The sequence below is a fragment of the Triticum aestivum genome, chromosome 1D, assembly GCF_018294505.1.
Source record: "Triticum aestivum cultivar Chinese Spring chromosome 1D, IWGSC CS RefSeq v2.1, whole genome shotgun sequence".
Taxonomy (NCBI): Eukaryota; Viridiplantae; Streptophyta; class Magnoliopsida; order Poales; family Poaceae; genus Triticum; species Triticum aestivum.
Genome location: NC_057796.1, coordinates 410,627,728 through 410,699,625, shown reverse-complemented (window position 1 = coordinate 410,699,625; position 71,898 = coordinate 410,627,728). Strand labels below are relative to the sequence as shown.

At 45.5% G+C, this 71,898-nt stretch overlaps 4 protein-coding genes and 1 long non-coding RNA gene across 7 annotated transcripts; all 5 read right to left on the bottom strand.

Annotated features, from left to right (window-relative positions):
- Positions 1-20,721: 20,721 nt before the first annotated feature.
- On the bottom strand, positions 20,722-22,021 carry LOC123182473 (uncharacterized). The gene is made up of 2 exons (XM_044595042.1): positions 21,659-22,021; positions 20,722-21,229 (listed from the first exon to the last, which is right to left on the bottom strand). Exon 2 carries the CDS (start codon positions 21,225-21,227, stop codon positions 20,847-20,849), a length of 381 nt encoding a protein of 126 aa, XP_044450977.1. The 5' UTR covers positions 21,228-21,229; positions 21,659-22,021; the 3' UTR covers positions 20,722-20,846.
- A 14,429-nt stretch (positions 22,022-36,450) lies between these two features.
- On the bottom strand, positions 36,451-38,044 carry LOC123171717 (uncharacterized). The gene is made up of 2 exons (XR_006485379.1): positions 37,697-38,044; positions 36,451-37,610 (listed from the first exon to the last, which is right to left on the bottom strand). It is a non-coding gene; the product is annotated as an uncharacterized lncRNA (long non-coding RNA).
- A 5,238-nt stretch (positions 38,045-43,282) lies between these two features.
- On the bottom strand, positions 43,283-44,704 carry LOC123171691 (uncharacterized). Of its 2 annotated transcripts, none has more exons than XM_044589051.1 (2): positions 44,519-44,704; positions 43,283-43,838 (listed from the first exon to the last, which is right to left on the bottom strand). In XM_044589051.1, exon 2 carries the CDS (start codon positions 43,834-43,836, stop codon positions 43,456-43,458), a length of 381 nt encoding a protein of 126 aa, XP_044444986.1. In that variant the 5' UTR covers positions 43,837-43,838; positions 44,519-44,704; the 3' UTR covers positions 43,283-43,455. The 2 variants fall into 2 exon arrangements, with proteins under 2 accessions (XP_044444986.1, XP_044444987.1); XM_044589052.1 differs by having other exon boundaries at positions 44,510-44,671.
- A 3,748-nt stretch (positions 44,705-48,452) lies between these two features.
- LOC123182472 (putative glucan endo-1,3-beta-glucosidase GVI) lies at positions 48,453-52,380 on the bottom strand. Of its 2 annotated transcripts, XM_044595040.1 has the most exons (3): positions 52,083-52,370; positions 51,921-51,977; positions 48,453-49,646 (listed from the first exon to the last, which is right to left on the bottom strand). In XM_044595040.1, exons 1-3 carry the CDS (start codon positions 52,204-52,206, stop codon positions 48,658-48,660), a joined length of 1,170 nt encoding a protein of 389 aa, XP_044450975.1. In that variant the 5' UTR covers positions 52,207-52,370; the 3' UTR covers positions 48,453-48,657. The 2 variants fall into 2 exon arrangements, with proteins under 2 accessions (XP_044450975.1, XP_044450976.1); XM_044595041.1 differs by lacking the exon at positions 51,921-51,977 and having other exon boundaries at positions 52,083-52,380.
- Positions 52,381-63,977: 11,597 nt separating this feature from the next.
- Positions 63,978-66,988, bottom strand: LOC123182471 (probable xyloglucan glycosyltransferase 9). The gene is made up of 5 exons (XM_044595039.1): positions 66,199-66,988; positions 65,801-66,109; positions 65,429-65,719; positions 65,206-65,319; positions 63,978-64,854 (listed from the first exon to the last, which is right to left on the bottom strand). The coding sequence occupies exons 1-5, from the start codon at positions 66,937-66,939 to the stop codon at positions 64,237-64,239; spliced, it is 2,073 nt and encodes a 690-aa protein (XP_044450974.1). The 5' UTR covers positions 66,940-66,988; the 3' UTR covers positions 63,978-64,236.
- Between the last annotated feature and the right edge of the window lie 4,910 nt (positions 66,989-71,898).

The following is a 71,898-nucleotide window of genomic DNA, read 5'->3' as shown; positions in this document are numbered from 1 at the left end:
TCGCGGAAACCAGCAGCGGAGAAGCAGCGTGGCTTCCACGGATGCCCCGCCTGGTGCTAGTGCACCGATGATCGAGATTCGTGCACCGGAGCCTCACTACCCCGTGGATGATGTAAAGGAGATGAAAGAATGTGATCTGCATTATCCCGTGGGGAACGTTTCCACAAAGGTAGCTAGCGGCAGTGCTTTACCCTGTACACCTGGAGCACTCCACCACAACAACCCCATTGCATATGGCTATGCTCGTGTCACGGTGGAAGACATAGTCCAAGGGTTTGAGGACCTGGAGATTGACAAACCTACACCCGAATGGGAGAGAAGACTTGGAGATGTCAAGCGCCAGATCATTCTATGGAAAAAGAAGTACATAGTGTTTCCAGGCGAGGCGCCAAGGCTAGCAAGTCCACCCCCCTCCGATGGTGGTGGTGGTGGTGGTGGCGGTGGTGGCGGTGGTGGTGGTCGTGGTGGTTCACCTACACCTCCTTCACACCATTCGACGCCGTCCCCCGATCCACAACCTCCGGCGGGTACGACGCCCCCCAATCCACCTCCGGCGAAGAAGCAGAAGCAGGCGGACAGAAAGGAAACCCGCTCCTGGACTATTAACCCGGACCCTTATGTACCTAAGACCACAAGGGTACCGGAGCCATCACTGAAGCCTCTCCTCCCAAGGCCTTGGGAACTTAGTGAAGCTGAAACCAAATTGGCCGCGTCTGCTGATTATGAGAAATGGAAGGCGGATATGAAGGCGATAAAGACCCTGAGCCCAAGCAAGTATTCACTGAGAAGCAAAAGAAGTGGGCTAAGGATTTTTTGACGACACCGTCCCAAGCCGAGCTGAATATGCCTGACGACTATGGACATGAACTTCGTAGGCAAGCAAAAATATTGAAGGAGGAGAAAGAAGAAAGTAAAAAAAGCGGGAAACAAGTTGACCAGCTCGGGATGCAGAAGAAACAATCGATCCCCCCGCTCATAGTGAAAGCCGGTCCGGAAGAGGACCCCGAGGTCATAGCAGCTGCGGCAGCACTCGGATTGACTGTAGCGAGTGCCATGAAACAAGCGTCCGAGATGGGTTTGACTCTTCGTGCCTTCTTAGGCCTTGAGGATGCGCCAGTATGTGAGATATCATTACAATATGTGCGGAATGGGCCTCTCGCCGAGCCTGCGCGGGAAAAGAGTCTACCACCACAAATGCGAAATCTGCTACGTTGGTACAAGCAATTCATAACATGGGCCGACAAAGAATATGTTTATGCGGATGTTACAGATGAGCATCACACCAAACGGTACTCTGTACAAGTTCATATGAGTGAATTGTTCTAGCTGTTCAATCTGCGCGACCTCGACAAATCTATGCTGAGTTGCTACGTTCTGTAAGTGATTTATTTCTACCTCATCTCGTTCTTCATTGCCTGCACTATATATATATATATATATATTGTCCTAACTATATTGTTGCGTACGCTATTATGCAGATTGAAGATTTGGGAATGCAAAATAAGAAACATCCATGATGTTGGGTTCATTGACCCACATATCGTTAATGGACATGTGTTACAACATCACCCCGAAGACGTGGAGAAAGACTTGTACAAGTTTCTTAGAAAGCATCAACTCAAAAGTCATATTCTATTTCCTTACCACTTTGGGTGAGTGTTTCTCTCTTGTGCCCATTCTCTTTTGTTTACTCCATGCATGGTATGTCTAATCGATGAGTTATGCATGACTGTGCATGTAACGTGTCCGCAGGTTCCACTGAATTCTGCTAAATATTGAACTTCACACCTCTAGAGTTCTAATCATGGACTCTATGGATTCGGATCCAAAGCGCTGGGCCGACATGATAAAAATGCTGCAAAAGTAATTATTTTCAATCATTTGAGCTCTATATCGATCGGTCACTTTCGTTCATTTCCTAATACCAAGTAACTAATAACTCCCTTGTTCATTTAATTTTCTTTGCCCTGTAGGGTTTGGAGATGGTTCTCAGAAGAAATTGTCGGTGAATTCAAACATGAGCTAGATTTCAGAAGGTTAGTTAATGTGGATAAGCAGCCACCGGGGACCAATCTATGTGGATACTATGTTTGTGAGAACATCCGGAGACACACCTCTGAGCAGAAGGCATCGGATAGCGTGCGGAACGCGACGGATAACTTGCGAAGGAGGCTTAGTCCAGAAGCTCGCTTCCGACCAATTCAAGAAGAATTAGCAGGATTTTTCATGAGGGAAGTCATCAATCCTAAAGGAGAACACTATACCGAGGACGAAGAAATTTATATGCATACCCGAGATTGAAACTTGTTCGAAGTTGTATATGGTCATCCATCCTAATTGTGTATGGAAACTTGTTCGAAGTTGTATATGGTCACCCGAGATTGAATATATATTATATATTCCTCTTGAATTCTTCTTGTTTGAAATTTCATATGCATGTATATAGTAGCGTAGAATATGTGTACTGAAACTTCATCAAAATTAAAATAAAACACAAAATAAAATATAAAAGAAATAAAACACTACAAATTAAAAAGAAACCAGGTTTAGGGGGGCTAAAACCCTAAACCTGCGGAGGAGGCCTTTAGTCCCGGTTAGCCATGAGAACCGGGACTAAAGGTCCTCTGCCCCGATGGACCACTGGCGCCCACGTGGATGGGCCTTTAGTCCCGGTCAGCCACAAGAACCAGGACTAAAGCCTTTAGTCGCGGTTCGTAAGAGGCGCGACTAAAGGGGGGGGGGGTCTTTAGTCGCGCATATTTAGTCCCGGTTGCACAGCCGGGACTAAAGGGCTTTTTTCTACCAGTGCCCCGATGTACTCGAGTTCGGGTCGATCCCAGGGGCAGCAAGCCATTCATGGGACGGTACATGAGATTAGCAAGGGCGGCCCGCCGAGGCCCATCTGGGCTCAGATCGGGTACCCAAGCCGCCGCCGCTGGACATGTCGTAGTCCACCGCCGCCCCGCACCCACTGCCGTAGATCCGGCCATCGCGGGTCGCCGCCGTGCTGACTGAGACGTTGGCCGAGGTGAAATGCCGCTGCCACCACTGCGGCACATAGGCTTTGCCTGCGACGCCCTCGGCGGCGGCAGCGGGAGGAGGAGATGCGCTGGAGTTAAACGGGAGACGGTAGGCGGGGGCGCTCCGGTGCGGCGCGGCAGCGCCGCACGGGAGCGGGGTAGGGCTAGGAGCGGGAGCATGGTAGGGTTAGGAGCTGGTGTGATAACGCCCAATATTTTTCACGCAATCTTTTTTTTGACTAACCTATTAATCAAGTGTCAAAGCCAGTTTCTGTTTTCTATTGTTTTTGAAAATTTACATAGAAAATTCATGGAGCCGGAACACTTGGCCCATAATTATAATTTGGATGACACATTGGCACACACTATACAGTTCCTATGAGCAAAAAAAGTAAATACTCAAAACTTGCTCATTAAAAATGTAAGGATGCTTTCTGCCACTTTTTGGGTAGAGAGAAGTGGTGCTAGCTTGTGTATGACAACGAGATCAATGCTAGGCATTGGACGCAACGGGATCATGCGTTCAAGTTGAGAGTGTGTACATGAGCCGATCCAATGAGGTTCTCTCAACTGGATGGCAAACTTCCTCTGCCAAAGGAGGGGTCATTGGAACTTTTCTTGTTCCTTCGAAGAGCCCATATGACGCTTACTCTCATTTCCACAATGGCAATCGACCAATGGGGCCTTTTTGTGCGAAGAAGGACGCAGGACCATCGTGGTGCTCATCTCAAGGGATTTATGGAATGCACCACACATCTTCCCAAGTTGGGTATCAATATTTCAGCGTCTTGTAAATATTTGCAACTCTCCTCGTTGAACTCAAGGAATATCATATGAACTTTTGATGCTATTTCAATTAAGATTACACTGTTTTTTCTCTAGGCAGCAATAACAGCATAAACGAAATAAGCAGGCAGCACAAAACCAAGTAAAACTAAAACCATACTTTCACGGACCTCCATAATCCAACGACAACCACCAAACTAACAGGTTGTCAGCTACCCACTGCAGAAGAGTTTACAAGCTGGAAAACTACAGAAACATGAGTGGCGTGCCTCGTTTCTCTGAAGGCAAAGTTGTGCAAGGAAGCAGGATCATTATCGCGGCATGTCCGACAGCTTGCTTCGGATGCTCTGTAACCCAGCCCGGCTGTGACAGCTACTCCTCTCGCCTTCAAAGAAGCGGGCGTCCCGCGGCGAGGCCTCAAAGTTTTTTCAGCGAGGCCTCCAAAGTTAGTGGAGTCCATCGTCATCGTCTGTTAATCTTGTGCAGGATCCTTACATTAAAGTTCATAACTACACCTAGAACCGTGTTAGCTATGTAAATGCAATGTCAGTAGGATTGGTGTCCCTTATAGAAACTTTACTCGTGGTTTTACACACAATCGGGCATGCGGCTGGCGAGGTAATAAAATCAACAACAACTGGCCCATAAATACATTTAGGATCACTCATTTGCACATACCTATACAGTTCCAATGAGCATAGAGAAGGTAGAACACTCACAACTTCACGGCGGAAAATGTAAGCTTGCTTGCTGCCACCAAGTTGGTAGAGAAGTGGGGCTTGTATGTGACGACGAGATCAGTCTCAGGGCATGTGATGCACCGGGAAAATGGGTTCGGGTTGGCACCGTGTGCATGAGGAGGTCTAGCGAGGATTTCTTAACTGGATGATAAACTTCCTCAGCCCAAGGAGAAGCAAACGGAACGTTTCTTGTTCCTTCGTAGAGCCAAGATGGCGTTTATGCTCATTTCCCCACTCGCGGTGGAGCAATGCAACCTCTGTGTGAAGAATCACTTGGGGCTCTGGTGGTGCTCGTCTCAAGGAAGATATGGACTGGGAGTGGTACCTCACATCTTCCTCACTTGGGTGTCAGCCATTGCCAAAGATCAGGCCACCCACGCTTGTATTCCAATCAACATGGCATGTCCCTCTGTACAACGGCCCACTAATCATTGAAACTTTTTTTGACGAAACACAGCCAGTGCTGATTTCATTCATTAAGAAGGGTGCCAAAGACGGCAGTTACAAGTGTGAACAAAGTATGAAAAGAAGAAGAAGTAGAAGAAGAAAATGAGAAGGATAGCCTAGGGTCATATTTCTAGTTAGGTGGCATCTACATTGCCCTGGCAAGGCCAGCTAGCCTCCATGAGTTGAGTTCTTTGTATATTTTCAGCAGGATAGAAGGGACGTTGCATGCCTTGTTTTTGAAAATGCGATTGTTTCTTTCCTTCCAGATTTCCACCAGATACAAATGAATAGAGTGCAAGACTTGGTGATCGTGGCTTGTTATCTGTTGCTGATCGATTGGATCCACCAATCTTCAAGACTTCGTTCATTGCTAGTAGGTGGCTCCATGTCCATGTTAAAGCGGCAAATGATTTCCTCCCAGATCGTCCGGCTCAGACTGCATTGGGCGAAGAGGTGCAGCGCTGTCTCCGGCTGGGTGTTGCAGAGCTTGCATATCGGGGTGTGTGGCCATCCTTTCTTCATCAAAATGTCAGCAGTGTTACATCTTCCTTGGATAGCCAACCAAGCATGGAATTTGCACTTTGCATGGGTTTTTGAATCCCATATCAGCCTCTTGGCATTTGATCTCGTCAGTCCCTGGAAGAGCATATAGTAGGCAGATTTTGCCGAGTATGATCCGTCGGCAGTCCACTTCCAACTAATAGAGTTCGGTGTGTCGATCTGGCGATGCACGCCTTGCAGTAGATTCCACAACCATATGTATTCACGAAGAACAACAAGTGGGGGGTTGGGCTTGATGTGTTGAATCCAGTTGTTGCCCGAGACGGCCATCTTGACCGTGATCTGGTTTTTTTGACTATGAGCGAAGAGGTGTGGAGCAGTCTCCTTGAGGGTACAACCATTAAGCTAAAGACTGTGCCAGCATTTGTATTTCTCCCCATTTCCAACATGGATGACAGTGCTTGCCTCAAAGAAATCTATGAGAACTTGTCCGAAGGGAAAGGCAGTCCTTCCCACGGTCTGTCTGTGAGCGTCGCTTGTTGCCATAGCCATCGAAGGCGTAGGGCGATACTGTGAAGGAACAGGTTTTGAAATTCCTAGTCCTCTGAACTCAAGTGGCCGACATACTAGGGACCATCTCACAAGGCATTTACCACCAGAAGCGTTGCACTCGCCTGTCCAGAGGAAGGGTCTTTTAATTTTATCCACCATCTTATCAAGCCACTTTGGTTGTGCAATTGAGATCATCTGAAAAGTGAGGAGAGCCGAGAGAACTACCCGAACAAGAGTGAGTCTGCCAGCAATGTTGATCCAGCCAATCTTCCATCCTGCACAAGTAGACCTGAATTTATCCATAATCGGATGATAGTCGTTCTTGGTGAGCTTTCTGTCAGTGAGTGGCATTCCAAGATATTTGCAGGGGAACTGTGCCAGTTGACAGCCCAGGGCTGCTTTTAGAGCTTGAAGATCGATCCCTTCACACCTAATTGGGTAGAAACTACTTTTTTGGAAGTTTGTGTGTAGCCCAGTTGCAAGCCCAAAAAGCTTCATAATCTGGCTAGTTGCTTCCATGTCGTGGGGTTGTGGTTTTAGAAACACGATTACATCGTCTGCATAAAGGGAGGCTTTGAACTTAACTTGTTGTGGGCTTAGGGGTGATAGGATTTTGGCTCTGTGTGCTTTGTCCATTATTCTTGCAAGGCAGTCCATGACAAGAACAAAGAGAAGGGGCGACAAAGGGTCCCCTTGCCTCAATCCTTTCCGGTGCAGAAGGTTATTTGAGAGCTCACCATTGACCAGGATTTTCGTGGAGCTTGTGCGCAAGAGAGCAGCAATAGCATCAGTCCAAGCAGATCCAAACCCTCTGAATTGCAACAATTGCAGGAGGAACTCTCAGGATACTGAATCAAAGGCCTTGGATATATCAAGTTTGAGAAGTGTTGATGGAATCTTCTTTTGCTTGAGGGCTTTCACTAGGCATTGCACATAAGTGAAGTTGTCATGTTTGCTTTTTCCACGTATGAAGGCATTTTGGCAGGGGCTAATGAGGCTAGAGATGACCAACTGCAACCTAGTCATTGAAACTGACAATGACATGATTGCAAAAGAGCTCGAGAACGGAAAACAGAACTGATCCGAGTGTTTTTTAATTGTCAGTTAAATAAAACATGCCCTGCTGGGTTTCAGTAATGTTGCGGTCAGACACATCCCACGTGGACAAAACAAGTTGGCTCAAGCTTTGGCAGCCAGGGCAAGACATGGACGGGTGTGTCGTTGTAACACCCTCTGAAAGGCTCTTGTACCCTTTTTCTCTCTCTCTCAATATATATGATACACATGCTATGTGTATTCAAGAAAAAGAAAGGGCCAGACATGGAGAAGATTCGCTGACTATAGCGAATGTACCGGAGTAACTCTGCTCCCTGATGCTATCTGAACAATCCGACTGATGTATGGAGAGTGTGATAGTCATCCTAAAAAACAAAGAGAAAAAAAGACCAGGCCACCCGGGAGCACTGATCACGTGAGAGTAGACTTCTATTTTTTGGCTTTTTGGCAACTCTCCTTTCAACATTATGGCAAAACTTTTACGGCAATTTCAATGAAGGGTTGCACCGTTTGATTTGTCTTGGCACGAAAATTCCCTGTTTATGAAAAGAAAAAAGGCCAACAAGCGACAAAAAAAAAGGTAACACATGCAACACAACACCAAATAAAACCATACTTTAGAGCATCTTCAACGTTATGCCACAAAACATCTGGATTGACGCGCCCCGACATTTTTCTGTCGTCCAATACGGTGATGCAAACATTCACGGACGCGTCTGCGCATCTGAATTACCGCAAACCGACACCAAACCCAGGGGAGGTTTGTGGGCGTCCGAACCGTCTCCCACGCAAACCGCTCTCGAAACTTCGCCCACACATTGATGTTGGTCAGCCGCTCCATAGCGGACGCGCCTCGACGGCTTTAATGACAGTAAGAGGGACGTGACTGGACGGGAGAGCGGCGCCGCTTCAATGCAGACGCGGCACATGAGAAGGCTACTTTGGCTGCTGCACCGCATTGAAGCAGAGTCGCTCCGCCTGCCTGGCCTATTTATGCAGTGTGCCGGCGCCCTCCTTGCCACAAACCCTCTCCACTCCTCTCATATCCAATCTGATGTCAGGGGGTAGGGGTTGGTTCTCGGCGCCGGCGGCTGGATGTGGATCTCCATCTAGGCGATGGCGCCACCACACAGGCTCTCCGGGGGTCTTCATCCTCCTCCTCGTGGTCAAATGAAGAGGTCATGCTCTCCTGGACGACGAGAAGCAGCAACAGCCGCCACTCCACGCCCGGGCTTTCGTGATGGACGAGGAGTTCCACTGACGCTGGAGGTCCTGCTCGAACGGCCCCTCCGGCCGTGACCGCGGTCCGACGCCACCCTCGCCATCGCGTGAAGCAGGAGGTGAAGCACGAGCCGCTCCCCCCTCCCCGTGCTACCGCATCGTCCAAGTAGGACGCCGCATCAAGGAGGAGGTGAAGGAGGAGCCGCTGTCATCGTCGTGCAGCATGCTCGGCTGCTTTGAGTCTTTGACTGGCAGGCATGGTGCGGCAAGAAGAGGGCGCCGCTATCGCCACCCCATCGTCGCCCGGTTGCCATCAAGAAGGAGCCCTCCTCGGCGCTCGTGAATGCACGTGGGCGGCTCCTGCATTGTCTCGGCCGCGGTGGTGATAGTACATCGCCGTGCAGTGTTGTGACGGCGGCTGAGTGTGCGCGGGAGGTGTAACGGAGGGAGCGGCACGACGCGCAGCGCCGGGTCGCGTTCTTGAAGTCCGTCGTCATGTGGGAGTGGGTCCTCACGGGCCCTGTACTCGCGGAGGTCTAGGCCATCGACCGGTCCAGGAACACTGCAAAGACGACCAACTGGTCAAGATTGGCGTGGCCGGGGCAGCCTCCGCAGCCTACGCAGCCATGCGCGGTGGTGGAGGAAGATGAGCGGCTTCGCCACCAGCGGCAGGCGGTGGTCAACGTGGGCTTCTACGGCCCCTTCCGCCGCTAGAAGGACCACAATGATGACAATTCCGATGGCAGTGGCGACGGAGCGGATGACAAAGCCAGCCCAGCCAGCCATGCACGTGAGGCCGTCCGTCGCGTAGTTTTTCTTTTAGAGTTTTAAAATTTCAGTTGAACGGACAAAATATTGTTCAATTTATTTAAATTATATCGAACTTTTATCCAGTTTGCAAGAAGTTTGCTCGATTTTCATGAAATTTGTTCGTTTGATTCAATTTATGTTCAAAATTCGTGTGAACTAGGGCATACGATTGGATGGTCGCCTCCCGTGTTGTTCTCCATGGACGGATAGTGACTCTGATTTGGGGGACGGCATCGGAGATGCCCTTAGCAGACCTCCATAATCCAACTCAAAGAAAACTGAATACTACTCAGACTTTCATAAACTCATTGAGCCAACAACGAATATTGTTAATGTTATTGTTAGAAGCTGTAAATCTAGACACACTGCAGAAACATATGGACAGTGTGCTTTGGTTCTCTGAAGCCAAAAGTTGTGCAAGGAAGTAGGATCACTGTTGTGTCACGTCTGACGACTTGTGTCCAGCATCAACTTCGGACGCTCTGTAACCCAGCCCGGGTCATGACTGCTCCTTCATGCCTTAGTAATTGTGTGAGTCCCGCGACGAGGCCTGGAAGTTAGTGGAGTCCATCGCCGTTGTTATGAGGCTGCCAATATCGTCTTTGGCATCGAAGCCTGTCACATGAAATGGCAGCTCCCATGTTTGTATCTACAACCTCTGTAAGGAAATAATTGATGTGGTTTTTAGTTTAAATTTGAACTAAAATCATGTCAGTTATTACCGGACGGAGGGAGTACAACATCATGGCCATTCACCGGAATCGCATCTCTGGTGGTGCTGGAATCAGCAGTGTGTTTCAGACCGTCCTGATCACCTAACACATCTGGCTTAGCTTGTTGAGCTTCTTGCCCACTTCCCAGGTTCTTTCCATCCATGCCTGCAATGATATGCGACTAGATATGAAAACTCCATGGCAAGATATCACAACACCATGCTTGAATTCTTTCCTTTTTTAACTATACTTAATCACAACTTCAGAAGTCTCTGACAAGATGCAAACAAAATATCCTGCTCCTTGGCAAGCTATTTGTATTTCAGATTATTTGCAACAACGAAAAATGCAGATAAATCTACTGTAGAGTCCATGGAATGGTTATAAAACCCATCAATGCACAAAGTATCGCCATCAATTACTCCATCATTGGCTTCTAGTTGCCTCAACGAAAATCCGACGAGCGATGCTCTCATCCTAGCCTCCTATTCAGTCTGAAACGCAATCGTCTATCTTGCCCCTGTGTGCGGACGAAAGTTGTCAAACATGACATTGCTAAAGATCGAGCCTTATAAACGTTCAGTTGAAGGATGTGCCAAAACTCCATACTTCTACCATCACCGAGATTAATTGGACTCTTTTTATTCCAAACAGAGCATTAGTTCTGGATCACTTATAACTAGGGAAAGTGCAAGCAAAGCGACTGCGAGTTCATAGTACGATTATAACATCCCATCAGTAGTTGATGGACATTTTTTTATACTAGAGCACAATCAATAAATTTGCATGTACAAGCCCGTAAATTTGTATAATTGTGAGGTAGCTGACAAATGACCATAACTATATGTAAACATATCACAACGGATTGTTAGTGCATCAGATAGATATTCATAGTTGTAATTAGACATATCACAATAAACTGTTTTTAACTACACATATACATCATCTGTCATTGTTGGTCATGTGCAGGATCCTTACATTATAGTAGTTCATAACTACACGTAGCTTACATAGCACCATAGTAGATATGTAAATAAAATATATCGCTAGGATTGGTAGCTCTTATAGCAATTGTACCCATCATGGAGTTAAGTAAGTGGACAGGTGGCTGGTGAGGTAGTGAAACCAATAACACATGACCCATAAATACAATTTTGAATTAGTGATTTGCACCTCTACATAGTTCTAGTGAGCATATAAGGTGAACACTCAAAACTTCACCTAAAAAATGTAAGGTTGCCCTTGTAGTTGTTGCTACCACTAGGTGCATAGAGAAGTGGTGTTAGCTTGATCTATAAGGACTATGATCAATGGTAGGCATGGGATGCACCAGGAACATGAGTTCAACTTGAGAGTGTGTATATGAGCCGGTCCATGGCTGACAAACCTCCTCTGACATAGGCAAAGCTATTGGAAGGCTTCATGCTCCTTTGAAGAGCCGCGAAGGCACTACAGGAAAAACACAAGTTGCCTTGTATTATGTAGTAAGCTGAGTGTTAAAACACGGGCTCACGGCTTCTTTCCACGTAAGCCGAGTATGCCCTAAAGGGCACACGAGGATACAACGGCTAGGCACTCAGCTTATTTACAGGACTTGGCGTACATCCCTGTAAGCCGAAGGTGCATTGAAAACGGACTCGGCTTATGATAAAGTATACGGCAAACTTAACTGCCACATGGCCCGCGCACCCCCCACTAACGGGTCCGTGACGGTGCTGGATGTAAGCCGAGTACCCGATATAATAGACTTGGCTTACGGCACACAAAATATATGTACTGCAGGAAATAATTAGAGTGGTGAGTTTGACTTATAATTACTTGTTGCATTTCTTTTTTCTTCCCCTATCTCTCACACATTTTTTCTAAGCTTGTTTTCATCACGCTTTCAATCAAATTTCATCACTATTAGAAAAATCTGAGACGCTTACTCGATCTACCGAGCACTGAAAGCAATCACACAAAAATGACACCGAGATTCGTTAACGAGATTCAGCGATTCGGTTACATCCCCAGGGCCTGACCATAGGCGCTCCTCCACGTGACACCGTCCAACCGAGCGCTGGCACGCACCGCCAGGTATCCTTCTATAGTGATGGTGGTCGAGGAATGCAGCCTCTGTGCGAAGATGATGGTCAGAAATGCCAGGTGCTCGTCTCAAGGGAGAAATGGAATGAGAGAAGTACTTTCCAGCTTACTAACTTGGGTGTTAGCCAGAGCCAAGAGCAAAACACCTAAGAACACTGATCTTGTGACTTGTCAGAGTACAGTACTACTACTTTGGGGTTTCTATTTGCAACCCTCTTGCTTCAATGAAGCTTTTGCCGCTATTTCAACTACTTTGGGGTTTCTATTTGCAATCCTCCTGCTTCAATGAAGCTTTTGCCGCAATTTCAATAAGGATTGCACTGGTTCTTTATTTGTCTAGACTGGAGAATCTCAGCTCCTATTCTTGAAAACAAGAGGTTGAGTTCTGACCAAAAGGATAACAACATAAACTGTAACCATCAGGGGCAACACACAACCAAATAAAATCATACTTTCGCATAACTCGTGTGTTCATAAACTCATATTCATCCAGCACCAAAACAACAAGATGCCAGGGCTACCAACTGAGACACGCAGAAGCTGGAAAACTACAGGAAACATGGATGGCGTGCTTTGTGTTAGGATTAATTAAGGGATTAATCCCTGCTTTCTCTAACCGCAGGCAGTTGCTTTTGCAACTGTCGCGTCGGTTCACTGGACAGGCGTCTCTTTGTGCAGACACCTCTCTAATGGCACCCCCTCAAACTGTATATATATGTGATCACATCATCAATAAAGATAACACGCATTCACTCTTTACATCTCTGTCTCTCGTCTCTCTCGTTTAAGATCTACTCCCTCCGATGACTCAACTTTATACTAACTTTGGCACGCTCCCGGCGGAGCGATTCCAGCGGCGCGACAGTTCCATCGCTCGCCCGCGAGTTCGACGGCTACAACCAGGCGTGGTGGCGCCCGCTACCGCGGCGGCCCGGCAGAAGCGCTTCCAAGCAGCAGCGTCGCGCCGTGGACTGCCACGACCACAAATCTCTCGATCTCTAACCGCCTCTTCGATTCCTCCAGGAATACAGGGGATGAACGAGAGAGCCGGGCGAGTCTCCCGATCCCCTCTTCCAGTGGAATTCTTCACAGGTAATAGAAGAGACGATAAGGGAAGAACAAGCAAAGATAGAGAAGGAAATCTCCATCGATTTACAAAAGGACAAAGGTACCATGAATTCTTCAATTTGCTTTGCCCTGGATCAAGCGGCAACTGCTGCTACCCTTTGTCAACATCGCCAACGGCGCCGGCGTCCAAGCGCCTCGGATGCTCTTCCTAACGAGGTCCCGGCCGTTGGCTTGGTTCCCGAAAGCGGCGGCCTGGTTGCGCCTCGACCCCGCGCGAACCCGCCGCGGCAACAGCCACGCGCACATCCGAGCCTGCCGCAGCCCCCGATCCTGCATCAGCGGCTGGGCCGCAGCGCTCGTGACCATGCGGCGCGAGCACGACGGCGCAGGCCACCTGCTGGCGCGTGGTCACGCGGCCTCGACCTCCCTGCACGGTAGCGGCCTCCCGCACCAGCCAGAGGCGGCTACAGTCCTGGCGTGGCCCTCGGCCACAGCCGTGGCGCGGTGACACGGAGCGAGCGACGGCTACGGCCTCGGCCCGTATCGACGCAGCCCTTCACACCCCGCGGCACGGTGCCCGTGGCGGTGTTCATTGAACGCCGGCGAACTCCAGCACGAGGCAAGTCAGCGCCCGCCTGCGGCAAAGGCATCGTAACTCGATCTCCCGGCAGCGGCGGTGGTTCCTGTGTACTAAACCGAATCGATTGGTTCGTGTACGGTTTCCAGTCCACACACAGGATGCGAACCTTATCTCTTGGAAGGTTTTCCATTGACTTAAATACACCATGGGTGCCTCAACTTGTCCGATACGATCATTTTGATGTCTAAACTTGTAAAATACATGAAACTAGTGCCGTAACTTGTCCGAACGTTTAAATACGGTTCCTCCGTCCGTATCCGGGCATATGCATAGCCCACATGATGGGCCAACATGGCGTCGACTCCACATGTCAATTCCTGTGAGAGGGGTGGGCTGGTTGTTTTACAAAAAATTCCTTGTACTTTAAATAATTTTCACAAAAAGCTCTTGATATTTTATTTAAATATGCCAAACTGCATTGATCTCACCTGTCAGATTTAGGCCCCGCATGTTAGCATGTGGGATAAAATAAAGTATAATATAAAAAAATAGCACACCGGCAGGGTTTGAATTCATCACCTCACGCACAACGTTCACATGTGCTAACCAATAAGCCAAGAATAGTTATCTACGCAATATCCAGATACAGTACTATTTATTAGGGATATCAAACGAAATAATAAAGAGAAATAAAAAAGAAAAAGGTTGACTTGCAGAAAATTTCGAAAATTATTAAGAAATTCTCACGTTTGAAAAAAAGAGAACAACTCAACATATTACCTGCCATCAACTTAAAAAAGTGTTATTGCATTTTTCTAAAAAGCAAGATATTTTGGAAAATTCTCACTTGTATTAAGAAATTGTAAACGTGTATTTGAAAAATGCCCGTCACGCATTCAAAAAAATTACAACATCTATTTCATAAAATGTTTGATATGTATTAAAATAATTATTGTGTAAAATTATTCTTACATTTCTACAAACACGTTTAATATGTTTTAACCCATTTATAGATTTATTGTTTTTACACAATCATTTTTAATATGTATTGAACAATTTTCAAAATACAACTTTGTTAATTTTTTAATAATTATATATTCTAAAAATACAATGAAGATACAAAATAATTCTCCATACTTGTGGTCCTGAATGAAGATACAAAAAAATTACGCAATATTTCATAATGTACGTTGAACTTTTTAAATCCACATAAATTTTACAAACAGTTCATGTTTACCTCTTCGAACTACAAATAATAAAAATAGAATAAATAATTTAATAGACAATAGTCGCATATTTGTATATTGGACATTTAAAATATATTGTAAAAACCAAACAGTAACTTGAAAAATTATAATGGAAATTGCAGTGTCTTAGCGTCTAGCGTGCGTGCTATTTAACGTGGAGGTCCCAGGGTCGAAACCAATTCAATGATGCAGTATATTTTTTAATGGCTTATTTCTGACTTTAATTAAATCTCACGGGATTTTCTGCACACAAAAAAACTCGTACGCATTTCACCCAGCGCAGGCAACGCTCACCCACTGATCTGTGGGCCAGCCGCCAGCTGTCACACCACAGCGAGAGCAAATACGGTGGCATACGGACATACGGATGGAGGCACCGTATATGCACAATGCGACAAGTTGTAGCACCATTTTTATGTATTTTACAAATTTAGGCACTAAACTGACCGCAACGAACAAGTTTAGGCACTCATGATGTATTTAACTCTTTTCCATTCTAGCCCTCCAGTTATGCTCTCCGTACAAGTGCCAATATATTTCTATTGATGACCAGGTTAATAGAGCTTTGTACCTAGGCATCTGTCTTGCTGCATTTTTCGATCAGCAATTTTACGTTTGAAGCTCCATATCACATTTACAATATGTAAATGATTATTCCAGATATTCTATGTAGAAATTGGACATGTTCAATATATTTGCTCTATAGCAATTCCTATAACATGTTCTTTACCGGTACAACAGCATTGTTTTGCGATTGAGATTAAATTTTCTCGCACAACAATATTGATTTGCGATTGAGAAATATATTATTTTTCTTGCAAAACAATCTCATTCCGATTGAGATTAATTTTCTCTCGCAAAATATTAATTCACCCCGCTGAATTATCTTGCAACTTGATACAAGATCATCTCATTCAATTTGAGGTCTATACAATTCAAGTTTTACACTTGAGCATCAAGTTTGCAACAACATTATTATTCATTGCATTAGTAGTGGTTTTCTGTAGAGTACCTTGTATTCCAGAACGTGATGTAATTTATTTCCATGTTTCTTACATGTTGAGATTCAGTACGTCTATTATTTGCAATTGAGATTTTTTATCTCTTGCAAAGATAAATTCAGTACCTCTGCAGTACTGTTTCTCCGTTGAGTACGAGGTATTCCGGAATATTTCTATGATGTATCTATTTCCATGTTAACCACATGTCGAAATTAATACATCTATTTGCAATTGAGATTTTCAATTTCTTGCAAATACATATGCAAAATTCAAGGTGTCATCCTAAGCAATTTGAGATTCACACTAATGATTTCGAGCCATCTTCTTGAAATCTATTAATTTTGCAATATTAAGATGTATTTATATTACGAATCTGTAATATAAATAAATTGCCGGTTTTTCACCAGAGATGATATGTTCTATGTGTTTACCACATTGCCATTCTTCATGAACATGTCACAGCGGTCGAGATTTATTTCTCCCACACAACAAACTTGTAAATTTTTGACAATAACATCTCCCTCATTATATTAGGAAAACACAAGGTAATGAGTTGGATCTACTACCCATCTGCAGACTATCTCTATTACTGTGAGATCTGTATGATCTTCAATGTGTTATGTTCCCACAATTGAGGATGGGCATTTTCAAGTTATACACTTGAGTCAAATTTTTGCATTCTTATTACAAAATCATGACGGTTTTTAATTTACTTCTTGTAAATTAATTATCTCTGGTTTACCCATAGAGGTAACGTATAGCTATAGAATTTGAGGCATTCGCCCTCAATGGCCACCACTGCCCTATCTGGGCCATGGACATCATGATCGCTCTTGTGTCTTGTGGGATAATGTGTGCAATCCAGGATTCACTTCTGGTCAGGATCACACCGCTAACAGAAAAATGTTGTCTTATACATTATAAGGCATTAGATGTAGATCTCAGCATCTAGTTATTCTGTATCAGCAATCCCTGGGATACAATGAACTCAAGGACAAAGGTTTGAAGCTCACTTCAACCTTCAACCCGACAGCACTAGTAGACATCACTAGTAATGACGGGTTCCTATGGGCATGGAGAACGTGTGGTTGAATATGCCTCAACCGACATGTTTGGAGACTATGTATAGTCTCCTAGTCTCCTGAGTGATCTATATAATTTATGTCCATTTCCGATGTTGTAATAAGAACATATGTATTGTTGTCATCATATTGTATATCACAATATATTGTATCAGCACTTTGGTACAAATTCATTTGTATGTATTCTATATATCTGACAGTGATTTTCTTGAGAATGTTCATGTCTATATATAGATTTCTACGGGGGTCAATATGATGAAAGATGATTTGTGCCATGTGGACATATACACCACAAACTATATACTAAGGAAAGTGAAATGTTTCCACTCTCATTGAGAGAAAGGGATATTTTAAAATCGCTAGACGCGATGATGTATTTGTTGGCTCAACTCGAGTCATATTTACTGTCCCTGTGGGTACTCGAGTAACGTCAGGATGCTTTATTGCTTCTGGGTTTAGCTCGTATCCTACTAAACTATAGAGGTATCCGTCAAAATAGTTTTCATAGCGAAACTTATGATGACAACAAAGAGGAATATCTTCTCTTTACCATATGCAATGGATATGGCAAGCACATTCTCTATGTATCATCGGCATTGCACTACACATACTACAAAACCCGTAGCACATGTTGCATACGAGATAGTTTTCCAAAGTGTCTTTTGCATGACAAACTTGGCATTCCTGCTTTGGTCATCATTGACATTGGTTTGAAATCAAAACTATCAGCAATCCAATAGTTTATGATTATTATGATGCTAAATTGTAACAATATTTGGATTTTGTGTGCACTACATATGACACAGGGGAACCAATTTTAAGGCTCACGCACCTTAAAGTCTACGCTGAACCACTTAGACTCCTTGAATGCATCAAGTCGAGGTAAGTGGCTCTTCCCAACCATAGAGTAGACTATTCAGGTATTCCATGGTTCTAAAGGACATATCTTCACGATGGTCTTAAGTGTGTGCTTTATTCACATGAAACCAATGGCTCATTATCCTGACATCGATTTCAAGCAAATCGAATGGACAATATTGCAGAATTCTCCTCATGCCTTCCCTATGGCCCTTGGATTGAAGTTTAGCAATTTGTCTAATGTCTAGACTCAAAATGGTTTGGTAGAATCCTTTATCCAAAGAATTAAGTTCATTGCATTATCTTTACTTTGGAATTGCAACTTGCCAACTTTAGTTGGAGTCATGCAGTTTTACACGCTCATGACAGAACTGCATAATATTATTCCCCTCTATCTTTGATATGTGGATATCTACCAAGCATTTCCTATCTGCGGTAATTCGGTTGCATACCGATATCACCACCCGGCATACATCATTGGCCCCTCAACATATAGTTGGGATCTATGTGAGGAATAATTGTATTACCGTCAATACCTCAAGCCCCTCACATGGGGAGTTATTCAAGGCCAGTATGTTGATTCAATGAGGAACATTTCCAGGCATTAGGGGGAGATTTCAAGTACCATAAAGAATGCCAGGAAATTAGTGGAATGTTCAACACATTTCTGCCTCAAATCCACGAACTCAAAGACCTGAACTATGCGTTCAGAAGATTTGCAACACATTGCAAATAACCTGCCAGATTCATGTACTGACTATAAAGGTGTCCCACAATCCTACATTCCTGCAAAAGTATGCTTGAAAGAGTGGAGGTACCAGAAAAATCCACTCCACTGCCCGTTCAATGCAACAGGGGGAGATGTATGGCAGAAATACATCAGGATTCAGCTTCTTGCAAGCAAGGATATCAAGGCCTCTGAATCAGTAAATGCAGGTCAACTTCACGTTGACAGACACCTAATGGGTAGTATACCCAGTGGATGGGAAACCTCCACCAACCCAGGTCATAGTGCACACAATGACCGGGATATCGGAATACCCGACTCAACCGCATTGGGAAATCGCGAGCAGACACCTTGGGTAACGATATTTCCATCAACTCTATATTGACATATAGATTCTGGAGAAACATATAACCGGAAGTCTACAATTGTCGACATACATTTCTCAACTAGATTGCAAAACCTTTCACATGATTCAGGTCCAAAGACCATGGCCATGGCAAAGTGTGAACAACACTCGGACTGAACTCAAGCAAAGGGTATAATCTAGGTAGAAATAATATTGCTCAATAATGGGAAGGTATTCATAAGCAATACATACACCAGTTTTCTTCTGGAAACAAAATTGAGAACAATGAGGTGGTGAAACATAGAGCAAGTATTGTAGCACAAGGGTTCACGCAGATACCCAACTATTCTCCAGAGGTGGAATCTCTTTCCGATAACTTATATCATTGGCAGTACAAAATCATCTATCTGTGCAGTTGATAGATGTAGTGATTACATATACATGTGGATCACTAGATTCAGACATATATGATTGATTCCCGATGGAATCTCACTTCTGAATCGAAATGCAAAATGCAACATACATTGTGTAAAAATCAGTAAGTCACCATACAACTTATTGTTGTCGGTATATATGGTACAACCGACTTAGTGAGTTCCTTATACACAAGGATTACTCCTACAACGATGATTATCCATGTTTGTGTGTCTACAATGATGACACATGTAATCATCTAAATGACGGTGTTTAAAATGAAGGATTTGGGTAAACCAAAATACCGCTCTTTACTGCAAATTGAGCACCTTCATTCATACATTATGGTATACTATGTTGTCTGTATCCATAATATATTGGAGAAATTCATTGTGGACAAATCTTATCCATCCATAACTCTCATGGTAGTCCATTCTCTAGACGTAGAGAAAGATCTATTTAGACCAAGAGATGATGGAAATGAGATATTGGGACTCAACGTTCCATAATTCCATTGGATCCACCAAACACAATTGGTTGGTACTCAAGAATATCTTTCGATATCTCCAAGGCATCAAACATCTTGTCCTAGTTTTTCAGTTTCACAAAAATGTGAACACCGATATATTGGATACATCGATAAGATCCCCACTACATCAGATCGTAGACAAGCGTAGTGTTCCTACTAGGTGTGGTAGCCCTCTCATGAAGAGTGTTCAAAACAGACCTCATGGCTACATCCACCAACCATTATCTCAAAGATAATGTTGCTTGTGTTGCCCGGATGCAAACATGTTACTAATAAGCAATATCTTTATATTGCATATCTTGCAAGTCAAATCATGCAACTGATTTGTTCACCAAGTCTCTACCAACTTTTACATTCTAGAAACATGTTCATGGAATTGGTATATGACGACTTAGGAATTTGCAAGAATCAGGGGGAGTATCTTCCTAAATTGTTCCTGTTCAATGCATCATATTATACTCTTTTTCTCTTCATGAGTTTACTATACAGGTTCTCATAAAGGTTTTTAATGAGGTAATATCAACATGAGATCATATGTCATACTTTCTGTTTTCCCCACCGGGGTTTTTGGGAAAGTATATACGGCCTATTTATTGTCCTCTTGATTCTATGAGTTTTCTCGTATTGAGTTGAAAGAGACAATAACCATTATATGTTGCATAATTTTCTCCTTATTTTTCCCACTGGGTTTGAAGGAGTTTTGGCAACATATCAAACACTATACTCCTCACATTTTTCTCACAGGGTTTTTCGAGGAGCTTTTCAAGATGATGTCTACTAACAAGATAAAGCAGTGATTAGGGGGAGTGTTAGGATTAATTAAGGGATTAATCCCTGCTTTCTCTAACCGCAGGCAGTTGCTTTTGCAACTGTCGCGTCGGTTCACCGGACAGGCGTCTCTCTGACACCTCTCTAATGGCATCCCCTCAAACTGTATATATATGTGATCACATCATCAATAAAGATAACACGCATTCACTCTTTACATCTCTGTCTCTCGTCTCTCTCGTTTAAGATCTAACACTTTGTCTTTCTGAAACAGAAGTTGCACAAGAAAGCAGGATCACTGCGATGGCGCGTCTGATGGCTTGCTTGCGGCGTCAGCTTCGGATGCCCTGTAACCCAGCCCGGGCCGCGATGGCTTCTCCTTCTCGCCTTCATAGTCGCGGGCGTCCTGCAGCGAGGCCTCGAAGTCGGTGGAGTCCATCGCCGTCGGTAGGAGGCTGCCGATGTCGTCTTTGGCGCCGAAGCCGCCGGCTCGCATGACATCATCGGCTGAGATCGCAGCTTCCATGTTCATATCTACAGAATTGTGACCATTCACTGAAGTCGGATTTCCGGTGTGAGAATCTGCAGTGTGCTTCAGGGCCCCCTGATCGTCCGCCAAGGCATCTGGCTTAGCTTGCTGAGCTAGTTGCCCACTGCCCAAGTTCTTCCCATCCATGCCTGCAATGATATGCCACTAGATATGAAAACCCCATGGCAAGACACCACATTATACACAGTAATATCATGCTTAAATGCTTTCCTGTTTTAACGGTATTTAATCAGAACTTCAGAAGTAGTATTTGACAAGATGCAGATAAAGTACCCTCCTCCTTGGCAAGTTACCTATATTCCTGATTATATGCAACAAAGGAAACTGCAGGGAAAGCTACTGCAGCGTTCATGGCACAATGATTATGACACCCATCCATGGGCCATGGCACAAAGTATCAATGTTAAATTGTTAATTACTCCAGTTGTGCCTTACAGTTGCAGCGACAGAAATTCCAAAGCAACACTGCTCAGTTCAGTCATAAATGCAGTGGTCTCTTCTTTGCTCGCCCACTTGTGTACACAAACTATCAAACATCACGATGCTACAGATCTCACCTTATAATTCTCCCATTACATCTTTCAGCAGAACTTGCTACTTCTAGAAGTGCCAAGATTAATTTGACTCGAGCGACCTGCGCCTTCTACTTTCCCTTGCTCGATCGATTCCCCAGAGCAACTACAAACCAAACCACCCCAGCTGCAGAAACAGATGTTGGCGCCGCCTCGTTGCAGCGCCGCTCTTCTCCTACCTCTCAACTCACTCAGCTCAAGGGTTCTCTCAAGAACACGCACACGATGGTGGAACTCAAGAAAACATACACACACACATACACACGCATGTACCAAGGAAGGACACAAATAGGCTTTGCCATAGGCTGTCTTCCTTGGCTATCACAATGGCTACATTTTTGCCCCAGCCCTCACGGCCACCCTTCTCTCATTAACTTATACAACACTTAAATAGAGGCACACACGTACTATACTAGTGCTGATCTCCTCTCCACTAGCCGGCAGCTTAGGCCACGAGTAACAACCTCTTGGCAACGCCTCACGATTCGGCTGGCACCCTCCTTCCTAGCTGAATACTCGGTCCACATCTGAGCCTATCTAATAGCTATGGAGCTTGGTCAAGCAACGGTACACACGTACATGCATGCAACATCTGATGGATGCCCTCACATGCACCCTCTCTATCTTAACCAGGACTATCTCAACTAACTAAACAAATTAATCACCCATACAACAAGGTTAACTCTAACAACAGACTCCTAATTTTACATGAACGCTACTGCTATGGATCGATCCAAACGACGCTATAAAGAACCAGAAGACCACACGGGGAGTAAACAGATCAAGCAGAGATAGGAAGAAACTAACCAACGGAAGAAGACATCGCACTCACCGCCTGCAGATGAGTCGGCGAAGAAACGGGGCGCCTTCAACTACAAATATGGAGGATGGGAGGATAGGCGGTGAGCGGTAGCAAGAAGTGCATCCTCCATAAGTCCTAGACGCTCGCGGTCACGCTTCCTAGACAACAGGTGCGAGTGCTGCAAGAAAGCAATCAATTTGAAGAATGAGTCATAGGGACCCTGAGGGAAGACCCTCTCAATAATGATTTTATTATGAGTTGTCCATAGCGTCCAAGCCAATGCCGCAAACAAAAACCAAAATATGCGACTTTTCTACCCGGTCTGGTTGGCTCCAGTTTCAAGGAAGTCTGCCAGGTCCAAGGCCTCCCAGTTAGGCCCTAGAGCCTCACAGGCGAAACTCCAGAGAGCCTATGTCATCGTGCAAGATAAAAAGGATGTGCCCCCCCCCCCCCTCTGGGACATCAAAGAGGGGACACAAGCAATTGTCAGGGTCGTGTCTCTTAAGCACCTCCGTCCTTGATGGGAGCCAATCCCTCAACAATTGCCACAAAAAAGATGATCTTCAATGGCAGATCCAAGGAATAGTGGTCATTCCTATGACACAGAGCATGGCATGCTGAGCTAGCGGAGAAAACACCCAAAGGTGATGGACTCCAAGATACGGCGTCCGGATAATCCGCGAGCACTGGCAGTAGAGCATCCTGCAAACTAGTCCACTCTGCGGTCTCCGCCTACCAAATGACTATTAGAACAAGATGTTCACTGACCATTCTAGGCCGCCCCCGAGGCCAACACCGTCGGATCTACGCAGATGGCATACAAATTTGGGAATCCTGAACATAACGGGACCCCAACCCATGGATCAAGATAGAATAGGTTCCTTCTCCATTGTCGATGGAACAGGAAACCCCTAGGAGGATTTTCTACTTGATCCACTGTATGGACTTCTAGAACTGGGATCCCTCCGTGAGCGAGCAAGCAAGGAAGGGCTCGCCCCGCATATGCTTAGCCTGAAGAAGCTGCAGCCACAAGCCCCCTACCTTCAAATCATCCACCAGACCCAACACAACATGAGGGCCACGTTCATGCGATGGAAAGCAACGACGCCTAACCCACCCAGATCATTGGGCATACAAATGTTGGCCCACTTGACCATATGATATTTTTTACGCTCGTCCGCTGCCTACTAGAAGAACCCTAAAAGGTCTTTATCAAACGAGCTAGGAACCCCTCTGGCAAGATATACAACCCCATCATATACATGGGGAGGGGTTGGTGTCAATCAGGGCCGACTTACTACCTTTTGAGGTAAAACGGCCGCACCAAGGTTCTACGTGACACGCGACCCTTCCCATAAGTATGCGAACTCGTTCAGCAAAACCCTCGAGTCAGACAACGATATCCCCAAATATGTCATGGGGAAGGCGGACAACTTGCAATTCATGCGCTCCCGGCGATGACGGTGCATCATCTCAAGGAGCCATCTTTTGTTTGTTCGTTGGTATGGCAGATCTAGGGTTCCTAGCCATGGGATTTTTTTCCTCTAGCGTAAACCGAGTCACATCGGCAGTAGCTTCAGCAATGTTAGGAAGCATGGAGGAGGTGTACATAAGTTGGTAGGCAGTGGTTACTTTCCTCCATGGTGACGATGCCAGCAGTCTGAGGAGGATGTGCGAAGTGATGCAAGTGATCTAGGAGGCAGATTTGACTAGTCTCTTTCGATGAGGTCGAGCAAAGGAGCCGTATTTGAGTGGAGCGATCCAAAGTTAAATAATTGGATAGGTGGTTGGGGAAGCGAAAATATCAATAACACTTTTTTGCGAAAATGATCAAATCTATTATACTTGGCCCGTGAAAATAAATTTCCAGTTATCTAAATAAAATACGTCACTAGGGTTGGTAGCTCTTATCACAATTGTGCTCATGAGTATAATAATTGGACATTTAGTTCGTGGGGTGGTAAAAAAAACAACAACCAGCCCATAAATACAACTTCGAAGCACTCTTGTGCAACTACCTACACATCAAAACTGTATCATGCAAATGCAAGCTCACCCATCGTTTGGTCGTTGCCGCTCAATGGGTGGATAGAGAAATAATGTTAATTAGTGCTTGGCATGGGATGCACCAAGAATATGAGTTCAAGCTGAGAGCATGCATATGAGCTAATTTGGTGAGGTTTTGTTACAACAGGATGCTACCATACTTTCTGTGCTACATGCATGGTGACTACAAAATCTTGTGTTTCTCCATAGAACCAACACCACATTTATTATCATTTCCAATTGGGTAATGTAGCATTCGTGCGAAGACAATGGTTCCAGATTTCTTGCCTTGAGGGGGTATGGAATGGACAGGGTATATCCCATCCTTCATAGCGGAATTAAGCTCAAGTTTCAGACTAAATTCCGAACTTCGGTGTTAGCGATAGCAAAAGACCTAAAAGCAGTGATCTTGCCCTGTTCAATCAAATATGGCAAAGGGTTTGCCTTTTTCAAATAAAAGATGGATTGTCTGTTTATTTATCCAAAGAGGCATATTCTTTGGTTTTGAAAGAAAAAAAATTTGAGCCCTAACTAGTCATTGAAAACCACATGCAACACAACAACAAACAAACCCGTTCTTTCAGAGACCTCCATAATCTAAACGATACAGAAATCTGAAAACCACTCATATTCATCCAGCACTAGAGCATGATGTTAATGTTGCCCAATAAAGCACAAACACAAAATAAGCAGATGAACTATCTTTCTAAAGGTAAAGTTGCACAAGGGAGCGGGATCACTGTCACAACATTTCTGACAACTTGCTTCTGGTGTCAGCTTTGAATGCTTTATAACTCAGCCAGGGGCTCGACACCTGCTCATTCTTGCCTTTGAAGTAGTGGGCGTCCTATGGCAAGCCTCGAACTCAGTGGAGTCCATCGCCTTAGGTAGGAAGCTACCGTTGTCATTTTTTGCAACAAAGTTGTCAGCTCGTATGACATGAGTTGCGGAGATGGAAGCCTCCATGTTCAGCATATATGTTAGCTTATTGAGCTTTCCCAAGTTCATCCCATCCATGTTGCACTGAGATTCTACTGGATGTGAAAATTGCAAGAGACTACACCACACAACCATGTTGAAGAGGTGGTTGGCAATCTCAAATCTTTGATAAGGTACCACACTTTATCATGCTTAAATGATTTCGTTTTTTAACTATGCTTAATCAGAACTTTGAAATGGTGCAGATACAACATCCTCCTCGTTGGTAAGCTATCTAGATAACCGATTATTTGCATGCAACAAGCGAAAGAGCATGCAAAGTTAGCATGAGTTCATGGAACGGTTATAACACGCATCCATGGCATAAACTCTTACTGTTAATTATTCCAGCATTGGCTTCCAGTTTCATCAATGAAAATTCCAAAGGAACAACGTCTCACGCAACAACGAATTGAGTCAGAAACGAGGGTTCCGCCTGGTGTCCGTGTGTGTACGAAAATTGTCAAACATGACACTGCTAGAAGCCTAACCTTATTGATTTTCCATTACATCTTTCACCAAAACTTCCTACATCTAAAAGCACTGATATGAATTTGACTCTCATTTTATCTCAAAACAGAGCATCAGTTCTGGATCACTTGCAACAGGGAAAGTGCAGGCAAAGGTATTGAGAGTTCATGGTACTATTATAACATCCAAACAATAATTGTTGGACCTCTTTTTATAATAGACCACAATCGACAAATCTTCACGTATAAACAGGTAATTATTATTATTTTGAACCAACGGGGTAGCTGTCAAATGATCATAATTACATGTAAACATATCACATCCAACTATTAGCGCATCCGATAGATTTCGCAATTATAATTAGACGCCACAAATATATATAGGGTTACGCTATACTAAGCGTGAGTGTAGAATAGTAGCTTATTATACACCCCAGTAACGCAATGTACAAAATCTAGTAAAACGCGGTATAAAATATAGTAATTCCGAAATAATTTTTTACTATCCAAGTTTTGAATTTACTACATTGTCAAAAAAATTACTATATTTTATATGCTACGTTACTATATTTTGTATAGAGCATTACTAAGGGTGTAGAATAAGCTATTCCACACTCACGCTTAGTTTACCATAAAAGCCATCCGTCGTTTGTTAACCTTGTGCATGATCCTTACATTAAAGTTTATAACTACACATCGAACCGTGTTGGTGAAGGAAATATGCCCTAGAGGCAATAATAAAGTTATTTATTTATTTCCTTATATCATGATAAATGTTTATTATTCATGCTAGAATTGTATTAACCGGAAACATAATACTTGTGTGAATACATAGACAAACAAAGTGTCACTAGTATGCCTCTACTTGACTAGCTCGTTGATCAAAGATGGTTATGTTTCCTAGCCATTGACATGAGTTGTCATTTGATTAACGGGATCACATCATTAGGAGAATGATGTGATTGACTTGACCCATTCCGTTAGCTTAGCACTCGATCGTTTAGTATGTTGCTATTGCTTTCTTCATGACTTATACATGTTCCTATGACTATGAGATTATGCAACTCCCGTTTACCGGAGGAACACTTTGTGTGCTACCAAACGTCACAACGTAACTGGGTGATTATAAAGGTGCTCTACAGGTGTCTCCGAAGGTACTTGTTGGGTTGGCGTATTTCGAGATTAGGATTTGTCACTCCGATTGTCGGAGAGGTATCTCTGGGCCCTCTCGGTAATGCACATCACTTAAGCCTTGCAAGCATTGCAACTAATGAGTTTGTTGCGAGATGATGTATTACAGAACGAGTAAAGAGACTTGCCGGTAACGAGATTGAACTAGGTATTGAGATACCGACGATCGAATCTCGGGCAAGTAACATACCGATGACAAAGGGAACAACGTATGTTGTTATGCGGTCTGACCGATAAAGATCTTCGTAGAATATGTGGGAGCCAATATGAGCATCCAGGTTCCGCTATTGGTTATTGACCGGAGACGTGTCTCGGTCATGTCTACATAGTTCTCGAACCCGTAGGGTCCGCACGCTTAACGTTTCGATGACAGTTATATTATGAGTTTATATGTTTTGATGTACCGAAGGTTGTTCGGAGTCCCGGATGTGATCACGGACATGACGAGGAGTCTCGAAATGGTCGAGACATGAAGATTGATATATTGGAAGCCTATGTTTGGATATCGGAAGTGTTCCGGGTGAAATCGGGATTTTACCGGAGTACCGGGAGGTTACCGGAACCCCCCGGCAACATAATGGGCCTTAGTGGGCCTAGGTGGAAGAGAGGAGAGGCGGCTAGGGCTGGGCCGCGCGCCCCTCCCCCCTAGTCCGAATAGGACAAGGAGAAGGGGGCGGCGCCCCCCTTCCTTCTTCTCCCTCTCCTCTTTCCCCCCTCCCAAGTCCTAATCCAACTAGGAAAAGGGGGGAGTCCTACTCCCGGTGGGAGTAGGACTCCTCCTGGCGCGCCCCAAGGCTGGCCGCACCTCCCCCCTTTGATCCTTTATATACGGGGGCAGGGGGGCACCCCATAGACACAACAATTGATCATTGATCTCTTAGCCGTGTGCGGTGCCCCCCCAACCATATTACACCTCGATAATATCGTAGCGGTGCTTAGGCGAAGCCCTGCGTCGGTAGAACATCATCATCGTCACCACGCCGTCGTGCTGACGAAACTCTCCCTCAACACTCGGCTGGATCGGAGTTCGAGGGACGTCATCGAGCTGAACGTGTGCTGAACTCGGAGGTGCCGTGCGTTCGGTACTTGATCGGTCGGATCGTGAAGACGTACGACTACATCAACCGCGTTGTGTTAACGCTTCCGCTTTCGGTCTACGAGGGTACGTGGACAACACTCTCCCCTCTCGTTGCTATGCATCACCATGATCTTGCGTGTGCGTAGGAATTTTTTGAAATTACTACGTTCCCCAACAGTGGCATCCGAGCCTGGTTTTATGCGTTGATGTTATATGCACGAGTAGAACACAATGAGTTGTGGGCGATATAAGTCATACTGCTTACCAGCATGTCATACTTTGGTTCGGCGGTATTGTTGGATGAAGCGGCCCGGACCGACATTACGCGTACGCTTACGCGAGACTGGTTCTTCCGACGTGCTTTGCACAGAGGTGGCTGGCGGGTGTCAGTTTCTCCAACTTTAGTTGAACCGAGTGTGGCTACGCCCGGTCCTTGCGAAGGTTAAAACAGCACCAACTTGACAAACTATCGTTGTGGTTTTGATGCGTAGGTAAGAACGGTTCTTGCTCAGCCCGTAGCAGCCACGTAAAACTTGCAACAACAAAGTAGAGGACGTCTAACTTGTTTTTGCAGGGCATGTTGTGATGTGATATGGTCAAGGCATGATGCTATATTTTATTGTATGAGATGATCATGTTTTGTAACCGAGTTATCGGCAACTGGCAGGAGCCATATGGTTGTCGCTTTATTGTATGCAATGCAATCGCCATGTAATTGCTTTACTTTATCACTAAGCGGTAGCGATAGTCGTAGAAGCAATAGTTGGCGAGACGACAACGATGCTACGATGGAGATCAAGGTGTCGCGCCGGTGACGATGGGGATCATGACGGTGCTTCGGAGATGGAGATCACAAGCACAAGATGATGATGGCCATATCATATCACTTATATTGATTGCATGTGATGTTTATCTTTTATGCATCTTATCTTGCTTTGATTGACGGTAGCATTATAAGATGATCTCTCACTAAATTTCAAGATAAAAGTGTTCTCCCTGAGTATGCACCGTTGCCAAAGTTCGTCGTGCCCAGACACCACGTGATGATCGGGTGTGATAAGCTCTACGTCCATCTACAACGGGTGCAAGCCAGTTTTGCACACGCAGAATACTCAGGTTAAACTTGACGAGCCTAGCATATGCAGATATGGCCTCGGAACACTGAGACCGAAAGGTCGAGCGTGAATCATATAATAGATATGATCAACATAGTGATGTTCACCATTGAAAACTACTCCATTTCACGTGATGATCGGTTATGGTTTAGTTGATTTGGATCACGTGATCACTTAGATGATTAGAGGGATGTCTATCTAAGTGGGAGTTCTTAAGTAATATGATTAATTGAACTTAAATTTATCATGAACTTAGTACCTGATAGTATCTTGCTTGTCTATGTTGATTGTAGATAGATGGCCCGTGCTGTTGTTCCGTTGAATTTTAATGCGTTCCTTGAGAAAGCAAAGTTGAAAGATGATGGTAGCAATTACACGGACTGGGTCCGTAACTTGAGGATTATCCTCATTGCTGCACAGAAGAATTACGTCCTGGAAGCACCGCTGGGTGCCAGGCCTGCTGCAGGAGCAACACCAGATGTTATGAACGTCTGGCAGAGCAAAGCTGATGACTACTCGATAGTTCAGTGTGCCATGCTTTACGGCTTAGAACCGGGTCTTCAACGACGTTTTGAACGTCATGGAGCATATGAGATGTTCCAGGAGTTGAAGTTAATATTTCAAGCAAATGCCCGGATTGAGAGATATGAAGTCTCCAATAAGTTCTACAGCTGCAAGATGGAAGAGAATAGTTCTGTCAGTGAGCATATACTCAAAATGTCTGGGTATAACAATCACTTGATTCAACTGGGAGTTAATCTTCCGGATGATAGCGTCATTGACAGAATTCTTCAATCACTGCCACCAAGCTACAAGAGCTTCGTGATGAACTATAACATGCAAGGGATGGATAAGACGATTCCCGAGCTCTTCGCAATGCTAAAGGCTGCGGAGGTAGAAATCAAAAAGGAGCATCAAGTGTTGATGGTCAATAAGACCACTAGTTTCAAGAAAAAGGGCAAAGGGAAGAAGAAGGGGAACTTCAAGAAGAACAGCAAGCAAGTTGCTGTTCAGGAGAAGAAACCCAAGTCTGGACCTAAGCCTGAGACTGAGTGCTTCTACTGCAAGCAGACTGGTCACTGGAAGCGGAACTGCCCCAAGTATTTGGCGGATAAGAAGGATGGCAAGGTGAACAAAGGTATATGTGATATACATGTTATTGATGTGTACCTTACTAGAGCTCGCAGTAGCACCTGGGTATTTGATACTGGTTCTGTTGCTAATATTTGCAACTCGAAACAGGGACTACGGATTAAGCGAACACTGGCCAAGGACGAGGTGACGATGCGCGTGGGAAACGGTTCCAAAGTCGATGTGATCGCCGTCGGCACGCTACCTCTACATCTACCTTCGGGATTAGTATTAGACCTAAATAATTGTTATTTGGTGCCAGCGTTGAGCATGAACATTATATCTGGATCTTGTTTGATGCGAGACGGTTATTCATTTAAATCAGAGAATAATGGTTGTTCTATTTATATGAGTAATATCTTTTATGGTCATGCACCCTTGAAGAGTGGTCTATTTTTAATGAATCTCGATAGTAGTGATACACATATTCATAATGTCGAAGCCAAAAGATGCAGAGTTGATAATGATAGTGCAACTTATTTGTGGCACTGCCGTTTAGGTCATATCGGTGTAAAGCGCATGAAGAAACTCCATACTGATGGACTTTTGGAATCACTTGATTATGAATCACTTGGTACTTGCGAACCGTGCCTCATGGGCAAGATGACTAAAACGCCGTTCTCCGGAACTATGGAGAGAGCAACAGATTTGTTGGAAATCATACATACAGATGTATGTGGTCCGATGAATATTGAGGCTCGTGGCGGATATCGTTATTTTCTCACCTTCACAGATGATTTGAGCAGATATGGGTATATCTACTTAATGAAACATAAGTCTGAAACATTTGAAAAGTTCAAAGAATTTCAGAGTGAAGTTGAAAATCATCGTAACAAGAAAATAAAGTTTCTACGATCAGATCGTGGAGGAGAATATTTGAGTTACGAGTTTGGTCTACATTTGAAACAATGCGGAATAGTTTCGCAACTCACGCCACCCGGAACACCACAACGTAATGGTGTGTCCGAACGTCGTAATCGTACTTTACTAGATATGGTGCGATCTATGATGTCTCTTACTGATTTACCGCTATCGTTTTGGGGTTATGCTTTAGAGACGGCTGCATTCACGTTAAATAGGGCACCATCGAAATCCGTTGAGACGACGCCTTATGAACTGTGGTTTGGCAAGAAACCAAAGTTGTCGTTTCTTAAAGTTTGGGGCTGCGATGCTTATGTGAAGAAGCTTCAACCTGATAAGCTCGAACCTAAATCGGAGAAATGTGTCTTCATAGGATACCCAAAGGAGACTGTTGGGTACACCTTCTATCACAGATCCGAAGGCAAGACATTCGTTGCTAAGAATGGATCCTTTCTAGAGAAGGAGTTTCTCTCGAAAGAAGTGAGTGGGAGGAAAGTAGAACTTGATGAGGTAACAGTACCTGCTCCCTTATTGGAAAATAGTTCATCACAGAAACAGGTTCCTGTGACGCCTACACCAATTAGTGAGGAAGTTAATGATGATGATCATGGAACTTCAGATCAAGTTGTTACTGAACCTCGTAGGTCAACCAGAGTAAGATCCGCACCAGAGTGGTACGGTAATCCTGTTCTGGAGGTTATGTTACTAGACCATGACGAACCTACGAACTATGAAGAAGCGATGGTGAGCCCAGATTCCGCAAAATGGCTTGAGGCCATGAAATCCGAGATGGGATCCATGTATGAGAACAAAGTATGGACTTTGGTTGACTTGCCCGATGATCGGCAAGCCATTGAAAATAAATGGATCTTCAAGAAGAAGACTGACGCTGACGGTAATGTTACTGTCTATAAAGCTCGACTTGTTGCGAAAGGTTTTCGACAAGTTCAAGGGATTGACTACGATGAGACCTTCTCACCCGTAGCGATGCTTAAGTCTGTCCGAATCATGTTAGCAATTGCCGCATTTTATGATTATGAAATTTGGCAAATGGATGTCAAAACTGCATTCCTGAATGGATTTCTGGAAGAAGAGTTGTATATGATGCAACCGGAAGGTTTTGTCGATCCAAAGGGAGCTAACAAAGTGTGCAAGCTCCAGCGATCCATTTATGGACTGGTGCAAGCCTCTCGGAGTTGGAATAAACGCTTTGATAGTGTGATCAAAGCATTTGGTTTTGTACAGACTTTTGGAGAAGCCTGTATTTACAAGAAAGTGAGTGGGAGCTCTGTAGCATTTCTGATATTATATGTGGATGACATATTGCTGATTGGAAATGATATAGAATTTCTGGATAGCATAAAGGGATACTTGAATAAGAGTTTTTCAATGAAAGACCTCGGTGAAGCTGCGTATATATTGGGCATCAAGATCTATAGAGATAGATCAAGACGCTTAATTGGACTTTCACAAAGCACATACCTTGACAAAGTTTTGAAGAAGTTCAAAATGGATCAAGCAAAGAAAGGGTTCTTGCCTGTGTTACAAGGTGTGAAGTTGAGTAAGACTCAATGCCCGACCACTGCAGAAGATAGAGAGAAGATGAAAGATGTTCCCTATGCTTCAGCCATAGGCTCTATCATGTATGCAATGCTGTGTACCAGACCTGATGTGTGCCTTGCTATAAGTCTAGCAGGAAGGTACCAAAGTAATCCAGGAGTGGATCACTGGACAGCGGTCAAGAACATCCTGAAATACCTGAAAAGGACTAAGGATATGTTTCTCGTTTATGGAGGTGACAAAGAGCTCATCGTAAATGGTTACGTCGATGCAAGCTTTGACACTGATCCGGACGATTCTAAATCGCAAACCGGATACGTGTTTACATTGAACGGTGGAGCTGTCAGTTGGTGCAGTTCTAAACAAAGCGTCGTGGCGGGATCTACGTGTGAAGCGGAGTACATAGCTGCTTCGGAAGCAGCAAATGAAGGAGTCTGGATGAAGGAGTTCATATCCGATCTAGGTGTCATACCTAGTGCATCGGGTCCAATGAAAATCTTTTGTGACAATACTGGTGCAATTGCCTTAGCAAAGGAATCCAGATTTCACAAGAGAACCAAGCACATCAAAAGACGCTTCAATTCCATCCGGGATTTAGTCCAGGTGGGAGACATAGAAATTTGCAAGATACATACGGATCTGAATGTTGCAGACCCGTTGACTAAGCCTCTTCCACGAGCAAAACATGATCAGCACCAAGGCTCCATGGGTGTAAGAATCATTACTGTGTAATCTAGATTATTGACTCTAGTGCAAGTGGGAGACTGAAGGAAATATGCCCTAGAGGCAATAATAAAGTTATTATTTATTTCCTTATATCATGATAAATGTTTATTATTCATGCTAGAATTGTATTAACCGGAAACATAATACTTGTGTGAATACATAGACAAACAGAGTGTCACTAGTATGCCTCTACTTGACTAGCTCGTTGATCAAGGATGGTTATGTTTCCTAGCCATTGACATGAGTTGTCATTTGATTAACGGGATCACATCATTAGGAGAATGATGTGATTGACTTGACCCATTCCGTTAGCTTAGCACTCGATCGTTTAGTATGTTGCTATTGCTTTCTTCATGACTTATACATGTTCCTATGACTATGAGATTATGCAACTCCCGTTTACCGGAGGAACACTTTGTGTGCTACCAAACGTCACAACGTAACTGGGTGATTATAAAGGTGCTCTACAGGTGTCTCCGAAGGTACTTGTTGGGTTGGCGTATTTCGAGATTAGGATTTGTCACTCCGATTGTCGGAGAGGTATCTCTGGGCCCTCTCGGTAATACACATCACTTAAGCCTTGCAAGCATTGCAACTAATGAGTTTGTTGCGAGATGATGTATTACAGAACGAGTAAAGAGACTTGCCGGTAACGAGATTGAACTAGGTATTGAGATACCGACGATCGAATCTCGGGCAAGTAACATACCGATGACAAAGGGAACAACGTATGTTGTTATGCGGTCTGACCGATAAAGATCTTCGTAGAATATGTGGGAGCCAATATGAGCATCCAGGTTCCGCTATTGGTTATTGACCGGAGACGTGTCTCGGTCATGTCTACATAGTTCTCGAACCCGTAGGGTCCGCACGCTTAACGTTTCGATGACAGTTATATTATGAGTTTATATGTTTTGATGTACCGAAGGTTGTTCGGAGTCCCGGATGTGATCACGGACATGACGAGGAGTCTCGAAATGGTCGAGACATGAAGATTGATATATTGGAAGCCTATGTTTGGATATCGGAAGTGTTCCGGGTGAAATCGGGATTTTACCGGGGTACCGGGAGGTTACCGGAACCCCCCGGCAACATAATGGGCCTTAGTGGGCCTAGGTGGAAGAGAGGAGAGGCGGCTAGGGCTGGGCCGCGCGCCCCTCCCCCTAGTCCGAATAGGACAAGGAGAAGGGGGCGGCGCCCCCCTTCCTTCTTCTCCCTCTCCTCTTTCCCCCCTCCCAAGTCCTAATCCAACTAGGAAAAGGGGGGAGTCCTACTCCCGGTGGGAGTAGGACTCCTCCTGGCGCGCCCCAAGGCTGGCCGCACCTCCCCCCCTTTGATCCTTTATATACGGGGGCAAGGGGGCACCCCATAGACACAACAATTGATCATTGATCTCTTAGCCGTGTGCGGTGCCCCCTCCACCATATTACATCTCGATAATATCGTAGCGGTGCTTAGGCGAAGCCCTGCGTCGGTAGAACATCATCATCGTCACCACGCCGTCGTGCTGACGAAACTCTCCCTCAACACTCGGCTGGATTGGAGTTCGAGGGACGTCATCGAGCTGAACGTGTGCTGAACTCGGAGGTGCCGTGCGTTCGGTACTTGATCGGTCGGATCGTGAAGACGTACGAATACATCAACCTCGTTGTGTTAACGCTTCCGCTTTCGGTCTACGAGGGTACGTGGACAACACTCTCCCCTCTCGTTGCTATGCATCACCATGATCTTGCGTGTGCATAGGAATTTTTTTGAAATTACTACGTTCCCCGACAGTTGGCTATGTAAATAAAACTAGATAATACCCCGCGTGTTGCGGAGGGAATTGGATGCAATACATTTGGATCTTTTTTCTATAGAAGACAATGTTTGGACGGACAATATGATAATTGAAAAGTTGAAAATACATATGGACAAATGTTGAACAATATGGTAATTGAAAATAGCAAAATACATATAAACTGATCCATTCAACTTTAGTGCACACTGTAGCTTTGTATCGAGATCAGAAGTGTACCAAAGAACAAAAATTGGATCCATTCATGAATATATATTTTAACACACACTATAGGTTTGTATTGAGATCATAAGGGCAATAAAGCGGAAATCCCTTTTGGAGCTCGGCCTCCAAATTCAAATTTGTAATTTCATTAAAATTCATATTTTTACATTTCAAAAAATTCTAAAAAATATATAGATATACATGAAGGCATAACACACATGTGTGTAAATTTTCAGTTCAAAATACATTGAAATGAGGGCTGTGCAAAAAAGACTAATCTGGGGCTATTTAACACATGATACTATTCATTCTCCTAGGCCATGAATTTGTCTTTTTTATATAGGTCACAACTCAAGGTATTTCATCATGAAATTTTACACACATGTGGGTTACATCCTTACATACACATATATTTTTTTCAGATTTTTTTAACAATATAAGTTTGAATTTGAATTTTTCAAAAATAAAGGCCACCATGGAGCTCGGCCTCCAAAACGCATCTCCCGCAATAAAGAACATAAACTGGAACCATTGACAAGTTGGTACTTGAACAGAAACTTCTAGATGACTTCCCGCGCGTTGCTGCGGGGACATCCGTGTACAACTTGCCGTAATATTTGCTTTACCAATGAAAAATCACTTGTTTCAAGTTAGGTTTCATGTGGACTTGAATACTAAGTATCTCTTTAATAGATGAACTCACCAAACATCTACAAAGATAGACTGTGTCTAATGAAAATTATACAATGTTGGGTGCCGGACAAAACCGGATTGACGGACAGTAGAAAAAAAAAACCAGAACTGTGTTCATATTTAATATTACCAAGTGAAGCAACTTTGTTCATTCATCATAAATTTTACATCTGCATAATGCAATAACTACACTCATACATGCTCCATCAATGAAAATTATGTTAGCTTTTATATTCAAGAGGCATGACAAATAGTTAAACTCCTAACTGATAGATCTAAATCTCAATGCAATTTGTATCTACTATGTCATCAGAGTTGGGTTTCAACTGAAGCTGTAATTTCTTTATTACAGGCTCTAATGTCATGCCATAAAAACTGGAGCATTGGAACCAAAGGAAGCAATGCTCAAATAGTATAATCTGTAACATCGTAGAAGAAAGATGATAATCTACACCAAGAAAAATAGTAGAGGTCAGAGTTGTATAAAAAGCGCTACTTATAGAGAAAACCCCAATTAGTTCGTGATAAAAAACTACAGTAGAGTACGAACTTTAAAAAATATTATATATAGCAAAATATAGGGAGCTGATGCCCGGATGGCATTGTCGAAGGTAAAACAGTTGTGTTCCAAAAATACAAAGCTTGTATCAATAAGCATAGTAGAGAGAAATGTGGCTGGATTTATCATTAACTATTCAATATAAGAAATGAAGAGAGGACATTATCTGAAACATTTTGCTATCAGTTCAAGATTCGAAACAAAATGCCTAGAACATTCTAATGAAAGAAACTTTTCATTGGACATATCATTTATTGTTGATCAGTAGGTAGAGTTGTTGACACTACAGCTCCTCATCCTAGAAAATAATTGCACGAGTTAGTACATCTGATTAACTTTTCATGGGTGTTGCTTTGGCAAAATACATAAAAGCAAGCTCATCAACATGACAAATATCCAAGTCTGAAAAGGCTGGTGGGTTGATTAGTAAGCAACACAGAGCCACAGCGAGTAATGCACAAAAATCCATATGCATCGATTCAAAGCAAAATATTACATAAGCTGTACAAACAATGCTCTAAGATCTGAAAAAAATTAGGAAATTGTTAGCGCTTCCAATTAGAATCAACCGGATCGGAGTTATGAGCACGATCTATCATATCTCGACATATGCTTGCCGGCAGTTCTTGAGTTTGCAAGGATTGTGGACATGAGAGACTAACCGGACTTGCTGATAGTAGGAGGTGCATGGAGACCGAACAGAGCTTCCTTCCAAAAAGTGGCTCCTACAACAAACACATCAGACTTTTCAATCCAACCTAACTCAAAAAAGCAGTCAGATCTGAGAAGATTGAGGCGGGAGAGCACCCACCTTGGTGCAGGTGATGTTGGTGGAGTAAGACGACCACAAATCCACCACCGCATGCTGCAACATCCTCTCCATGTATTCTGTATTCCATCTGCGGGGAGCAATGGACGAAGCGGTGTCCGGCGGAGGCCACCAAGGATTACTGAGGGGGCAGGGGAAGGGAGGCAGTCGATGGCACCGGCAGAGGCGCGCGCGGCACCGAGAGGGGAACCTCACCTCAGTCCGACCAGCCACAGCAAGGGGGATCCATGTGAGTGGAGATGGAAGCTTAAAGGGGAGAACCGCTGCATCAGTTAGAGTTAGTCGGTGGAGAAGATGAATAGAAAGTTATGGAAATCAATGGACGGTGGAGTTAATTGAGGAACTGGGTGGGAGAGTTAATTGCGCCAATGCTTAAAAGACGTGTATTCTGTATGCATCAGCATGTTGTGGTGGCTGGTGGGTGCCCTAGTAACCGAAGGCTGATGTCGCCATTATGTGCAGGCGTGGGGCGTGGGGAATGATGGGAATAGATTTTGTTTTTCATTTCAGGGAAAATGACCTCAGGAGGTGTGACGTGGCTTGGTGTGATTGGATGCTGATGTGTCTATGTTGCATGTTGAGATAAATCAAGTAGTGGGGGTGAACTTCTTAAGTATATAGGATACTAGATATAATACAGGCTATTGCTTCGCCTAAATTGCCCTCAAAATTACAGAATATTACCCACTGATGCCACCTATAAGTGATAAAAAAACGTTTCACAGAGGGAATCCTGCCTGGGCCGGCCCATGTAGTAGGTTCCTACTATACCGCGCTCTGCATGCTGGAATAAGATACAGCGCGCCTGTTTGGGCTGGCCCATGTTCGGGCAGTCCGTTACTAACATTTCATTTTTATTTTTCGTTTTCCTTTTACATCTACGTTTGTTTCTACTTTAAATATTTTGGGATATAAAAAAGTTCCTATTTTTTTAAAAAAGTGAGAATTTTCAATAAAATATTTTATAATTCATAAATGTTTGTGGATTCAGAAAAATTTCATGACTTTTCAAAAAATGTTTGCATATTCAGAAAATGTCCTCAATTTTTGAAAACAAATATTTAGGAAATCAAACATTGTTCATATTTTTTAAAGTTTGTGTATTAAAAAATGTTAATGAAATCGAAAAAAATTGCTAATTAAAAGAAATAAAGAATGGAAAAATATCTTAAATTTTTTACAACTGTTTGTGACTTACAAAATAGTTTATTTATTCATAAATGTTCACTGATTCAAAAACTGATCTTGCATTTCAAAAAATGTTCACTTAATCAAAAAAATGTTCGTAAATTTCAAAATTTATTCCATCAAATTTCTGAAAAAATGTTTGTCAATTCTAGAAATATTCACCTATTCAAGAAAATTGTTGAAAAACTGTCTACAATTTTTATTTTTAATAAAAATAGTATAAAATATTGATGATTCAAAATGATCTTGATTTTTGAAAATGTTTGTAAATTTATAAAGGAGTTCATGAATTTGAAAAATGTTCACGATTTCAAATATGTGCACGAGTTTAAAAAAATGTTCATGATCTCACGAAATTGAGAGTCATAGTGTATCTCGGTCATGCAGCAAAATATGGTCTTGACCGTTGGAGATTATAATTTTGTTTCTCCTGTTGCAACGCACGGGCCCTTTACTAGTAAAAATACTAGAATTGGTAGCTCTATAGAAACTGTACTCGCATAGTTAAATAATCGGACATACGGCTGGTGAGCTAGTAAAATCCAAAAACAACTAGACCATAAATACAATTTGGATCACTCATTTTCACATACCTAGATAGTTCCAGTGAGCATAGAGAAGGTGAACACTCAAAACTCCACCGTGGAAATGTAAGTTGGCTTGCTGCCACCAGGTGTGTAGAGAAGTAGTGCTAGCTTGTCTATGACGACGAGGCCAGTGTTAGGCATGGGATGCACTCGGAAATGAGTTCGAGTTGAGATCGTGTACATGAGTCGGTCCTGTAAGGATTTCTCATCTGGATGAGAAACTTCCTGTGCCAAAGAAAGGCCATTGGACCGTTTCTTGTTCTTTCTTAGAGCATCTTCAACAACCGCGCGCTAAAAAAGTCTTTGCAACAAGCTGTTCGTGAGTTTTTGCGCAGCGCAGAGCGCTTGCTCTTGCGGCAGTTGCAAAGACCGCACGCGAGCCGCTCCAGCTGACGCACTAAACTGCAGCGCGTGCGAGCAGCCGGCGCTTGCCATATGTTGCGTTTTGGAGACGATGATGATATTTGAAACATGAAACAAACACATGGTATAGTTTAAAATCACCCAAACAAGTTCATGACATATTCAAATTCATGCCCACAACATCATCCAACCAAGTTCAAAATCCGAACGAAGTTCATGACATAAAAGTTCACACAAACGAATGGCACATCAACAATCATGCCTCATCCTCGTCTTCGTCCTCCTCTTCCTCCGATTCATCTTCCTCATCCGAAGACGATTTTTCCTCCTCCTCTTCATTGTCGCAAGCCGCATCATCATGTGTACCTCGGAAGGTGTTGGCAGGATCTTCAACGGAAGGTGTGTGATGAGGCGCACCAGAAGAAATTCCGCCCATGCCGCCCGGAGGTGCTCCCATGTCTCCCATGAGAGACGCAAAACTCATGCCTCCCATGGTCGCTTCGAAGCCACCCATGCCTCCCATGGCCTCCATGGTAGCTGCAAAGCCACCGATGCCACTCATGCCGCCCATGGTAGCTCCGAAGGCACCGATGCTGCCAATGCCACCGCCTCCCATGCCGCCAATGCCACCGCCACCCATGCCACCCATGCCACCGCCATCAATGCCGCCTATGCCACGGCCAACCATGGCTCTTTTTTTGGACCAAGACTTCTTCACGGACAAGATTGGCGTACTCCTTTTGCTTCTCATCGAGGGTAGATGTGTCCATGAAGAACAAGTACTTCTCCCATTCCAACAACCTAGCTCGCTCATCGAGGGCACGTGGCTTCACGGCGGGCGCCGGCGTGACGCCACCCGCCGCCGAGGTCGTCCGTGGCGGCATGAAAAGGCCGCGCGCGATACTGGTGCTTGGAGGAGCACCTGCGGAGGCGAAGCCAAAGCTCCCCGCGCTGGGTTTGCAGCGGCGGCGGCAGAGGGGTCACGGGTGTAGGGAGGGGTGAGGGGGTGCCGGCGCGGCCGTCCATCGGGTCAATTCGCCGGCGGCGGCGCGGGCGGGGCCAAAGTGGCGCGGCGGAGAGAGTGCGGCGCGAGCACTCGAGTGTGCGGCGCGTGGAAGCGGGCGCACCAAATAAACGGCACGCGATGGCGTTTCGGACCGCGCACTGAACTCTTTATGCCGCGCACGCGGTTATTGCGCCTCCGCTGGAGCTCGCTTAGCGGTTGTGCGCGCGCTAAAAACCATAAATTTCCGGCACGGCGCTTATATAGCGCGGCTGTTGGAGATGCTCTTAGAGCCGAGATGACACTTATGCTCATTTCCCCACAGGCGGTGGAGCATGCGGCCTCTGTGCGAAGATGCTCAGAGGGCTCGGTGGTGCTCGTCTCAAGGAGGTACTGAATGAGAGTGGTACCTCTCATCTTCCTAACTTGGGTGTCAGCCACTGCCAAAGACCTGGGAGCATTGATCTCGAGATAGTAGACTTTTATTTTTTTTGGCTTCTCGGCAACTTCCCTTTCAACATGCAAGTTTTGCCCCTATCTATCTATACCAATATTAAAAGATCCAAAGGGGTGGATCTAATTAATCTCAATTATCAAACTATGTTAATCTAGCGATCTAGATTGCTGATGGCAAGCGCTCAACATGTTTAGCACGTAACTAGTATCATATCAATATGAATGTTTGTGTTAATCGCATAAATCAATGTGTAATTGATATCATGCCTAATATCAATGTGTAATTAATTGCCTTCCTAATATCAACGTGCATTGCACATACGCATTTACCAATTTCCATAAAGGATTGCACCATTTGATTTGTCCAGGCAGGATTCACCTGCCTATGGAAAAAGGCCATATCCTGACCAAGCGACAACATCATAAACTCGAAACACATGCAACACAACACCAAATAAAACCATCCTTTAGCACTTGCAGACCTCCATAATCCAACGCAAAGGAAACTGAAAACCATTCATGTGTTCGGAACTCATTCACCCAACACCAGCCAACACTGAATATTGCTAACGTTATCGTTACCCACTGACGCAGATAGTTTTGAAGCTAAATCCAGACACACTACAGAAACATATGGGCAGTGTGCTTTGTTTCTCTGAAGCCAAAAGTTGCGCAAGGAAATAGGATCACTGTCGTGGCACATCCAAAGGCTTGCGTCCACCATCAGCTGTAACCCAGCCTGGGTCACTACGACTGCTCCTTCACACCTTTGAAGTCATGGGCGTCCATCGCCGTCGGTATTTGTATCCTCATCCTTGGCAAGCTATTTGTATTCCAGATTATTTACAACAAACGGAAATGCGGGCAAAGCTACTGTAGAGTCCATGGAATGATTATAAACTCTTCTTTTTTTGCGAAAAGATTACATCTCTTCATTGCACAAAGTATCACCATCAGTTATTCTATTATTGGCTTCTAGTTGCCTCAACGAAAATTCCAAAAGAACGATGCTCTCATCGTAGCCTCCGATTCGGTCAGAAACGCAATGGTCTAATTCTGAAAAACAAAAATGCAATGGTCTATCTTGCGCCTCCGTCATTGTTATCTTGTGCAGGATCTTTACATTAAAGTCCATAACTACACCTTGATTACATATAGCACCATGCTAGACATCTAGGTAAAATATATAGCTAGAATTGGTAGCTCTTATAGCAACTGTACTCATGGAGTTAAATAAGCGGACAAATGGCTGATGAGGTAGTGAAATCAATAACACATGGCCCATAAATACAATTTTGAATCACTCATTTGCACCTCTACGTAATTCTAGTGAGCATATAAGGTGAACACTCCTCACCGCAAAAATGTGAGGTTGCCCATCTTTTCTGTTATTGCTGCCACTAAATGCATAGAGAAGTGGTATTACCTTGGTATGTGAGGACTATGATCAATGGTAGGCATGGGATGCACCAGGAACATGAGTTCAAGTTGAGAGTGTGTGTGTATGAACCGATCTAGTGACGATATCTTCAACGGCTGACAAATTTCCTCTGACATAGGCAAAGCTACTGGAACGCTTCTTGTTCCTTTGAAGAGCCGAGATGACACATATGCTCATTTTAAGTCAAGCAATGCATGCTGTGTGTGAAGAAGATCAGAAGTGCCTGGTGCTCGTTCAAGGGAGAAACGGAATGAGAATAGTACTTCCCATCTGGCTAACTTGGCTGTTAGCCAGAGCCCAGAACAGAACACCCACAAACACTGATCTTGTGAGAGTGGTACTTCTTTGGGGTTTCTCGTAAATATTTGCAACTCGCTTTCTTCAATGAAGCTTTTGCAGCTATTTAAATAAGGATTGCACTGGTTCTTTATTTGTCTAGGCTGGAGAATCCCCTGTTCCTGAAAACAAAACGTTGAGTTCTGACCAAAGGGATAACAACATATACTGTAAACATCTGGCAACACAACACCAAATAAAACCATACTTTCGCATAACTCGTGTGTTCATAAGCTCATATTCATCCAGCACCAAAACAACAAGATGTCAGGGCTACCAACTGAAGCACAACAGAAGCTGGAAAACTACAGAAACATGGATGGCGTGCTTTGTCTTTCTGAAATATTAGTTGCACAAGGAGGCAGGATCACTGCTGTGGCGTGTCCGACGGCTTGATTCCCGCGTCAGCTTCCGATGCCCTGTAACCCAGCCCAGGGCGCGCCGGTTGCTCCTGCTCGCCTTCAAAGTCGCGGGCGTCCCGCAGCGAGGCCTCGAAGTCGGTGGAGTCCATCGCCGTTGGTAGGAGGCTGCCGATGTCGTCTTTGGCGCCGAAGCCGCCGGCTCGCATGACATCATCGGCTGAGATCGCAGCTTCCATGTTCATATCTACAGAACTCTGACCATTCACTGAAGTCGGATTTTCGGTGTGAGAATCCGCAGTGTGCTTCAGGGTCCCCTGATCGTCTGTCAAGGCATCTGGCTTAGCTTGCTGAGCTAGTTGCCCACTGCCCAAGTTCTTCCCATCCATGCCTGCAATGATATGGCCCTAGATATGAAAACTCCATGCCAAGAAACCACATTATACACAGTAACATCATGCTTAAATGCTTTCCTGTTTTAACGATATTTAATCAGAACTTCAGAAGTAGTATTTGACAAGATGCAGATAAAGTACCCTCCTCCTTGGCAAGTTATCCATATTCCTGATTATATGGAACAAAGGAAACTGCAGGAGAAGCTACTGCAGGGTTGATGGAAGGTATAACACCCATCCATGGCACAGTATCAATGTTAATTACTCCAGCGATATGCTCAGTTCAGTCAGAAACGCAGTGATCTCTTCTTTGCTCGCGCGCTTTTGTACAGAAACCATCAAACATCACGATGCTACAGATCTCACCTTATAATGTACCCATTACACCTTTCACCAAAACTTGCTACTTCTACTAGCGCCAACATTAATTTGACTCCCTTTTCTTCATCTAAGAACAGAGCACAAATCAACTGCTCCAGCGACCTGCGCCTCCTACTTTTCCTTGCTCGATCGATTCCCCGGAGCAACCACAAACCAAATCACACTGACTGCAGAAACAGATTCCTAACTTTATATGAACGCTACTCGTGCGAATCGATCCATACGAAGAAGCAGAAGACCAGACGGGGGCTAAACAGATCAAGCAGAGAGAGAGAGCGGAAGAAACCTAACTCACCGCCGGCAGATCGAGTCGGCGAAGAAACGAGGCGCCGCAGATTCGAGAGCTCGCCTCTTCCCACTCCTTCCACGCAGCCTTTCTTTTTACCGAGGCAATCCAATCCCCTCTTCGCTTCGCTCGGCCAGGTCACTCCTAGTCTAGTGCTCTCGTGGGTTGGATCACCACGTGTTCAGCGAAAGAAGGGGTAACGTGGCACTGTGCTTGCCCCTTTTGGGCCCATGGGCTAGTTAGTTAGGCTTTTGTTTATTTCAGTTGGGCCAACTTTTTTTTCTCTCTCTCAACAAATGCTAAATACCCTTGGAAGAAAGTACAGAAGAGATGCAATTGGCAGTTCAACAAAAAAGAATATGGTAACTACCAGGCTAGTGCACATGAATTTTTTATATTCATCTTTTTACTGTTAAAGGAGAGATGGTGGTCGTCGTGGTCACAAATCTCATGCCCTGATATACCTCTCCACTTAAACTTGCACCGACATGTGGGCGTGCTTTACTATAGCCCATGCACAATTTGTTTGTTTTTATGGGTATCTAGCCAACCACTCGAGCAATAATAGTTTTAAAATGTTTATTATTATAACTTTCGCTAACGTGTACATAAAAAAGGAACAATAAAATTTCACCTTAGGGACTTTATCCATATCTAAAAACGCCATGTATTTTGTAGTGAAGACAATACATATTCCTTGTTATTGGTTTTGCATCGCAAGAGGACAATGATATGAAAAGTAGATTTACTATCGCCTTTGAATCTTTCAAGACATATTTGATTCACATCTTATTGTGAAAATCAATGTTTTATATGTTGCCACAAAAGATTTGTCTTCATGCTGCCGGAAGCATCGCAAACAATCCAGATTGAAACTGGGTTGGATGGAGTAGAACAAAGGACTGCGAATGATGGTGCCTCACACTCTTCTCCTCCACGGTATTTCTGCAGAAAAGGCAAAAAGGGAGGCCATCGGTCTCCCCTGCCTTTTGCCAGTGAGGTCACGAGTCCCTTCTCCTTCCCTTCGTCATTCTAGCGGCGGGAGAAGGGGAAATGGGCCCTCCATGATCCCAATATGGCGGTATCCTGGACTAAACACTAGTCCTTATGGTAGGTGTGTGTCACGTCGGTGTTACGATGACAGAGGCGATAGTGCATAAAATAATATTTTCCCATCCCGCCTTTGTGTCAGTACCGCTCTCGACGACGACGGTCCAGGTTCTCTATGAGTCATTTTCCATCAGTCCATTGGTACAACGGAACTTTGGATTCCTGGATGTGGGGAGTTTTGTACTCTACCATCAAACTGCGTTGCATCAGTGTTTGCTCCTACACTTTTAGGAAGCCTAGAGGAGGTGTATAGGAGTTTGTAGGTAGTGGTTGCATTCCTCCATGACAACAACGCCAGCGGTCTAAGGAGGATGGATGGAGCGGTGCAAGGTTAGCGGATCGAGAAGGAAATATGAAGATTCTCATTCGATGTAGTCGGACAAAGTAGCTGGCTCTGAGTGGAGCAGTCCAAGGGTAAATAGTTTGACATGCGACTTGGGAAGTGAAAAAAATCAATAATACCCGACTCATGAAACGAACTTGCTAGCTATCTAAATAAAATATGTCAATAGGGTTGGTAGATCTTATAGCAAATGTACTCATTGGTAGAACAATTGGACATGTGATTGGGGAGGTGGCAAAAATCAACAACTCCCAGCCCATAAATACAACTTCGAGTTACTCCTTTGCAACTACCTACACATAGTCCCATTCATAGGAGGTGAACACTCAAAGCACTGCAAAAATGTAAGCTTGCCCATTTTTGGTTGTTGTCACTCAGTGGGTGGGTAGAGAAATGATGCTAGCTTGGTCTACGTGGACTATGATCAGACTATGATCACTGGTAGGCATGGGATGCACTAAGAATATGAGTCCAAGTTCAGAGTGTGTACATGAGATGATTCCATGAGTTTTTGTTAGGAATGATGACCGCAACACTTTCTTTGCTACATCCATGGTGACTTCAATGTCTCCTGGTTCTCCAGAATACCCACATCACACTTATGATCATTTCCAATCGGTCAATGTGGCGGCATCTATGCAAACTGCGATGAGCGGTGGTATTTTTCCTCTCATAAAACTTAGCAACTCTCCCTATTCAATGAAATATGGCAAAGGTTTGCCTCTTCTCCAATAAAAGAATGCATTGTTTTTCTATTTATCCAAGTAGGCGAATTCCCTTCTTTTGAAGCCTGACTAGCGATTGGAAACCAAACGCGACACAACAACGAACAAGATGGTTCTTTAGAGACCTTCGTGATCTAATGATAAAGAAAACCGAAAACCGCTCATATTTCATCAGCTCGTATTCTTCCATCACCAAAGCGTGGTGTTAATGTTTCCCAATAAAGCACGTAGTTTAGAAGCTTGAAACTCCAGGAACACAAGCAGAACATATGGACAATGTGTTCTCCCCTTTTGAAGGTAAAATTGCACAACGAAGCGTGATCACCGTCACGACATGTTTTACAACTTGCTTCTGGCTTCAGCTTCGATTGCTTTATAACTTAGTCGGGGGCTCGAAACCTGCTCATTCATGCCTCCATAGTCACGAGTGTCCCATGGCGAGTCCTTGAAGTCAGTGGAGTTCATTAGTATAGGCAGGAGACTTTGGTGTCATATTTCGTGCCCAAGTTGTCGGCTCATATAGATGGAAGCCTCCATGTTCAGCATATGATTTAGCTTGTTGAGCCTGCCCAAGTCTTTCCTATCCTTGTGTGCAATGATACAATATATATGAAACTCTGTATCAAGATACCACACACGAATGTAGAGGCCGGGATTTCCCCTCTTGAAAAAAGATACCACATTGTGCATGGTAATATCATGCTTAAATTCTTTCCCTTTTAAATGGTATTTAATCAAAATTTCATAAGTTGTTGACAAGTTGCAAATAAAGTATCCTCGTTAAGCTAATCAAATTCTGGATTTTGGTACGTAGAGTTCATGAAAGGATTATAACCCCAATCCATGGCATAAAGTATCAATGTTAATTATTCCAGCTCTGGCTTCTAGTTGTAGTATGGAAGTTTCAACTAAACAAGGTCTATCACGCTAGCCCCCAATTCAGTTAAAAACGTAGCCCCCAATTTCTAGCATCACGCTAGCCCCCAATGCTAGAACCTCCCACACCAGGTCTGGGGAAGAATTGTACGAGGCAAACCTTATCCGTGCACAGGGCAATGCAAAATGGTCATGTTGAACCTAGAGGACCTCTTGGCATAAGTGTGAAATACTTCATCACAGCCTCAAGCCTATTGTTCACAGATTGAATTTTTGCATTACATCTCTCACCGAAACTTGCTACATTTACTTGTGCCGTGATTAATTTGACTTCCCTTGTCCCCTTGAGTGTCAAAATAGAGCATATAAATCAACTACTCCCTCTGTAAACTAATATAAGAGCGTTTAGATCACTAAAGTAGTAATCTAAACGCTTTTATATTAGTTTACGGAGGGAGTACAAAAGAGCAGAAACAGACTCCTAACCTTCATGAACAGCTACAAAAAAACATCTCCTGCTTCAGAAATTGATTCCTAGCTACTCATACGGGTGATGGATCGATCAGCACTAGCAGGCAGCAATTATGCAGTTGATAGCGCAGAACAAGCACCCGCAAAAAAAAAACACCCGCAAAAAAATGTAGCGCAGAACAAAAAAGATAAGTAGCAGTAATACTCTGGCTCACATGATTTTTCTTAGATTCATATGGAAAATGTTGAAGTATACTGTATAAAAATGGTGCAAGTATCTGGGATATCTGTCTTAAATTCTTCCGAGGTAATCTGAATTTTACTTATCAAACACACAGGAGCGCAAATTGAACTGAATAAGTACATTGAACAAAGGCAGAATCAGTAGCAACACAGATCAGATTCAACGCACTCGTCATAACCAAAGAGCAATGAGCTCTTACCCGTAGTATATATAATATATGCCGTGTACCATCATGCACTACACATGTACAGAGCTGCTGTAAAGTAAAGCGATAAACCTGTGACTAATAAACGAGCGAGTAAACTGTAAATGAATTAATCTGTGTGGTAGCAGTAAAACTAAATCTCGGCGCTGTACGGTCCCAGTCGTCGTTCAGTCCTCAGTAGGAGCCGGCGGCGAAGTCGACGGGGTAGACCGCGCTCATGTCCGGCTGGAAGAGGCCGAAGTGCTGCTCCGTGCCCTCGGGCTTCTGGTTCTCGTTGAACATGGCGAACAGGTACGTCTCCACGGCCTTGCCCGGCCGCCGCGGCGTGCCGGCGCCCGACGCCGCGTGCCGGATCACGTTGTTGTTGTACGCCGCCGCGTTCTCCACGGTGGCGCCCGTGCCGCCGCCGCCCGACGGCCACCCGGTCTCCGACACCACGAGCTCCAGCCCCTGCGCCCCGGCCTTCTCCACCGCCGCGTGCGCCGCGTCCAGGATCGCGTCGAACATGTTGGTGTACACCAGCCCGCCGTCCGTCACCGACGACACCTTGATCTTGGACGTCGCGCTCGACCCGGCCAGCAGCGCGTACCCGAGCTGCACCGTCTCCGGCTCCGCCGCGTACGCGAAGTACGGGTACACGTTCACCAGCAGCGGCGCCTTCTTCGACGACAGGTACGCCACCAGCGGCGCCATCACCGGCGCCGAGGCCTCGGAGAACGTGGCCTGCGACGGCGGGTACGAGACGCCGAGCACGGATGTGGCCACGGCCGTCGTGACAGGGACGCCGGTGACGCCCGCCGCCTTGAGCGCGGTCTCGATGTTCCTAATGGCGGGGAGGACGTGCGTGCCAAGGTCGCCCGGGATGACCTCGTTGCCGGCCGTGATGTACCGGAAGGTGACGGTGCCGGCGAAGGGCTTGACGTAGGAGGCCACCCACGATGCGGCAAATGACTCGTCGGAGGCGAGGTGCTCAAGGTCCTCGTTGAACGTGCCGAGAACGACACCAATGCCGGTGCCCCCGAGCGCAGTGAGGACGGTCGTGTCAGGGTGGAAGAGGCGGACGTAGCTGATTTTGTTGGCCTTGTACATGGCGATCACCTTGTCCGGCGTCGGCAGGTTGTTGGCGATCATGCCGTAGTTCACACCAATGGCGCCTTCAGCTCCTGCATTAGTTGCACATGAAAAAGTATTAAATTTTGTTGCTCTTTCATGAATGAGAACTAATTTAGCCATCATGCATCATAGATAATTTACACGTAACATCAAAGGAATTATAACCATATCATAGATGCAATCTTTAATTAACCGTCTTCGAATTCATGTTTTACCTAACCAGTTTCATATATATGTTTCTCGAATAGGTAGGTTGCGTAGCATTGCATTCAACAATTTCAAATCATATTTCCGAAGCATTATCAAACGAAGAACTAAGGAGTAGGTCGACGACTAGGCTTAAACGAACTACACCCTAGTTTAGTAGAAGGAACGGTTCTAGTCACACGAGAGAAGAATTGATCGTGTCCACAAAAGTTCTAAGTTTAGTCTGTACACAGCCAACCTTAGTGCAACATTTTTTCCTGCCTAGGACTTGAAATGGGCCAACCCTACCATGCATCCATTCAACTTTAGGTGAGCATGCGATGGATATAAACACTTTTTCAACTCGGTGTCAACAGTATCAGTCGATGTCAGGGTTGAAGTCGGAGACATGGTTGGGAAAAAAGAAAAGGGCAAGTTGATGCATGCGTCATGGTCCAAACATTTCGCTTTCAACAGAGTTTTTCTAATTCAGTAATGTTCACTCTTGCGATTAATTGTAGTCCAATTTGTAGCGTATAGGGGTCTATTGTGTTTAAATCAATGGCTTAATGGTCTTATCTGGATTCATAGCATCTCTTAGCTGCCTAATTAGAGTTGGTCCATGAAAGCTCAAGTATAAGATACATGCATAGTGATGCATGGGAATCAAGTTGTCAGCTAGGAATGTGCATAAACCTTTCCTCTTGTGTTTTAATATGGAAATGATGCTATCTAGGAGTACAACAAACTAGCTTAGTTTTGACTTTGGGCTTAGGATGTTTGATATGTGCAAATATAGACAAATTTGAGCAGTAGGTTCATGAGAGCTCAACGATAAGATACATGATGATGCATGGGGATCAAGTTGTCAGCAAAGACTACAATCTTTCTTGCCCATTGTGCTTTTGGGCATAGACAGAAACGATGCTATATATTTAGTACAACAAACATTTGACTTAGGGCTTAGGCTGTCCGATATTGACAAATCCAGACGACATTGCAAGGGAAAAAAAGACAGAAGCCTTTTGTTCTTTCATTGTCATATTAGGATGAGAGTGAGACTAACAAGTAATCACGTTTGATTTAAGCATCGCTGCAAAAGAGGGTTGCCTTTGGACGTCACGCAGAAATATGATTGGCAGAATACTCTATTGGGTCGAGATGCAACCGCTACTAATACAAAATAAATGACAATCAAAGATTCATAATGTCTTCTAGGTAGGCCTAGCCAAACTTGTGATCACTAATCTATTGGCCGACATGTTTGCAACGCAAGCACGATTCATGGTGAGAACAGGGTTGGTCTAAGCACACCTATTTTCGGTGCATCATTCATATCCAGTAGCGTAAACTATGTTTGCAATTTGCAGTTTCCGTTCAGACAGGCAGGGGCGCCCCTTAATTTAATCGATGTCATTAGCTACCTAAAACTGATTGCTTTTGCTTAACACGCTATGGAATTGCATAAAGAAATACCAGCCGTAATGGAATAGAATATACAATACTCCACATAATAATGAAAGCAATCATCCAATCATGCATGCGTTGTTGTTACCCTACCCGGGATTATATTCTTTACAGAAACCCCACCAAGAACACAAGGAATAATTAAGCCTGACAACCACCGCCTCTACGGCTCTACTGACTACCTACACCACAAGCCATAATTAATGGACGCAAGCATTTTGGCCGTTGGCGCCATCTTTATCCTCAAGGATCCTCTCCCTCCCTCCAATAAACAGAAATCCTTTATCCTAACCAGGGTGCAACCAAGGACAGATCAGATTATAAACTCGATCAAATCGCCAAGAATTTGGTATAGAAAGCAAAATTTCAGGCAGGTGGAGATCAGATTGGGACGTTCATGCCAGAACAGGAAAGGAACAATGAAACACGAGTCTACTAATTTCTTCCAGAAAACTGAACATACGTAAAAAACCTAGCTAGTCACTGAATATCGACGGATAACTACCGGTTTGGGTGTACAGAAAGGAAAATTCAGGCATGTTGATGAGCAGATTGGGGCATTCATGGTGCTAAAACAGGAAAGGAAGAAGGCAACACGAGTCGTAACAATCTCTTCAACATGCGTCTGCAGACTGAAAACAGAAGAAAATACGGGCGAGCTGATGACTGACTCTGACTGGATTCGCCCGGATGCGATCTAGGAGACGACCTTACGAACTTGCGTATGACTGTATGAGGAAGATGCGAGTATGTTCATCAACGATCGAGCTCAAGGAAACGAATAGAAGAAGAAAGTAGAGGTGGGTAATGGTTCGTCGGCTGAATTAACTCACCCAGGAACAGGACCGACGAGCAGAGCAGGAAGCCGCAGGCGAGGATCCACGGCGCGACCTTCCTGGCCGTGCCGCCACGACCGCCGGCCGCAGCAGGAGACATCCCCGGGCCACCATGATACATGTTGGATGGATCGCCGAGGAGATCTCCCTCTCTACTATCTGAATTCTATCCCTGAGCTCTGTCCTCCTCTAGTTCTAGCTAATGCCTCGTGGACTCTGGGATCGATCGGTGCGCAGTAGCCGATCGTAGCTGCTGTTGTAATCTCCTGATGTCCGTGGGGGGCTGGTCCCTTTATATAGGAAAAGGTTCAGGACGGAGAGAAGGCAATGCGCGCGAGTGGTGCAAACTGCCGAAGGATAGATTACGTGAGAGGTGGGAGGCGTGCGCCTGCCATATCAACGGCAAGCCACCAAACCGCACGACTGCATGCAGATCGATGCGCCTGCGCCTGTACGTGCATGCGTGCGGCCAACTGCGTCGCCTCCATCGCCGGGCTGCGGCGGTTACGTTCAGACCACCAAATCCGTCGAGATGGACGATCGGCCGACGCCAGGGCGTGCCACGTGGCAAGGATCCGTCTTCGCTCGGCGGTGATGGTTCGATAGAATTTTGGGCTGTGCTTTTTTGTGTGTGTGTTAATCTAAATATGGAAATGAACCATTCATACACGTATCAGCCTCCCTTAGGTGCGTACGATACGGTGGATCGCGACCGGCCGGGGTGTTAGCCACAAGATTTGCTGCCTGATTATAACTGCGGATAAAAAATGGAAATGAATCGTTTATGTTAGAGATATCGCTTTGCTTCTGCTTAATTATAACTGCGCTTAAATATGGAAATAAATCCAGTTTATATGCTGCAGATACCGGCCGCTTCTGCTTGATTATAAGTGCGGTTAAATATGGAAATAATTCATTTATGCTACAGATATCGGTCGCTTCCGCATGCTCGGTTATAACTGCGGATACAAAATGGAAATATGGTGCAGATATGGCTTTGCTTCTGCTTAGTTACAACTGCGTGCAAATATGGAAATAAATCATTTACACGGCAGATATCGCTTGCTTCTGCTTGTTTTTTTAGGGGGTTGCTTCTGCTTGTTTCCACTACAAAAAAAGACGTGGCCGATAAAAACGGAAATAAAATAATTTATGCTGCAGATCGATATCGTGTTGCTTCTGCTTGTTAATGGCGCAGCGAACTTGATTTAGGTATCCCATTCCCATCGTCGACTATTGATCGGTCATCCGGCGTACGTGTAGCACTCGTACGTACACATTGATGGCGGCCGATTTTGTCTGTCCTGGAGAAACTAATAAGCACCACCATGTGACGAGACCCGCTTTGCAAATGTGCACCACATCTTTCTTCTTCTATTTTTTGGCGGGTACCATGCATGCAAAGCGACCTTCGCAGGCCCAGAAGTACGTCACGTGATTCCCTTGAACGTACCTCCTGGGTCATTCACGGGCTAAAAGAAAATACGAGTCTGCGTCGTACATTATTGCACTCGGATAATACTCTGTACACAGTTTAGTTTGCAGTTAAACAAAATTGTCACGATCGATCGACAACCCGACAGCCACATATATGCAGAGACAGTGGGTACCCAACAAAGAACCATCGGTGTCGCGAAACATTTTCCTCCCATCTCATTGCAAAGATGCTCTTCGTATTGCCGGCCTTTTTTTCTTTCAGAATGATACTATTGCTGCCCTTTGGTACAATACAACAGTCATTTCGCAACACACAATACTGCATGACGGCACTGAGAACGATATATTTACATATGAATATGATGCGTCCCCTAAAAAAATATGAATATGATGCGTACACACACGCGTACGGGAGGTCAATGCACGCTAACCAGGCGGGCCTATAATTCCATGCGACCGCTACCGACCTGGCCACGTACTGCCGTTGGTCTGGATTAGCTAGGTCATAGGTGCAACGAGATCCAGCGACCTGGTGGCCGGCCGGCCGCACAGTTGATAGCTTCTGCTTCACGGTAAATTAACATAGTCCGGAAGGCTTCCTTCTGTTCCTGCGTCGGTTTGTCGGCTGCCGTTCTCCGACCCTTGTCTAGTAGGAGAAACTCCAATCGAACAAGGGGGTACGTGCATGCATGCAAGCAATCCCACCTCCCGGGGTTAACTTTAAACAAGAGGAGAAAAAATCGAGGCAAAACACATCTTGTTTTGATTAAAAACGTCTGGAATTACTCCTTACGTGCGTGAAGGGCTGTATCCATCCCAGGCTGCAATTTCTGGGGAGAGCCAATTTACTACGGTCTGCGACGACGCTATACGTACGTGCACGGCCGACTTCAGACCACTTTCGTGTACTCCGCTGTCGGCAGGAGCTGACCCAAGTACAACTGGGGTCTGGTCTGGGGGAGGGGCCTCACTCGGAATTCAATTTCAGTTGAATAGAGTATGTTCGTATTCAAACCAAAATATATTCAGTGAATTTATACAATTAATATAAGTGCCACACATCACATTACTTGCCTCCACTCAAATTATTGACCACTGTGCCCGGTTTCGACCGCCTCCCTCCACGAAGAGGAAGAAGAAAAGCCACCGACGCACTCTCCCTACGTCTAAATCACCTCCACCATGTTGTTCTTCTCCACATCCAGCAACAATGCTTCTTTTGTCAAGTGTAAACCGGCCATCCGGTTGTCTTCTGCCACCCACGTGGCATCACTAACGTGTTACTCCCTCCGTCCCGAAAAACATGTCGCAGGCGCAGTTCAAAGTTGATTTTGCAAAAAAGCCCTTGTAGTTTTAAAATCGTCTGAAACAAGCCCCTCCGCCCGCTGTCTTCTTCCTCCGCCGTCGATAGGGGCCGGCGCCGCCCAGCTGCGCGACTCGCCGCCCATCAGGAAGTGCTCCGCCGCTGTCGCCACCTACCTGCTCCGCCGCCGCCGTCGCCAAGTACCTGCTCCGCCGCCTCTCCCGCTCAGACCTGCGTCGCCGCGATCCCCTCCCGCCTCGATTACCTGCGGGCATCGTCGGGACCTCCGGCCACGTCCTCCTCGAGCTCGCGGGCGTCCACCTCGAACTCCCGCGCATCCTCCTCAAGCTCCAGCGCATCCTCCTCAAGCTCCAGTGCATCGTCCTCGAGCTCCCGCGCGTGCGCCGCCGCAATTCATCCCGGCCGCAATCCCCTACGGGCGTTGCCGGAGATTGCCTCCACGATCCGGTGGACCAGGAGCTCGCGCGTGTCCTCCTTCTCCCCTGCCCGCGCGCCCTCCTCAATCTTCCGCGCGAGCCCGTGCGGCTGCTTCTCCCCTGCCCGCGCGCCCGTGCGGCTGCTTCTCCCCTACCGCCGGTGCTGCTGCTGCTCGTCTGCCCGTGCTGCCGCCAGAGCTCCTGCTCGTCAAGAGGAAGAAGGTACCGTAAGGAGTTGCTCCTCTGCTCCCTGTGCTGAATATGATCAGTGTACGGGAGTTGCTGCTCTGCTCCTGTTCGTCAGGAAGAACTGCTCTGCTCCTGTTAACTGAATATGATTAGTGTTAATTGAATAAAAATCAGTAGATATCCGGGGGGTGGAGGGAGCAAGCTAGAAATAATTGGTTTGGAAATAATTGGTTTTGAACTGTCCATGATTTAGATGAATCCAGCTTTTCAATTTAATCTGTATGCTGTTAGCAGAAACCTTGGAACTTGAATACCCAAATCTGGTTCAGTTGAGTAAACAGCAAGAAACACATATTTTTGGTCTTGAACTTGTTTTGCATGTTGGTGGATGGCCATGCTTGTGCTGCAAGTACAAGTTAAATGAAAATAATGTTCAGATTTCTTCAGAGAAACACTGAATAAAACCTTGATACAGAAATTATTGGTTACATAAGGCACATATTCACACTAAATCAGTTTCGACAGTGTCAAAGCATACAGTAGTAGTGACAGTAATTTTGATAATTCAAGCAAATTAATTGAACCTATCTATGCTTGACATGGCATAGAAAAAATCAGTAGATGCAGAGCAATTATGATCTGAACAAACACTGTCTCTAGAACTGTGACTAGAGGAACTACTGTAAGTAGAGTAAAATTTATTAATGGCACTTGCTAGAGGAACTGCTACTAGCTCCGGGACCTCTATCAGTACTAGAGGAACAAACAAGAGAACGGCTGTAGAAACTACTGTAAGTAGAGAAGCAAGCAAGCAAGAAAGGAACAAGAAATGAAATGGTGTTACAAAGGCTCCTGTCATAACATTTCTTAGTCAGTAGTTCACATTTTTGTAATGGTTGCAAGGCTCCTGTCATTCTACTCATTTTCTGTGTGTATATCCTTGTTATGGTACCATGATGTACTCATCTTTTGTCATTGCTAGCAGGAGTATGGATTTGAACATGATGCCTCAAGAGGAAGACGATGAAGGTATTAATTTGAATTTGATGCCTCAAGAGGAGGAACCTCAAGTGGCAGAGAATGTAGTTATGGATTTGAACTTGATGCCTCAAGAGGAAGACGATGAAGATATGAATTGGATGCCTCAAGAAGATGAAGGGAAAGAGGATGAAGCTCAAGAGGAAGAGGATGAAGTTATGAATTGGATACTTCAAGAGAAGAGAAGAGAATTGTCAGATAAGGAGAGGCATGGTGTTTACTTTGCCTTGCTGGTAATCGAGCTCAGAGATGGGTCTGTTCAACCAGACGACAAGCTGCTAGTCTCAAACCTGTTGGACATAAGTGTACGATCTGTTGAAAGAATCTGGGAAGAGGCTAAAAAGCAAATTGCCGATGGCAAAGAAGTAGATGTCTCAAGCAAGAAGCCAGGAAGATCCGGCAGAAAGAGAAAGGAGCTAGATCTAGAGAGGACCTCAACAATCCCACTGAATAAAAGAAGAACAATTCGATCTCTGGCACGGTCTCTAGGTGTGGCCCGATCGACCCTACATAAGAGGTTCCAGTTGAATGAGCTCAACCGCATCACAAGCACCGTGAAGCCTCATCTCAAGCTAGAGAACAAGCTTGCGAGATTGAAATTTTGTATGTCCATGGTCGATGACAATTCGATCTCAACTTCTCGGGCTATGTTAAAACCAATGACGAATATGGTTCACATTGATGAGAAGTGGTTTGATATGACGAGAGTGAAGAATAGTTACTATGTACTTCCAGGAGAACCTGAACCGAAGCGCACCGTGTCAAACACTCACAGCATTGGGAAGGTGATGTTCCTAACAGCTGTTGCCAAGCCTCGATATAACAATGAGGGGGAGCTAACATTCGATGGGAAGATCAGCATTTGGGCATTCGTCGAAGAGATTGAGGCGAAGCGGACAAGTCAGAACAGAACAAAGGGAACAAAAGTGTTGACATCAGTGAAAGTAACCAGGCCTGTGTGCAGAGATTATCTAATCAATAAGGTTATCCCGGCAATTCAAGATAAGTGGCCTGACGATGATGAGGGAGCAACAATATTCATCCAACAGGATAACGCAAAGCCTCATGTCCTTCCCAATGATGTAGCTTTTCGAGAAGCTGTGGAACAAACTGATCTTGACATCCGATTGCTACAACAGCCCCCAAATAGCCCCGAGTTAAATTGTTTGGACCTCTGCTTCCATAGATCTCTCCAGTCTCTAACCGACTGCAGGTCACCTACAAACATCCAGGAACTGGTACAGGGTGTGGAAGAGGAATTCGAGAACTACGATCCCGACAAGTTGCACAGAAGCTTTATCACATTAGAAGCAGTTATGTTTGAAGTTATGAAAGACAAAGGAGGAAATCAATATAAGTTGCCCCACTTGCACAAGGATCGTGTTCAGAATGCTGGAATGGAAATAACCGGTGTATATTGCGACAGTCGGGTAGTTGTTGATACTAGGGCCATTATAGAAGAAATGGAAATTGCAATAGGAAAAGAAAATGAAAGGAAAGAATTAGCTAGAGAAGGGAAAAGAAAGAAAAGTAAAGGGAAGGGAATGGAAGAAGTGGCCAGAGAAAGAATGTAGTCAAGAGGGGGCAAAGAGGCCCTTATGTCATGTAGTCAGGTGCTCCTTGTGTATGTCTTGTGTAATCTTGTGTCAAGAGGGGACAAAGAGGCCCTTATGTCATCTCCTTGTGTATGCCTTGTCTAATCCTTGTATATCAACTCCTTGTTGGAATTTATTGGAATTATCTGGGTTATTTGGATTTATTTGAATTATCTGGGTTATTTAGATTAATTGAATTACCTAGTTTATTTAGATTACTTGAATTATTTGGATTAATTTGGATTATTTGAATTAATTTGGGTTTTTTGATTTATTTGAAATGATTTGGATTAATTTTAGTTATTTGACCATATGCTTGCACTTGCACTAGAACTGCAGCAACAGCATGGGCATCTTGCTTGGCCTTCTTTCTCCCCATGATGGTGGACTGGAGCAGAGCAGAGGAGAGTGAGGTCCAGCTCTGCTTGGCCATCATCTTCCTCTCTGCATGCCAATCCCTCTTGGTTGGTTCTCATCAGAAATGGCACCAAGATTAGAAACTGCAGCTGCTGGCAGTGGCACCACAGGAGGATTCGGTGAAGAAGTGCCATATTTTGGTCATGTGCTCTAGTGCATAAGCCACAACCACAAGTGCTGCTGCCACATGGCATTTTTCTTGGCATGACAACAGCATACAAGAAACATAGTTAAAATTTGGCACATGAGTGAAGGAAACATTACTGCACTCTACTCCTGTTTGGAATCTGAATGAAGGAAACAGTACTAATTCTAGGATAGAAACCCTTCAGTGATGAAGCAAAGCACCAAGCAGTTACAAGCCTAATCAGATTGTACTCCTGTTTGGAATCTGAATGGCCAAGCAAAGCACCAAGCAGTTACAAGCCTAAGCAGTGAGTAGCAAGGAAGGTTTAGGCCTCCTATTTGGAATCTGAATGGATCAGCTCCATGGTACAGAGGAATGAGTGTTACAGGATGTGGTGTCCATACACATGAAAGTAAGACCATGTCATATTTTTCTTGACTATAAACTGCTGTGTAATTGACATGTTCCATCAATTGTTAAGCTAGTCTTTGATTATAATCCTCCGGCCAGCAGAACTAAGTCTTTGCATTTCATTATTTTTCAGATACTGCAAGATACTCAATGACAATGAGATACCACTGGATAGATTTCTCACTGAAAATGTTTCCAAAATTGTCTAAAGGACAAGAAACTTCGCTGGAACTAAAACAACAGCAGATCACTTAACTGGAGATCAATTAACTGCATGCGCACACCATGATGGATTGGAATTCTTTCTGAAATTAACAGGACAACAAACAGCAGCAGATAACTTAACAACATTACTCCACGATGTTCACCAACAGAGGCACAGGGATGTGGACGGCTAACCTCCTGCAGTTCATCCATTTCACCGCCGTCGTCGTCCTGGTGCCACCTGTTGCCGCCGGCTAGGCGGGCCAGCACGGCGGACGCGGAGGCGCCCTTGTAGTTGTGGCCGCCCGCTCCAGGAGACGAGGCGGCGAACGCGTTGGTCGGCTTCGACGCCCTGGCATACGCGACGCCGACGAGCTCCGCCGCAGACGCCTCTCCAGTGACCGTGCCGTGCATCGCCACCACCCGCTGCCACTCGTCTGGTCCCTTTTTCTCCTCCTGCTCTTCCCTATCTTGCCGGCGCCAGTGACCTTTTCCTCCTCCTGCTCTCCCCTCTCGACGGTGGCCGGGATTGGTGGTGGTAGTGGAGAATCGACGGGCAGCAAGCGCCGATTTTCCGGAAGGGGATGGGGGAAAGCTTGGAAATTTAGGGATGCGGGAAAGGGGAGCGGGGGAGCTGCGCGGGTGAGCGGTGGAGCTGCACGGGGTAGAGGTGGATCCGCGCGGGGTTGCAGTGGAGCTGCGCGGCAGCGCGGTGTGCTTGAGCTACGCGAGGTCGCCGGCGTTGCGGGGGAGCTAGTGGAACTGAGCGAGCTGGCGGAGGAGACGATTGGACTGCGGGTTCGGTCGGATAAACCTGAAGGACTTTTTCATAAAAATACCGTTGCGACGTGTTTTTCAGGACGGAGGGAGTACTTTGCCACCCCGTCACAGTGGCGGAGGACAGACAAAAGTTGAGGTAGGGCGGGCTTTGGTCACTCGCCACCGGCAACGCCATCGTGCCGATGCACAGCCTTGCACCCTGCCTGCACCGAACAAATTAAGGTAGGGCGGCCGCCAACCCTTGCCCAACTGGGTCCTCCGCCACTGCATGTCCCTTTATCCCGCCGCCACCCTGGTCATCCGTTTAGACACGATGCAGGGGGTGTTTTTCTCGAGTGCCATCGTGCCCTTTAGTTGGTTTGCCTCCATTTTGCCTCCACCATCGTTGGCCACCGTCGTTGTGGGTAAGTTGCTTAAGTTCATGGACGGCGACGACAACAATACGACAATGGCGACACCTCCTATGGCTTAGGTGGTGGGGCATCTGATGGGCCACCAGATGCAAAAACGCTAGTATGGACTTCTCCTGATTGATGGTCTTCAACGACAACACAACACTTGACGGGGGAGAACGGTGTGCGAGACACGAGCATGTCAGCTCCGGCGAAGAGCGACCACCATGAGGAGGATGCACATAGTGGTTCGCTAGATTGGAAGGGGACGGGGAAAGACATGATCCTGAGGAAGAATCACAAGGTGAATTATAAATCAAATCTTAAAGTGGGGCCCACAAGTTGGCCGAAAACACTCTCGCGAGTGATTGTACTCCGAGGGACCACGACCCGTGATTTTCAACTACGGGCCCAGTATTAATCTGTCTCCCCCGACTTAATTGTGGGGCCCGTTATTTAATCCTCCGCACGAACTTTCCTAATCGGGAAAATTAAATGCGCACGGGCGCACACATTTTAGCAGCCCCCCGAGTTGGCACGTGATGTGAATCGATCATGCCCTCACGATAGACATTTCGGCAAATGTGAACCATTATTTTTTTCCCAAATTTATACCTTGAAATGTTCCAATTATATATGGTTCGCCAAAATGTCTACTTATATAGTAACCACACAAATGAGCAACATCTACATGACTGGTTTGGAAAATAGAAACACACCCGCTCGGTAGGTAGGTGAGTAGCTACAATAGCAGGCCAAGTCAAAGAAATATTACGCTTAATATATGGGCGACGCTAGGCCCAACAGTTGGACCGGCCCAACAGTTGGGCCGGTCCAGCCCTGGCCGCCCGATGCAGCGATTAGACTGTCAGATCTGTCCCTGGCTTTGTCCTCCTTAGAAGTCAATTTTTCAAAAAAAAAATTGCAACGGCCTGATCGCCGACGACACCACGCCATATCCCCGTGAGAAAACACCCGAGCTTGAAGCACCACCGCGGCGTTCCTCGTCGCCGGTGGGCGCCCTCGCCGGCCGTCCGCGCTTGCCCGAGATCCGCGCTCGCCATGGATGCAGCTCCGCCTCGTTGGCGATTGACTGGTTCCAGCAAATAGAATTGCCTGTTGTAGCATTTTTCGTTGTTTGTCGTAGCAAAATGGAGACACGGTTGCAGCAAAAAAGATACGTCGCCGCTTTCGCTGGTTGTAGCTCGCCATTGCAGGCAGCAACATTTGCATAAATGAACGGATGTAACAAAACCCATTGCCGGACGTAGCAAATACCTACGACGGTTGCAACAAAAAAGTCGTCGTTGCCGTCGCGGGTTGCAACTCGGCTGTGCTGGATGTAGCAAAACATTATGCCGGTTGTAGCAAAAAGCGATGCTAGTTGTAGCAAAACCACGACGCCGGCTGTGGGTTGTAGCAAAACGTGACCCTAGCTGTAGCAAAATGATATGCCTGTTGTAGCAAAATCTATGCCAGTTGAAGCATGTAGCAAAACTACAACTTTTTTTGTCATCTTCTTCCACCTCCAGCCGGCGCTGGTTGAAGCTTTTTCAAACTACAGCTAAAGCTTTCATATGAACGATTGCAGCTTTTTTCTATGCGTGGTATCCGGTTGAAGCTTAATATACAGCGGGTTGAAGCTTTTGAATCAAACGGTTGTAGCACGCGCCAATGGCATAGTAGCACGGCCAGGGAGTTGGGGGGCTAGGAGTGCGCCATGAGGACGAGGGGTAGGTGGCGCATGGCCATGGCATGGACGGAGGATGTGAGGAAGAAGAATAGAGGCTGGCCATGGTGAGGAGGATGTGCAGGCGGAGGCACACGAGCTCGAAGAAAAAAATATACGAGAGAAGGGGATAAGAGTGAGCGGCCTGGAAGAGAAGAAGGGATAATGCAGGAGGACTAGTCAACTCGGGTCCACAACGCCACGTGGTTGCTCGCGAGTGGGTCGCGCGCGCGCGTGGACTGGACCGGCCGAAGTTTCCGCCGGTCCGCCGGTGTGAAACGTTTCCCTTAATATATTATATTTATTATTTCGGCCAGGACAAACGGATGTGCGATCTCACCCTCTTTTTTATAGGATATGTTAAATTATTTACACTTGTTCGGCGTGAGTAGATAAGCAATGGCGGTTGGCTGGAAACTTGAAATTAGTAGCCGTGTAGATGGCGCATGGGAAAGCGGCGCGCACACAAACTTATGGCGGGAAAGGATATATATATACGCGCTAGCTCATCTTTGCTTGCTCGTCTGCATCTTCTCTTGATCCGCATGTGATTGCTAAACATAAACAATACTTCCCTTCACGGCAATTTAATTGGAAGAAATGTGTGCAATTCTCTCAGGATATTCTTATTATATAAAGCAATCCGTGTATTTGCCATGATGGCCGACGTAGGCAATCACTTTTTCGAATATATACATGGTTGCATGCAGTACTAGGCTAGGATTATTAAATTGTATATATGTTGTACGTATGTTTTTGCCGGGTTAAACTTTAAGGTGATCACTGAGCAGCGGTACATGAAACCCATCAAGATCCTTTTTAGAAGCACTGAAGGTCTGAAGCATGCATATTTTGCAGAGTTGTTTTAGGGGCATGATCAATTTTTATAAGTTGCGTGGTAATGGTGCCTTGTAACTACTGCCATGTTCTAGCATATATGGTAGACTAGTATATAGCAGTCATTATATTAAAGCTTAAAAAAAGCCACTATATCCGGTCAGGAATCCTTTTTGGTAGCTTGTACTGTACGATATTCTACTTATTTCTTTATCTGCCCCTAATGCAAAGACTTATCTTTTGTCCTAATCGCATACGCGATGGTGGTGCCTAAAGATATACATCCTCTGTTCCATATTACTTGTCGCTGATTTAATACAACTTTGTACTAAATCAGCGACAAGTAATATGGAATGGAGGGAGTATTTCCGACAACGGTGGCTGAATCCCTCAATAGCAGCACTCAAGCAGAGAGGCACAACGCGATGGAAATCGTAGAGCGGGCTAAGGATGGGCTAACAGCTTGCACAATGGGCCATATCTGGTTTGGGGGCCAAATTTGGACCAATTTTAAGAAAAATCCAAACGCAAGGACGGGTCGTGGCCCGGTTTGGTCGCCACTACCCTCGGTGCCTGTTGCCAAGGACGATGAGTGGCATTACTGCTTGTATGTTGCAAGTCCTTGGTTTTGTTGGCCCTTTTTAGTTGTGCATCTTTGATGTCTCGACAAGGTCATGATATTGTGTTGTCCCAGAGGCCGGGTGTAAATGGTATCATCTTAATACTAATATATTTCTCCTTGTTGATTTTTTTTTGAAACTAGCCAAAACTTCAGATTGTATGCCATGGAATTACTCGTCAGTTCTAGTCATGCAGCTACTTTTTAGAGTGGAATTTTGAGATGATGCAAAAATGTAGCAAGCTTTTGACGAGTCAAACAGGGTAGGTACTAACAGACGCATCGATCAACACAACTGAAACAAGGTCGGGAAATCATATCTATAGGGGATTCAGAACTATGATATAATTCTAACCTGAACATCATCTAGAACAACATGTTACAAAAGAATGTGATTGACCAGAAAGGCAGAAACAGTTAGCCAGATTCACAGAACAACAAGATGACTAATCCAATATATATCTACACATGACATACATACACTGTTGTAAGAATCCTTTGACTACCATGCCGCATGTTCGCCTCGGGGTCCTAGCTCCTACACCCCTCTGACGATGGAAGGTACAACAACATCCACGACCCCACATATTGCAAGTTTAGTGACAAATTACTTTCTATGTCCATGCTATGGTTGATTTATTTGATGTCCTGACCTATGAGATCGAGTCCCACCAGCAAAAAGGAGATGCCTTGGAACAGCAGGAAATAGAAGTGGATCCCTTGCTTTGATAGTAAGCTGCGAGCGGCGGCGGACAGGAGGAGTAGTGACATGGCAAGCTCCTTCTTATATATTCGGTTGTACTTCTTGGATTCCTTTTTGGCCTTCGATTGCTCCTTGATTGCTACGTTGATGGCTGGAACTGAGCCATACTTTAGTTGCTTCAACCCCTTTGGCGCCAAGGAAATGAGATCGCCCTCCAATGATCGGCCGGACTTCTTGGTCACGACCCACTCATATGTGCTTCCTAGCTGGAACAGTCCAGAGATCATGGCATTGAACTTGGTAACTGACATGGTGTTCTCGAAGAGCAGGTATGGGATGATAAACGGGAATGATTTCGGTGCAGGGGCAATATTTAGAAATGACATCAGCACTGGGATGTAACATACAACCCAATCAGGAAGCTCAGCTTCAGGCACAAACATTGTCATTGGGAGGATGATGCAGAAGAGTGTGAAGGAATAAAAAGGCAAGATGAGCTTGCGTAGCAAGAAGAAAAGGAATATCAGGTTGGCTTTCTTCCAGAAGACAATCTGCCATAACAAAATTAGCTACCATTAGAGCAGTACCTTGCTATCTTTGACAAAGAATAATGTTATCCAAAGTTAACGGATAGCCGGCATAATCAAAAACAAAAAACCTTGAGTGAGCAGCACATACAATGACATGAATTCCAGGTATGTATTCAAGAAAAGAACCTTAAGAAACACACAAATGCACCTAATATCATAAGTATGTAAACAAAAGTCCAGAAAAAGAAGTATCTACGAATGTCACAAGAAATAAAACATATTGCGATGTTGGTAGCATTTCTAATCACAATGTACAACTATCTCAAAAATTATGAACTAGATTCTAGAGCAGGAAAAGAGCACTTGCAATACCTTGCATCTAATGATATCTGGCAAGCATAGCCTGAACAATTGCATCGGCCCCGAATGCCACCTGTGTTGTTGCTTTCGGTAAGCCTCGTACGACTCTGGTAATTCGCATTGACACTGCCCAGAGATGACACACAAATTAGCATAATATATATCATAAGATATTTAATCTACCATAGCAATGATGTAATAATGCAATCCATGAGTAAGTAGGCACAAGATGCACCTCAACATCATTGAGAAAGACAAACTTCCAGCCCTTTAGGTGTGCACGGACAGCAATGTCCATGTCTTCCACCGTTGTTCGTTCCATCCACCCTCCTGAGTCCTCCACGGCCTTGATCCTCCACACCCCAGCTGTACCATTGAACCCAAAGAAGTTGATGAACACACCATTCACCTGTTGCTCCACCTCAAAGTGGAAGCATAGGTTAATGTTCTGCAACCGTGTCAATAGGTTCTCATCCTTGTTCACAAATGACCATCTGGCTTGGACGAGACCCAGATCCTCGTTGTCCTGCACCCACCCAATGAAAGAGTTCATAATCTAGAATCACTAAAGTCTATACATTCACATACTTCAAGAACTGAACTCCACCTTAAAATGGGGCACGGTGCGCTTCAAGAAATCGGGGTATGGCTGGAAGTCGGCATCAAAGATGGCGACATACTCGTAGTCCTTCACATAGCTGCAACTCATCGCCGACTTGAGGTTACCTGCCTTGTAGCCCTCCCTAAGGACACGATGGCGGTACACAATGTGTGCACCACTATGCCTCCACTTCTCCACCTCCTCTTTGATCAATGCCTGAGTTGCCACGTCATCGGAGTCGTCTAGCACCTGCACAAGAAAGTTGGACCTCGGCCAATCTAAATTGCAGACCGCTGCAATCGACTGCCGATACACCTAAATAGAACAAGAGACGACCATCATGATAATTTTTTTAATATATTGAAACTGTGGGGGCAATTGTAGGTGGTGGCAGTGACGCAAACCTCTTTCTCGTTGCACATTGGTATTTGTACGAGCACCATGGGGTAATAGCCGGCATCGGGGTCCTCTGCATCAGCCAATGCTGGAGAGAGGGGCTTAGGCTTGATGCGTTTGACGAGAATGTAGAAGCAACCGAGGCTCTGGAAGAGGCGGTCGGCACTCTGGACTAGGAAGAGCACCACACATGCGTCGGCGAGGAGCTGGAGCGGTGGGGCCACGTAGGTGGCACGAAAGCGTATCCACGACGTGTTGAAAGAATTGATGAAGATAGCGAGGTTCACCCTGCCGTTGGAGTAGGCGGCGAGCTCGACAACAAGGAGAAAGACGGACATCATGAGGCAGGCCTTGATGAGCGTGTAGAACCGAGACCGCCTCGAAGCAGGGTCCCGTTCCTCCACATCCTCGCATTCCCCATCAGCAGCGTCGGAGTCCGTCCGGCCGGCTACAACACGGCGGCGTGCAGCGCCGCCCAGCGCGACCGCAGCGGATGTGAGCCTCGCCAGGCAACCGGCGGCACGGTGGGCCTTGAGACGAAACACCCATGTGATCTGCTTCGTGTTCTTCACCCTCCGCCTCTGCCCGCCTACTCGGGCCAAGAAGTCCTCGCCGTTGTCACCGCCACCGTTGATCTCCGAGATAGACCAGTTGGGGTTCTCCATCTTGACAATGACCGGCATGTCGCGGTAGGCGTTGCCGCCGGCAATGGCGGCCCTGCCGCCCCACAAGCCGTTCCATGGTGCCATCAAAGAGAAACTCCTCACACACCACCAGCGAAGCTCACACCTTTAATATTCTTCCCAAAATAGCAATCCTGCTCTTTGTACTCACTGGTCACACACTATTCCTGGGGCTCCCCTTCTTTTGAGCACGACAGCTCCAACTGAAGGCGCAATGCCAATCGATCTTGCCCACCACCACCACTCCACTCCGTGGGACACAAATGGCATGCAGTGCCAAGAAGGGAGCTAGTTCATGCACTTACTTAGTACTAATGTTGCTTAAAAATAGTGATAGGGTAACATGCAATGTGGATTCTGGAAGTGGTGAAACGATCCGTTTAAAGTTGAAGCACGAGTCCTCATTACCGACCAGTGATTTTAGGATAGAAAATTTGAAAGCTCATATTAGATCACTTGGTGGGGAGTCGTACCTTTGTGGTCATGTACCCCTGGTGCCCCTTTAGCACAATCTATGGTCCTTCGCGATGTATCTAGAGCACTCTTCTCAACTCTTCTAATATTTCCATGATAATATAAAGCATAGACCAATATATCATTTGTGTGAATGTAGCTATTGTATTCAATTTACTTTAGTTCCGCTACTTGCGTCCAACTATCCTCTATAAATAGCATCAGTTGTGGGGTTTCTTCACTACAGCCAAGCAAGTCTTACACACACACACACACACACACACACACACACACACACACACACACACACACACACACACACACACACACACACAATGGCCAATGCAGGATCATCTTCGAGGAGTGCGAAAGGAAAAGAGAAAGCACTTGAACTTGTAGGTACTCTGAGTGGTTCATTCATGCCACTAGATATGCCACTAACAGAGGAGCTAGATTTTCATGTCCGTTGATCTATCAACTGTGATTATGCTGTGAAGGCTTGCTACACTGGAAATGAAGACAAGATCAAATCCAGTGGATATCTTGGATGCCGTTAGTTTGTATGCGGCCACACCATGAGCCCCATGTCAAATTTCATAAGTGCCTTCTTGACCAACTACACAGGTAAATACAAAACTAAAATTAAAACCGGTTCTTCTTAAACAGAAAGGAGCCCCATGTGCCACACAATGCGGGCTAGAAAACCAATGCGAGTTCAAACTCTAATGGTATGGGAACATACGTGGAGAATCAACAGACTAAGCGGTTGTAGGTGAAAAGGAAGAAGGACAACAAAGAAACCTACAAAAAATAGTGCAAGGCATGGTGTTATAAAAAGATGGCCAACAGAAAGGACCATTAGGCAAATCACAACTAGAACATACAGAGTATGAGGCATGGTAAGAAGAGCATAAGGCATGGTGTGCTAAAAAGATGTTCTACGAAAAATACCATGAGGCTAAAAAGCGCTCTAGTATCGTCTTTTCATATGATCATACTGTTTACATTTCTCGAGCGCCAATCACTGTATTTTGTCTGGATAGTTTTCACTATGGTAATGCAATGGCATGCCCTATGATCCACTAGTTCGCCCATAAAAAAATACCACGTTGCCATCTAATAGGAAGTCACATCGGTCCATCCATGACAAATTACAACAATCCGGTCTAGCAATAAGTCCATCACTGCAGACAAGTCTAGTACAACAATAATAACATCATCCATGAAGGTGAAATGGCGATTATGCTTTAGCCAACCAATTCTTTTTTTCATCTTCCTCTTTCCGCCTCTTCTCTTCTCATGCCCAAAATGGTTATTTTTAAGTCTTTTGGCTTCCACACGCCTCTTCTTTCGTCCATCCTCTATATCTTCCTCCAAATGCCGGCGTTTCACCTCTTCTTCAACATCTGTCTTCTGGTACTCCTCACAAAGCCTCTTTTTTAATACATTTTTATTCATCCAAAACCTTCCAAGACTCTTCCAAAGTGTCACGCCCATAAAGAGGACACAACCATGTCATATCTTGGCAATTCTCACACAAAACCAACAGAGGCGCCTTGGGAGTGGTTTGGTTTACTGCCCAAACCATGGCTGGAGATGGAGGTGGATGGATAAGGCGCTTCCACGTGGGTGTCGGCCATGGCCCCAAACGAATACCCACATACTCACCAGCCAAATAATCCTCATAACACTCCGGACCATCAATTCATTGGAAAAAAGTAATAGTAACAATAATCATGTCCATCAACTTCAGCAAATAAGACGGCAATCATGAATAAAGATTAAATACACCTCTATTATGTGCTAAGCAAATTCTCACAGGGTCATCTATACGTAGTATCAACGGCCTGATGTAGACGGGTGCGTAGATTGTGTGATGTACAAAGGCTTGCGACAATAGCATTCCGGTACCAGATATCTTGGTGGCACCGGAGCATCTTTGCATGATATGTTTGGATACTTACCTTTGGTTGTTTTTGTAAATTTAATCTGACGCGGAATTCCTGCCCAGTCATCTTCCGTCGCTACCAAACATAAATAAAACATGAAAGCATAATAATATGGAAAAACATGTACAACTACATGTTAGTTGTACAATCCCCATGACAAATACATTGTACACACTACAAAAAAAAGACACATCCGTGACATTTTGTGCAGAACGAATTTTTTTTCTGTCATACATATGACACTTCTATGACGATAATTGTGACAAAACCCGGTATCATCATAGATGTGGTGGGCTCCTACTTCTATGACAAAAAATCATGACAGAAAATGGGCTTTTCGTCCTGGGCGGGCTGGAGACGCAGCTGCATGACATTCTTTGGGCCGTCCATGACGAAAAAAACCGTGGTAGAAGCGAGGGAGAGGAAAATTTCGGGGAGTTCCCGGTTACGGTGGGAGGTCGGGGGCCGAGCGATGCGCGTTTCTCTCGTACACGTACGCACGCGTGTGCGAGGCGTTGGCTCTAACTGAACCCGAGCGAGGCGTTGGGCTCTAACTGAACCCGAGCGATCGATCGATGGCTGGTAACTGAACCCGATCGAGCGATTCCTCCGCTACTGCTGCTAACTGAAGCCGATCGATTGGATGAACAGTGAGCGTTGCGCGCGGGGGGGGGGGGGGGTTGGATGAACAGGACCCCGTGGTGTGGTGGAGGGCTGGATGAACAGTAGACGGTGGAGGGGTGCCCGTGGAGGGGTGGTTGAACAGTAGCCGGTGGAGTAGCGCGCGGTGGAGGCTGGATGAACAGGAGCCCGTGGAGGCTGGAGGAGGTCGACGGTAGCCCGTGGAGGCCGGAGGAGGTCGACGGTGGAGATGAACAGTATCCCGTGGAGTCCCCTTTTGCGGTACGCCACACCCCTCCCGATGAACAGGACCCCCGTTTCGACCGTAGGAGGTCCGTTTCGTCCGTTTTGCGGTACGCCACACCCCTCCGATCAACAGGACCCCCGTTTAGACCGTAGGAGGTCCGTTTCGTCCGTTTTGTGGTACGCCACACCCCTCCCGATCAACAGGACCCCCGTTTCGACCGTAGGAGGTCCGTTTCCTCCGTTTTGCGGTACGCCACACCCCTCCCGATCAACAGGACCCCCGTTTTGACCGTAGGAGGTCCGTTTCCTCCGTTTTGCGGTACGCCACACCCCTCCCGATCAACAGGACCCCGTTCCGAACGTAGGAGGTCCGTTTCCTCCGTTCTGCGGTACGCCAGGCCTCGTTTCCATCGCCTGTTCCGTCCAAGCCCTCTCGATGAACACGACCACGCATTTCGTTCCGACCCAGCCGGTTGGCTCCCACGCGTTTCGTTGCCTCCCGATGAACACGACGCATTCCGTTGCCTCCCGATGAACACGACGCATTTCGTTGCCTCCCCATGAACACGACGCATTCCGTTGCCTCCCCATGAACACGACGCATTCCGTTGCCTCCCCATGAACACGACGACGATGCTGTTTCTCCGTTCCGACCCAGCCATGTACACGAGCCCTGGCCGTACGTATGCGCGAGTAGGCGTTCGAGACCCTGCCCGTATGTACACATACGTTGCCGTATTTTCTTTCTTGCACCCTGGCCACTGTACGTACGTGAACATGCTACGTGCGCGCCTCTACTATGACACGTGCGCGCCTCTACTACGACACGTGCGCGCCTCTACATCGACCAGTATGTACGTACACGTTCGCGACCAGAATGACAACGCTACGTACGCTTCGACTAGGTGGGTCCCGACTGTCAGGCACTTCCTTGCCAGCGAAGATGTAGCTGGTGGGTCCCAGCTGATGTAGGGTGGAACCCTAGATGGCCGATCTTTCACGAAAGGAGCAGATCCCAACTAAGAACACGAAGAACACGAGGGGAAACACAAGAGAATCACTCAAACCAACAAGATTCGATTACACATGCGCTAGATCCAAGAACACAAAGGGAGATACACGATCCACGATCAACAAAGGACGATACAAAGGGTAACCGGTTCTTCTCCGTGAGGAGGTCTTGATGGGGGTCTTCTCCGTGAGGAGGTCTTGAATCCAAGGGGATCTTCTCCGTAGAGGGGCCGCGGTCTCTCTCGTGGAGTAGATCCATAATGGATGAGCAATGCTCTATCTCACAAATGAGCTAAACCAATTCTAACCCTAGAAAGATGGAGGAGAAAGAGTATATATAGTCTAGGGGGTCGAAGGGGTACACGGGCCTCAGCCCTTACTGTGCGTAGACAGTGGTGGCCGGATGTCCGGGCTGGGGGCCGGATGTCCGGGGCTTCAGGAGAGGCCGGATGTCCGGGCTGGGGGCCGGATGTCCGGGCTGGAGGGCAAAACTTCTGGATGCTCTGTAGCGTGGCGCCGGATGTCCGGGCTTTTGGCCGGATTTCCGGGCTGGGGCCGGATGTCCGGGCTGGACGCCAGATGTCCGGGCCCTGTAGGCTTGGCCGTCTGGACTGCTGCTGCTGTGGATGCTCCAGGGGCCGGATGTCCGGGGTCATGGCCGGATGTCCGGGGCCTGGAAGGTGAACTTGCCCGTTTCCGTTGGTTCTCTTCATCCGTGAACTTGGTGGCTTGTCCGTCTTCACGT

Excerpts from the sequence above, each read along its gene's own strand:
- LOC123182472 (XM_044595040.1), bottom strand. The coding sequence starts at position 52,206 with ATGTATCATGGTGGCCCGGGGATGTCTCCTGCTGCGGCCGGCGGTCGT. Across the intron at positions 51,978-52,082 it reads CTCGTCGGTCCTGTTCCTGG|TCATACGCAAGTTCGTAAGG; the intron begins GTGAGTTAATTC and ends TTCCTCATACAG. Across the intron at positions 49,647-51,920 it reads TCCGGGCGAATCCAGTCAGA|GAGCTGAAGGCGCCATTGGT; the intron begins GTCAGTCATCAG and ends CAACTAATGCAG.
- LOC123182471 (XM_044595039.1), bottom strand. The coding sequence starts at position 66,939 with ATGGCACCATGGAACGGCTTGTGGGGCGGCAGGGCCGCCATTGCCGGC. Across the intron at positions 65,720-65,800 it reads GCACCGTGCCCCATTTTAAG|GACAACGAGGATCTGGGTCT; the intron begins GTGGAGTTCAGT and ends GGGTGGGTGCAG. Across the intron at positions 64,855-65,205 it reads CAGATATCATTAGATGCAAG|ATTGTCTTCTGGAAGAAAGC; the intron begins GTATTGCAAGTG and ends TTGTTATGGCAG.
- LOC123171691 (XM_044589051.1), bottom strand. The coding sequence starts at position 43,836 with ATGGATGGGAAGAACTTGGGCAGTGGGCAACTAGCTCAGCAAGCTAAG.
- LOC123182473 (XM_044595042.1), bottom strand. The coding sequence starts at position 21,227 with ATGGATGGGAAGAACTTGGGCAGTGGGCAACTAGCTCAGCAAGCTAAG.